This window comes from Equus przewalskii, chromosome 8, assembly GCF_037783145.1.
Source record: "Equus przewalskii isolate Varuska chromosome 8, EquPr2, whole genome shotgun sequence".
Classification (NCBI taxonomy): Eukaryota; Metazoa; Chordata; class Mammalia; order Perissodactyla; family Equidae; genus Equus; species Equus przewalskii.
In genome coordinates, this window is record NC_091838.1 from 11864695 (window position 1) to 11936783 (window position 72089).

A 72089-nucleotide genomic window follows, 5' to 3' on the forward strand; every position below is an offset into this window, starting at 1 on the left:
ACCACCTGGATAATACATCTGGAGCCACCAAGGGAATGCAACTTTCCCCCTCATGCTTCCTATGGCAATTGAGTTAAACCTGAAGAATCCAAAGATGGTGTGGGTAGCAAACGTGGCAGCATCTTACAAGTGAAACAGTTTTTAAGTGAAACAATGTATTTTTAAAAAATAATTTTAATTACTTTTTTTTTCTTATTTCTAAATACTATGGACATCTTGAAAAGAATTTTTTAAATACAAATAATTACAATATAGTTTGAGTTCTATTTTTTTCAAACTACGTCATTTTCATTTTCCCATGTCATTAAAATATCTCGGTATTTAATTTCTGTAAAATATGTCATTATACGGAGATATCATATCTTAACAACTTCTCAATTGTTGGATACGCTGATAAAAATTTTGGCAAAGATATGCATCTATATTTCAGAACATTGCTTTATAATGGATTCCTAGAAGTAGAATTACTCTATAAATGAATAAAAATGTGTGGAAATGTCTTGATACATATTACCAAACTGGTTTTTAGAAAGTTTAAAGAAATTTACAATCATATTGAAATTGTATTAGAAAGCCTGTCACCATAGTCTTGCCACTATTGAGTATGATGTTTTTAAAGTCTGTCAATCTGTAAGAAAACATATAGTACATCATTATTGTTACAACTTGCATTTCTTGAATTTGTGGTAAGTTGAAATAGGCTCTCACATATATTAGCTATTTGCTGATTTTCTCTTTTGTGAATTGCATATCCATGATTCTTATCTATTTCCTATTTCTTATTAAAGTCTGTTTTTTTATTTTTTATTTTTTTTGAGGAAAACTGGCCCTGAGCTAACATCCGTGCCCACCTTCCTCTACTTTATATGTGGGACGCCTGCCACAGCATGGCTTGCCAAGCAGTGCGATGTCCGCACCCGGGATCCGAACGAGTGAACCCCCGGCCCACAAAGCAGAACGTGTGAACTTAACTGCTGCGCCACCGGGCAGGTCCCCAAAAACCTGTATGTTTCTTTTTTAATCAATTTGTGCACGCTTTATGTAAACTTTTTTAAAAACTTCCTTTTGGGGGCTGGCCCAGTGGCGCAGCGGTTAAGTTTGCACGTTTTCCTTCTCGGCGGCCGGGGATTCACCTGTTTGGATTCCGGGTGCGGACATGGCACTGCTTGGCAAGCCATGCTGTGGTAGACATCCCGCATATAAAGCAGAGGAAGATGGGCACGGATGTTAGCTCAGGGCCAGTCTTCCTCAGCAAAAAGAGGAGGATTGGCAGTAGTTAGCTCAGGGCTAATCTTCCTAAAAAAAAAAAAAAAAACTTCCTTTTGCTTTATTTGGGTTTGTACTTTTTTCTACATTGTTGTCATTTTAAAAATTAAGCTGTTTCAAACATGAAAATCTTACTTCTTAATTGAGGTATAGGTGATGTATAACACTGCAATAGTTTCAGATATGCAACACAATGGTTCGATATTTGTTTATACTGCAAAACAATCACCACAATAAACCTGGTTAGCATCAGTCACCATGCATAGTTACAAAGTTTCTTTTCCTTGTGATAAGAAAAAAATCCAACTTTTTAATAAAAAAATGTAATGCCTGCTCAGTGAAAACTTTTGAAAACGTGGAAGCATAAAGAAAGAATTGAAAGCTTCCCTCTATTTTTCTATTTTAATAGGAAATCATTGAAGATCATATTTTTCTTTCTATATGAAGCTTTGAGATGTGGTATTTTCTTGTTATTAAGGTGCCTCTACAACTTACTTTAGTCTTTGATCCAATAACTGTTTACGGGAGTGCGTTTTATAAAATTTCTCATACATTTAAATTTATTATAATGTTTTAGCTTTGTCACTTGATGGTTAGAAAGGTGGCTGGCACCATTAATGCTTTATGGACTTCACTGTGGTTTGCTTTGTAGCCTAGTATGTAATCTACTTTTGTAAATGTCCCATGAGCAATAGAAAATATGTATTTTTTAATTTCCCGGTTTACAGGGAAAAGCTTATACCCATCAACTCATCAACTTCATTAAATATATTTCTCAAAGCTTCTACGTCATCATTCATCTAGTTCTGCAATAAACTGAAAGCAAGATTTTGGCTCCCTGATCAGTAATAGATTAAAAAGACATTTTAATCTCTTCCACCAAAATGAATTTGTCGGTTTGTCCTCATGTTTCAAACGACTTTTGATTTGTTCAAGTTTAGGATCGATTTCTAGGTACATGGATATGATCATGAGACTGATGGGTTTCATTAGGAATTTTGTACTTTAGAGATAAAAAACACTTTATTTTAACCAATATTAAAATTTTTATTAAGTATTTCTCATATCCTTGATTATTTAATTTTTTTTACCTTTAGGTTTATTTTTGCTTACCAGCTTCAAGTTTATTTAACTATTCATGTACAAAGCATAACATTAATTTATCAACACAACCTGATAAACTTTACTTTTAATAGCCTGATCCTTTCATAGGTATCATCATATTTTATATTATTTCCTGTTTCTGTCATTTTGTATTATATTCTCTTAATGTTTTCTTTCTCTTCTGTGAGTTTTTTGAGTTTCTTGTGTATGTGTGTGTGTGTGCTATTAGACATCTTAATTGTGGTAATATATTTTTTTCAAAGACATTTTGCAAATCTATATTTAACTAAATGTCAAAGCCAATAACTTATAAATAATTTTAAAATTGCTTTTGAAGAGGTATAGTTTCAATATTTTATTTTGTTCCCTCTCCTTTATCAGATTTTGTTAATTCCAGTAGAGTTGTAAATACCGCCAATTTGCTTTTTTTTTAAGCATTGATCTTAAAAGAAAAACAAAAGGTAATTTCATTACTTATCTCTATGCGCTTAATTGTGTCAATAAACAATAAAACTATTCCAAGCATGACTATCTCCTTCCTGAGTTCCTTATTTTGATTCGTCTTTCATCTTCCACCACCAGAAATACACCAACCTCTCCAGGCTGTAGGACTCAGGTTTGAGAAACAAAAAGAGGTTTACTTTTCATCCCATCTAAAGTCCACATCTCCTCTCCCACCACCTCCTGCTCTAGCTGCTGCTAGGAATATGTACTCGCTTTAGAAGACATCTCAACTGTCCCCCTGCCTCTTCCATAGGTCTGACAGAACCTCACGGCTGTGCTCAGGTGCCATTTTCTCTTCCTTAGGGCTGGAAATATAATGCAGACTTGCAGTTAGGCCTAAACTGATATGTTCCTTTGGATTAGAAAAATATCTGCTATTCATGTAAATGTTGTTTTTTGTCCCATCGTCTATACTTTCATTTGTATGTTGGGTCTTTAGGTTGAATCCTCCATACTTATTATCATTTTAACCCTATTATCCTATTTTGTTTTTTGTTGCAGAAAAAAATAATGGAATGTGCCTTCTTGTTTACCATATTATTTTCCACGATGTCTAGCCTGGTCCATTGTTTTAAATCATTTAAATCTAACTCTATTAGATCTTCTTGTTGAGAGTCCCATTATTTTGCTGCTGTTGCTTTGTCTGTTTTCTCAAACTACTTCTAACAGGACATCCACTTTCCATCTTCTAAAATAGGGAGTCAAATCCTTTGGACACAATATAAGCCGTACTGTACCAAAGCTCGAGGCTATGACTCTTAGTAAACGCTTTATCTCTAAAGGGAGATCTATTTGCAGATTATTTATTCTTTGGGTCTAAACCTGGAGTACCTACTGGAACATTTTTGGCTAGGCTCTCAGCAGTCCCTAACAGAACTCAGCACATTTCCTGTGAAACTCTAAGTGCAGGCTGAAGAATAGGATCCCTTCAAAACAGCCTCTTGCAGTACACAGTACATGTTGTGTTGGCACAATTGCCAGTAGAACACTTTCAGACATTAATACATTGCTGGGTGGTCCTAGTCCTGCAAGTCGACCCTGGCTAGATGGAGTCCATGGCATGAGTCTCCTACCTGACTCTCGCTACACTCTCACCTCTACCATCCACCACTCCAACTTAGAGGGCATCACTAGGGGATTTCTCAGGTTCAGCTCCCATTCTTTTTCAGAAGGATCAGGGTCATGTATCAGTCTACCAGGATGATTGTTTTCATCTATCCAATACTATCTGTGATGGCTAATTTTATGCATTAACATGGCTAGGATATGGTGCTCCAGTCGTTTGGTCAAACACTAGTTGAGATGTTGCTGTGGATGTATTTTTTAGATGTGATTAACATTTTCAATCAGTTGACTTTAAGTAAGGAAATTACCCTCCCTAATGTGGATCAGTCTCATTCAATCAGTTGTAGGCCTAAGGAGAAAAGACTGAGGCTTCCCAAAGAAGAAGGAATTTTGCCTCAAGTCTGCAACATAGAAATTCTGCGTAAGTTTCCAGCCTGCTGGACTGCCCTGGGTATTTCATACTCAAGACTGAATAGCATCAACTCTGAATAACATCAACTCTGTAGGGCTGCTAGCCTGCCCTACAGATTTCAGACTTGCCAGACCCCACAATTGCATGAGTCAATTCCTTAAAATAGATAAATTTCTCCCTCCCTCTCTCTCTCTCTACATGGTATATAAATATATATATATGTATATAAATATATATATACACACATATACCCTAGTGGTTCTGTTTCTCTAGAGAACAATGACTAATACACCATCAAAACAGCAGAGTTTTTCTGGTATAATGGCAATATTTTCAATTTCATACAGATAGCAGCAGCAACCCAGCCCGAGAGCTGGGGCTGATGTAGATTTTACCCTAATTCTATATGGTATTGGACGTCTCCGTGGGAATATAGGAGAGGAGAAACAATTACTGTGTCATGCTAATCTATTAGAACAAAATGTCAATTTAGCTATGTTTTTTCTTTAATTCTTTAAAAAATATTCTTCCTTAAATAACCCATTCATTTTCTTATTATACAATGTTATCTATTTGAAATAAATTCCCAAATGTATATCTCAACAGAATACTTCCAAGTGCTTAACTAAAGTTTCACCAGAACTTTTAACTTTTTCCTCAAACAATATTCAGTGTCTGCTCTCTGCAGAATACTGTTTGACCTAATGGAACGTGTGAGATGATTATGAAGTCTGTCCTCAAGAAGTAGAAAGCTTAATGAAGGAAAGATCATCACGTGCCAGAGTAAACATAACACAAACTGTAAATGTTACATGCCACAAAGGAAGATGTATACACAGTATTAAAGAATTTCACAGACAGGAAAGACTTAATCTGGCCCTCAAGCGTCAGGGAATTCTTTGTGATGTTAATATCTGAGCTGGATTTTGAAGGATGGGCAAGTTTTAGACAGATGGAGATGAGAGGAAAGAAGAATATGAAAAAGGGAGATAGTTTAGGACATGGATACGGATAATACGTAGGTAACACTGAAGAATATGCTTGGTAGGAATGTGAGCTGTTATAGCAAAATAATGGGAAATGCATTTGGAGAGGTAAATGGAAGCTAGATTTTGTAACTGTGTACTTGGCACTTCCATGTTATTATATGTAATATTATATATTCTATAATATATATATTTTTTTCATTTGTTGAACTTTCCTTCTCCAAATATTTCTTCTGACCTCTTCCTCTGTGAAAAACAATATTGAAGGCAGTGGGGCTGTAATAAATTTAAAGAGTACCAACAGTCTTGTTTTGTCGCCAGAGATGTCCGTCTCACCAAGGTGAAGCAGTGCACCTAAGGTAGTACCCTGCTAGTAGGAGTCAGTGCCGGGCTTAGAAGCCGTATCCATCTGACTCCAAAACTGGCTTTGTTGTTTGTTTGTTGTTTTCCACTATAACATACTACCTCAAATCATGCTTAGAATTGAACTTCATGACAGTTCATCTCACAGAACAGGACTAATTTTCCATTTTCCACACCCTCTCCTTATTTCAGGCTCTTATTATTTCCTCTACCTGTTGATCTGTCTCTCTGAGTGCCCGGCGTAAGCATCACTTCCTTTTGAACATTTGCTGATCCCCCCATCATCCCTAACACAGCAGCCGTCTCTGAACTGGAATCCACACAGTCACATGGCTCGATATTTCATAACTAGTTTCACGCTAATTAGCACAAATGTTTAACTCTCCTACTGGTGGTAAGTCCCTGGAATCCAAGGCTTTATAAACCAATGAAAATCCTTGGCTTATGAAACAAGAAGTGAAATGGGACCTCCCTGGTCCCGAGGGAGGCCTTATCTGATGGAAGAGCCACACGTGTGCACAGACAGTGACAAAAAAATGTGATAACTCTATAGAGCAGAAAGACAGACGCGGCCCCCCCACACCTGCAAGAATGCCTCATATATAAATAGGCAATTAGTGGCTCTTTTTGAAAAAAGAGGTTAAAATATTATGTGATTATTCTTGACAATATAATTTCTGATAAGTTCCTCTGGAGGTATTCATTTCAAAAATACGAAATGTGACCTATTTCATTTTAAAAACACAAAAAGAGACATTACCTTAAACTTTTCCTGTTGGAAAGCAGGAATGTTCTTCCTACCGTACTCGGCTGTGCTTACTCCTCCCTTCTTCAGAGGTCTAGAGGTGAGATTACCATAAAGTTGGCCTGAATTCTGTTTGCTTTTTCCATGCCACTAGAAACAGTATTTTCCTGGTATTTCTATAGAAAGTACTTTTGACTCATAGCACTTGGCTCTCTGGCCACAGGGTGCATGCATGGAGAATGGGTGGAGGTGGGAGGAGAAGGGGCAGCTCTACAGGCTGGCAACAGAATCCTAGAGGAGAATGCATTAAACAAACCACACGTGGTACTTGCCCAAGCCCCCAAGTGTCTGGATTTCATCTCAACTGAGAATAGGGAAATAAAGACACATGTCAAGTCCGCTTGCCTTTAGAAAACAGAGTGCCGTGGTGGTCTCAGTGTAGAGTTGGTTTCTATTGCTTTAGAAAGCATCATTGTAAATAAACACATTCACAGCCCTCCTTGCATGCATTTAGTGATGATGTCCATTTATTTTCCAGCAGGTCCTTTGAGTTTCACTAACTGGTTTCCAAGATATTGGTTCCTCCAAAACTTTGGCAGAGAAAGGGAAGAAGAGTACATCCAGAAAGACCTTTGTCATCAAACTTCTCTTTGTTTACACTAAACAATGCAAAGCAAAGCAGATGAAACATAGACACTTCTCCTTTCACTATTCAAACAGCTCTGCCATGGCTGGAGAAATATGCACAGACTCCTCAATCCCTTTTCTCAGCTTTTGGAACCTGTTCTGTCTCCTGGGGTGTGTTTTTCCCTTGGCCTTGATTTGTTCTGTAATTTGACAGCTACTCGAAGCCAACAAACTCAAATACTTTTAAATATTATTTGGTGACGAGTTGTTCCAATTTTGAAAACTTGAAGAAACCAAATGCCAAAGATATAAAAAAGATCACATGGCAAGTTAGTATCAGAGGTACAGTGTTCATGTGTCTCTAGTATGTTATGTTATAAAACTGTCCATAAAAATATATATACATACATATATATTCAAATAGAGCTGTGTTAGGGCAGTATAGTTTGGATAATAAGACAGATCTGGTATTGAGTCTTAGCTCCATTCCTTACTAATTGTGGAACTTAGGGAAACTAACCTTCTGAGCCTCATCTTGTTATCTGTAAAATTTGGATAATGATGTTCACCTGACTGTTATTTTAGGCTAAAATTTAATAACATGTATAAGTCATCTAGCAGGAAACGTGGTCCAAAGCAGGAGCTCAATATTATTATTGATGTTGCTTTAGTTAAATGTCCCAGATTTACCCAAGAAGGTAACTATAAAGTTTATCCCAGTTAAAACAACCCAAAAGAATACAAAAGCTTTCCTGTTAGGTTTCCACATGAGCATTTTTGTTTCTTTCCCTTCTCCTGCCGTGACTTTAATGCACTCACCACCAGTATGAATCCAAAGCAAAAGATGGTCAGCTGGATACTAGCCGAATAAGCATTATTTTGCTGGTTAAATGGTGCTTTTTCTTAATGTTGTTCCTTGTGTCTCCTTATATTATGTGTCTTTGGTTTTACAAACCATTCACACGATGAAAAAAAAGTCCATTTAGTTAATCCAGTTAATGAGCAAGTCAATTCCATTTTTAAAACCATAATTCTATTGCTTTATAGAATTAGCTTTTTTTCTCTCCCACTGGACCAATCAATTAAGTTGTAATAATATAGTTTGTGTGGCTTCATTACAGTGAATTTCTATGCCATTTGCTGTCAAAACAAAACCTGTGTTCTTTTATTTAATAAGTATGAAGAACTATTTTCTTCACTACTTTGGTTTCCTAATATCATGGGATCATGACTTAAGTGTTGACAACAGTGACTTGATTTTGAGCAGTTAATATGGTAACCTCACTCAAGCATGAGTCTTGGGGAAAGGTGATAAGCTCATCATTACCTTCTAGCAGCTGTGTAAATGGCATTTCGGAATTACCCTTTCCTACAGGAACCTGGTCTGGTCTCTTTCAGCTTTGGAACACACTGCATCATCCAGGAAGTGTGAAAGCTTTGCCAGTTTATTTCAGCAACAAGGGTTAAAGGTTTTGTTCAGCTTTTCACATTTGAGAGGAAGATGTTGGCACGGACTCGTTCTAGACGTGTGGAATGGTTTGATAAGGATTGGCCCATTAACAACGTAATGTATTTGCCAAGAAAATGGATATCTCCATATTTGTCTTGTATTATAGGCCTCTTTATGAGTTTTTCTAACACTTTATATTTCATCTACCCTTTGGAGACCTAAAACTCTCATCACTTTTGAGGTTGCTTTTGTTGTCTCTGTAATCTCTCTACTTTAAATTCAGAGGATGAGTTCAGAGCTTATATCTAGAAATCACATGCACCTCTGCAGTTTATTCTAATGGCCTATCGCCATTCAACACAACGATTAAAGCTTGAGATGTAACTTTTTTCCTCATTAGTATAATTGGATATGCTCTAATAGAGGCACTAAATTTCCTACCTTCCCAACTTTTTCTTGGAAGAATAAATTTGCTCAGCTTTGCATTAGACATAATTAAGCAATGGTGCCAGCATTGTTGCCCTTGTTATTTCAGTGAGGAAATGCTATCCGTGAGGAGGACCACTTCCAGGAATGGTCAGAAAAAAATAACTAAAATGCTCTTGGTTTTTAGTTGGCTCAACTGGGTAATGCCAGTAACTCTTTTTGTTCTTCTGTAATACACGATTATTTCCTTTCTACGGTAATTTAGTATGTCATAATGGATGGCACAATGTAGGCTGTAATTTCCAGATGCTGAGTATGTAATAAACATTGTCTCTCACAATAATGAAACCTAGGGATCTCTTGATTGAAATCTGATGCCTCCTGATCATACCTCATATCCAGAGTGAAATACATAATATCATTATTATCATAATATCATTATGTATGCATTAGCTGGGCTAGTGGTAAGGATAACAGAGGGAATATTGTAAAAATTGTAGCATCCTCCTTAGTTGATGATTTTTCCATCACTTATATCATTTACCATGTAATTCCCCACAATCACTAAAAACAACAACATATCCAAAGAACATCAAAAGTCACCTTATTTTAAAGGAGGTCTGTTTAGAGGATTTGCCCTGAGCTAACATCTGTTGCCAGCCTTCCTCTTTTTGCTTGAGGAAGATTCACCCTAAGCTGACATCTGTTGTCACTCTTCCTCTATTTTTTATGTGGGTCATGCCACAGTGCAGCTCCCGACAAGTGGTGTAGGTCCATGCCTGGGAGCTGAAGCTGGGCTGCCAAAGTGGAACATGCCAAATTTAACCACCAGGCCATGGGGCCAGCCCTATTATTAGTTTTTTGATGGCACAAGTCACTGTGGGATCTTGGAGGCCATCCTGAAGACCACCTGTAATAGCCTACAATCCACAGCTCAGTGCCCAACAAGTTGTCAGTTTCTAACTCTCTAAAGGGGACTTAGAACTCATATAACATCCTAGGAAATTTTGCTTATTTAACAAAGTACAGACAGGAGAGTTGAGCAAAAACATTTCTCTATTAACTGCCAGTTAAGTGATTTTCTAAGAGGTTGAAGTGGGAGATCTTTTTGGACTTGAGTAGTGACGGAAATTTTTATGATTGTTGTAAGATATGAGGGAACACTTCTGATCACATCCCTGTCTATTGAATAGTGAAGGGCATCACAATCTCTACAACTTGAGAGAGTACTTCACATACACTTTTTTGTAATTACAATTAAGCAAATGATCCGTCCTTCTTGATGTGACAGTTGAGTAAAGTTCATATAGTTAGAGCAGAGTGATACTGTTGTCCCCTATCCCCCAGCCCAACCCACCCTGAGAAATTTGGCAATGTCTGAAGACACTTTTGGTTGTTTCAACTGAGAGGGGTGATACTTTAGTCACTTAGTGGGTAGAGACCAGGGATGCTGCTAAACATCCTACAATGCACAAGACCTGGCCCCCAACTCCCCCACAAGGAGTTATCCAGCCCAAATGCCAATAGGGCTGATATTGAGAAACTGAGTTAGAGGTGTCATAAAGCAGGGTAAGATAGTGGAGAGGATTTCCTTCCTAAAACTATATTCCTCTCATTTGCAACTCTACAGTCTCAGTCGGATCAATGGTCTTATTATTTTTTGGGTTTCTATCATTCATTCAACAAGATGTTTTAACGAACCTACAATGTGCCAGGCACTGGTCATATAATGATGAGCAAACACACAGTGTCCATGCTCTTATGAAGCTTAAGTCTGGTGGGGGAGTCAGACCAAATTATGACACTAATGAATATACAATTGCAAATAGAAACTTTTAAAGGAATGGAATTTGATTTTATGAAAAGGCTTAACATAGGACATTGACAGAATCGATGATGCTAGAGAAGGCTCCCTTGCTGTAATGGTGCTTAAGCTGAGACCCAACGGGCTGAGTTGGTGAAGAGCAGGGAAGGAATATTCCATATGCAACATCTCATGGTTAGATCACAGAGAAAAGGGAAAGTGGCCCCAGAAAAAGTTGAAGAAAGCACAGGCCAGACAATGTCATGCCTTTGAGCCATATTAAAGATGTGATCTTTATCTGAAGAGTAAGGAGAAGCCACTGACAGTTTTTATGCTGGATAATGGCCAGATCAGGTTTATTTTAAGACGAGATTCAAAAGAGGGTGCTCAGTGATCTAGTGTCAGCCTTGAAGAAAGACTGGTGGAAGGTCACAGTGCTCTGCTGTAGTCTCTTCTTATTCCAAGTTATGATGTATCAATAACTTGGATGAAAATGAGAAGATGTGCAAACAAATTAACAGATGCCACAATCCTAGAAGGAAGCCCATCATAAACGATAAAATACCTAAAACCCAAAATTATCTCAACAAACCAGATCACTGAGCTAAAACTAAATAAAAGCTGGAGAGATAAATGTAAAACCTCAATTTGATCTTTTAAGTAATTAAGCTTAGAGGCTCCCTTATAGGACTGGCTTTGGTAGCAGTTCATGTGAAAATATCTAAACGTTTTAGCTTACTATGAATCATCGTTATGCTATGGTTGCATGAGAGAGCCAACACAAGCTCAGGTTAATTTAATGAAATAAATAGCCTCTGCATTTGCCAGCCCATGTGGAGAATATTGTAGTCATGTCCGGGACCATATCAAAAGCAGGACATTTGGAAACTGCAATGCATCTGGATAAGGACCAATCGTATGGTGAAGGAACCCAAAAAAGAAATAATTTCATGAACTGGAAATAACAATAAAATCTTTCAAACAAGAATTGCAGAGGATTAGAGCACATTATCTTGCAGTGTGAAAACTTCTCCATCATTTGGAAACTCAAGCAGAGGCTATAAGATTATTTTCCGGACATTCTAAAGGAGACCTCTTAATTGCAAAGGAGGTTGAACTAAATAGATGTTTGGCATTTTCTTCCGATTCTGTCATTGAAGTCTATGAGCATGAATCCTTGTGTTCATTTGAATTTTTGGCTGCCAGATACCTGAAGCCTCTTTCTGGACATGGTGAATTTCCTCTTTTATGTGTCTTGGTGGGAGACAGAGCCTTCCTTCCACTAGAGAAACTGAAAATGCCAAATCCTTATTTTCACAGCCACCCTTGCCTGGAGGACACGGAATTCATAATCTCACTTCAGTCCATCAGAGGTACATGGTCTGGACTTTGTATAGTGAGCTGGGAGCAGGTGGCTCCATCAGATCTGGAAGCGATGAACCATGGGCAGTGGTGACCACTCAGCCACGGCCAGTGGCAGAAGCACTGGTCTCATCTGTAGACTCCTTTATGGTCCTGGCTAGAGCCTAGCCTCCCTGCTCCTGTCTGTTTTCCAAGCCAGGTCCTGTGGCTTTCCATACAATTCCATGTTTTTCCCAATAAAATTTTAATAAATATATTTTTAGCTTAAATCATCCAGATTCGGTTTCTGTTCCTTTCAATGATAAAGCTTGACTGTATAATCCCAAATGTGCGTTTCACCTAATGTTAAGATCCACGTTTCTGTGAGGCGTGGAAGATAACAGATGCCAATTTCCAAAGGGGGGCTCCTAACCACCATGTTCAGTTCTACAGAGGGAGTGAGCCCAAGCCCTCTTTCCTGACTCAGGGAAACGTAAGCCAGACGAAGAATATAAAAATACAACAAAGAGGGGAGAGGGTGTGGTGAGAATATTGTTGAAAATATTTACAGTTGATCCTCAATATTCACAGATCCTGTATTTGCAAACTTGCCTACTCACTAGAATTTACTTTTAACCCCCAAATCAATACTTGCCTCGCTTTTGTGGTCATTCCTGGACACGCACAGAGCAGCAAAACCTTTGAGTCATCCTGTGAGCTGGTTCCCAGACGAGGTAGAAGAATGCTCTGCCTACTCATTCCAGCTCTTCTACTGTAAACAAGTGTCCTTTCAAGATTTAGTGCTACATTTTTCTCATTTTTTTGTTTCTTGTTGATGATTTCACTGTTAAAATGGTCTCAAGCGTAGAGCCGAAGTGCTGTCTGGTGTTGTAAGTGCAACAAGGCCGTGGTATGCCTTATGGAGAAAACACATGTATTAGAGAAGCTTCGTTCAGGCATGGGTTATAGTTCTATCAGCTATGAGTTCAATGTTAATGAATCAACAACATATATCACATAAGAGACCTTTAACAGAAACACAAGTAAAACAAGATTATGTATTGATAGATTGATGAAAACATGACCAGAGATGCAGGAATCTAATCCTGCATTTCCCCCAGGAGCAATGGCTCAGTATTCTTGACAACTTTACAGACCATGTATACCACGAATAACGAGAACTGACTGTATTTGGAGAGAACAGTTTCTGTACGGTGAGTCCTCACCAGGTCCGAAAGCTGAGGGGAGAGTGTGTGTCTTTTCTCATCTCAAGCCTAGGAAGGGGGCCCTCACAGGACCATCTGAGAATTTGCTATGTGTTTCCCAAATTTGCTGGCACAATGAACTGGTGTCTGACACCAGGACATCAAGATCATAGAGAATGAGGGCTGACGACTTCGCGTGGTGACATCCCAAGTGTCGCTGCTTGGGGAATGGTCTCCACCGTCAGTTTGGCAATGCACAGGATGAGTGAGTGTTTCCCTGTGGATGGGTAATGGGCCCCACAGGAGAGAGGGTGTCAGAATACAGCTGTCTTAGGTCCTGCCGGATAGGACTATCTGCAGGATTAAGGGGCCTCAGCAGGAAAGGCTAAACATGCACTGCCAGACAGACCTGGAGCTGGGGAAAGAGTTGCAAGTGGCCACCTAGAGCAAAGAGACTGCAGAAGACAGAGGCCCAGCGAGGAACTTCTAGAGGATCCACAAAGTGTCCTCTGACTGAAAAAGTCGGTTTGCCAAGTCCAAATAGTGCAAACGCCTATTTCTATTTTACCAGGAAGAATTGTCCTACCCCTTTTTACTTTCTCCTTCTCTCCCCTTAGCTTCAAACAAGGTGGGAATTTGAAAACAGCAGATACTGAGAGGAGGCCAAGAAGTTCAAGTGAGGAAACACAGAAGCCAATACAACTTCCCTTGCCAGTAAAGGTCTCCAGCCCAGGGCAGGACCTAGCTGGGGAGGTGAGGTTTAACATCAAGTCTGTGGTTTGGTTTATTACATGCGTGGAACTAGGTGTTTTAATTTCTAAATCAAGATTATGTTTGTGACTTAATGTGTCTGCAGAACTGTCATAGACCTGCCAGAGCTGTCACACAGGATCACCTCGACTGAATGGGGGTGGTAGGAAACAGGATTAAGTGGTGGTTTGATTGTGTCATGAGTTCGTGCTTGACCAACCAGTTATCTGTGCTCACACGGGTTTCGCTGCACTGTGACAGACCTGAGTGCTGGCCCCAGTACTGGGCTCCAATCCTGCCTTACCACATGATAACTGTGGCCAAGGTCCTTAACTTCACTCAACTTGAATTTATCACATATAAAGTGGAGATGACAATAGTATTTTAGGAATACAGATTTCTTAGCAGTGTCCTTGGACCAACCCAGACAAAAGGACAGTGGCATACCTAGAATTTGGCTGTTTGGTCTGTAGGACACGGCCCTCCCGAACAATATCACCAGAAGCTACATGCTCATTTGGGAGGTGAGGGCCAAGTTACATTGAGATAGGGCATTCCTTCCTGTGCGGTCACCTACTTCCACTATGTTTCTAGGTTCTTGGTAAAACAAAAGGGGAGTTCAGTCTGTTCTTACCATGGACACGGATGGAGTCTCTTCCCAAAAAGCCAGGACCCACCTGAACTATTGCAGGAAACCATTCCATAGGTTAATGTAAAGATACAACAAGGTAGAAATAATGCATATAAACCAGCTCATAGTATTTGGCATATGATAAATAATCTAAAATTACCAACATAATTTTATGATTTTGATATGTTATATTCCACTGTCTAATATATTTAACTCTTCTTTTTCCACTTGAATTGGTTATCAGAAAATGCAGCAGAAAGAGGCACTGGAGATTATTTATAACCTCCTTTCCCAAGGCCAAGTTAACCCTCTAACTACCCAAGATTTTTCACCACATTTTATAATTTGTTATTGGTACATTTACAGTGATGCCCCTTGATAATGCACTTAGATTGCACAAGAAGATATTTCTTATATCAACCTAAATTTTCTCCTGATAAAGTTTTAACGTATATTATGTTTTGAAGACCTACAGAGATGGAAAATCAGACAGTTATTGAAACATTGGTTCTCTCCTCGCCTCCCACCCCATCCTCCAGACTCATACACACTGCCACTAAGTTGCCACAACTCTTCTTCTTTTTCAGCCTCAGAAACGCAATTCTTTCATCTATTGCTTTACCTGATTTTCCATCAATTTATCCTTTTTTATTCCAGCCTTTTCATATTTAATTTTACAATGTGTTGTAAACTTGGATATAATACTTTACAGTTTCTGATCATTGTTAAGGACAATGAAAGGATTATTTCTTAGCATTTAAATAAGGTAGTACTCAATGCAATGCAGTACTTATTTTTAAAAAATATTTTCCATGTTGGGGCTGGCCCCGTGGCCGAGTGGTTAAGTTCGCGCGCTCTGCTGCAGGCGGCCCAGTGTTTCGTTGGTTCGAATCCTGGGCGCGGACATGGCACTGCTCATCAGACCACGCTGAGGCAGCGTCCCACATGCCACAACTAGAAGGACCCACAACGAAGAATATACAACTATGTACTGGGGGGCATTGGGGAGAAAAAGGAAAAAAATAAAATCTTTAAAAAAAAAAATATTTTCCATGTTATAGTAGTTATAATATTGTATTATAAAATACGGTATTATATTATAATATTTTTAAAAGATAGCATTCTTTAGCAATCATTGGTTGGCTACACAACCACATTGTTCTATTAGCTTTCCTTGAGTGTCAACAGCTACATAGCCAAGTCTGGGTTTATCAATAGAAAAAGTTCTACTGAATTGACTATGTAACTTGAATATTTAATCTCCACTTTACGGGAGTCTTCATTTAGGGTCCAAAGCAAAAAAGTACAAGCAAAGGAGAAATTTAAAACACAGTTAAATGATTGAGAAGAAATCAAAATTGTAAATGATAAACTATCCAAATCCCACTGTAAGAACATGGATCCAAGAAGGGAGAGAAGTCAAATGGGAAAGAATTCATCTTAATTTCTCTGACGTGTGGCAATTTTCCTGGAAAGAGAAGAGGTTCAAAGGAATTCAAACATCAAAATACTTAATTTACCCAGTAGTTAGGTGCAATAGAAAAATAAGCTTTGTTGAAGGAGAACCAACTTTGACCTTTTTGCTGACCCGAGGCCAACTTAATTTTTTAAATGCATTTTCAAATACTTTAATTTTACCCTAAATGATCTTTTATCTCTCAAAAAAGGGGGATCAAATGAAATGAGAGTTCTTAAGAATCTGAATCTTAGCTCTAATGAGGTCTGAGACTGAGATTTGAACTTTCCTGTGAACTCAAGGATCCTCCTGTAGTTGGCAAAATCTCATCAGCTCCTGGAAAAGCAATCCATTCTGGTTTTTTTTTTTAAGTCAAAATTTGAAGTGTCCTTAAAAGAAAAAGTCAGAATACTCAAAGTAATTGTAGAAATAAATTTCAAGACACTTTAGAAACAAATTTTTAAAACTTACAATATATTTCCAGGTTGCTAAGGAAACAAAATAGCACCACTGTGTTTTATTACTTAATTGGTCAAAGGCCTTGGAAAAAAATATTTTATATATTCAACAGTCTCACTTCAGTCCTATTTGCATTGGCATATCAAATGCACTTGACAATGACTACATCAAACACAATCAGAAATTGGGTTAAGATTCTAGAAGATACCATAAAAGAGAAAGGAAAGGAACGTTGGAACAAATTCATAACCAGATCAAAACTTAAGGAATATCAAAAATACTTCTTCCATAGTGAAAATGAGTGAGTATGTGATATATGACCAAGGGAGAAAGATCATTACAAATTTTATTATCAACTTGCAGGAGGGTACAGTATAACAGAGACTAAAAGGCTATTATTATCTGTATTTAAGAACGATATTTCTCGGGGCCTGCCCAGTGGTGTAGTGTTTAGGTTTGTGCACTCTGCTTTGGTGGCCTGGAGTTCATGGGTTTGGATCCCAGGCACAGATTTACATCACTCATCAAGCCACATTGTGGTGGAGACTCACATACAAAGTAGAGCACACATATTAGCTCAGGGCCAATCTTCCTCACCAAAAAAAGAAGAATGATATTTCCCTGTGTTATGTTATAAAGCAGAACTTCTTTATTTCACCTCATTGTAACCTGTATATAAATCCTCCATCACATAATGAAATTCTCAAAAAGAAGGGATTTGTATAATACATCTTTATATTTCTAGTTCCTTACACACTATTTGCTTCATAGAAAATGCTTGATGCATGTATATTAAACTAATTGACAATTCTGTATCATGTTGATATCTTGGTTCTAGAGGGCTTAATTCAAATTTTATCTCATATCTTCATATGGAAAAAATAGAGGGACTTGAAGCCAGAGGCCTGGGTTCTAATTCTAACTTTTCAACGAAATAATTGTGTGTCTGTTCTTTTTCTCAGTTAAATGAGAATAATAAAATATAAATACAGTAAAATTTAAATGGCTCAATAAAAACAATGAGTGAAAGGCTAAATTAAGATACGATACATCTAACACAACTAGAAAGACCTGAAACTAGAATATACAACATATGTACCAGGGGAACTTTGGGAAAAAGAAGAAGAAGAAAGGGAAAAAAAAGAAAAGATTGGTAACAGATATTAGCTCAGGTGCCAAAAAATAAAAAAGATATGATATATCTAGAATAACCATACGGAAACCTCAAGTAGAGTTACAGAACAAGGAAGCAAATATAGTAATTTGTTTAAATTGGAAATTGATCATGTATCGTGAAAGTAGTTACTCTTCCTGGACTGAAGTTTGAGGACACTTTCAGTTTTAAAATCTTGAAGGAGCCTCTTATCATGAGGACCAGCCAGGATTCCCAAAACAGTTGACAGAAACAGAACCACAGGGGAAGGAGGTCAAACATAAGATACTGACAGCATCTTCCTCAATTTTTGCTCCGGAAAGCTGCTACCAAAGAACAGTAGGTTTGTAGGTTTGTGGGTGATTTTTTTTTATGACTTTGTTTTGATTATCTATAATTTTTAATTTCTTAATACCAACTGCATTACTTATTTAAAAGGCAAAAACAAAGGCATTTAAGTAGAGATGTTGTTGAGAGGGCCCCCATCGGTAAAATAGAAGGTGCTCTATTGTGAAACTAAAAAAAGGTAGTGCTATACAGACAATCTTTTAAATATAGGATAGTAATACAAGTTAGACACAGACATGCAGAGAGGTTTGCTGGTATGGGAGACATAATGACTATTTGCCAATATCTGTGTTCTCCTCTTTTTTCAGATGTGAAGAATCACGCTTTCCCACCCTTTTGAAATTGAACATGGCTGTATGATTTCCTCTGGTGAATGAAATACGAACAGAGGTAGTGAGTGTCGCCTCTGGGGAGAAGCATTTAAGAGCAGATGTGCAGCTCTGTGCGTACTCTTCCCCCGTTCCTTGGAAGGAAGAGACTGTGTGTTGCACGTGGGGTAGCACAAGATGGCAGAGGGTTGCTCAGTCTGGGTCACTAGGTTGCTGTGTGGAAGATCTGGACCATTGCCTGGTCCTGCAGCAGGCTTCACACGAGCAGGAAATAAACCTTTGTCTGGGTAAGCCACAAAAGTCATGGTGTCATCTGTAACAACATCACCTGGACTTGTCTGATTTACATAGTTGGCATAGGTCATAGCCCAAAATACAAAAGGCTGAGTCTGGTATGAGCCCTTGGTAAACTGGCTAAAGTAGAAAATCAGAAGGCAATCTGTGGCAGGAATTGAGAGTAAAGGATTCACGGTTTACTGGATAGAGTAAACCTGAGCTTGTGGATCAGGTGGTACTCAGTCCACGTTTGAATTCAGGCTTTGCTACCGGTCAGTTGCATGGTTTTGAGTAAGGTTACCTTACATCTCTCAGTCTATTTCCCCACATGTAAAATAGCAATAACAATCTGAAAATAGACTGTGGTATGTCTATGTTGAGATCGTGTCTACAAAGGGTTTAGTACAGTTGATCCTCAACAAATTGTATTTTCTTCCCATATTTTTCATTTATTCATATGAGCACCGACTACATTCCAGGGAGAGAAGGGAGAGGTTCTAGGCTCTGAGTCTACAGCAGTGGACAAAGCAAAACATCTCTTTCCTTACATGGCAAGGGGATGCAAAAAGCCAGGCAGTCAGTCAGAGGAATTACTCATCAGTGACTTTGCTCTGGAGATATTTAATAAGCTCTTTAAAAGTGTTTTAACATCCAGTGTAGTTTGTGGACTGGACAATAAATTTACCTTTCTTTAGCGAGACGTCACACCAGACTTCAAGTTGCAGGAGGTAAGGAACAGCGTCTGCCTTATTCAAAGCTACATCCTCACGACTTGGCACAGAGTCGAACCCAAGCAGAAATTCTCTAAATATTTGTTAAATTAATGAATAAATGAATGAACGAACACATTCAGTGTATACCAACCCAGAGAACAGAATAAAATACTTTGATTACAGCCTATTTTCTTCCTGTTATTCATTTACTCATGTACTAAATATTTAAGTCAGCTACGGGTGTTGAAGGTAGAGCAGCAAAGGAAACCACGTCTCTGTCACCATGGAGTTTACATTCTGAGGGGCCTTAAAATTATTGTTACTTTTTTTTTTTTTTTTTGGTGAGGAAGATTGGTCCTGAGCTAACATCTCTTGCCAATCTTCCTCTTTTTGCTTGAGGAAGATTGTTGCTGATCTAACATCTGTGCCAATCCTCCTCCATTTTTTGTATGTGGGACACCAGCACAGCATGGCCTGATGAGTGGTGTGTGGGATCTGAACCCGTGAACCCTGGGCCACTGAAGTGGAGCAGCGAACTTAACCACTATGCCATTGGACAAGCCCCGTTAAAATTATTTTTGGTGACAGGTGGGTGGGCCTACTTCTGAAAGTCAGCTTATTCAGTGACCCCACTTTAGTGGACTTTGGTGAATTAGAGTGTTATTGGGGTTTAGTTTAAATACTTATAAAATAGTTGGCAGAATAGTACAAGATTTACTGTGTCTATCGTTTCATTTTCCAAAAACATGGATAGTGAGGTTTGCACTCAAACTGCACTGATATGTCTGTCATTTGTTCACGCATCATTAGCCCATGGGTTAAACAATTAAGAAAGCTTTGGCTGGAGGGGAAGAAATGATTAATCGGTTTGTTCTCATAACAGTGACTTAATCTGCTTTCGTGGAAACAAACAATAACAAAAGCAGAGGGTCAAACTTTACAGTAAACTACGTGGGCCCTTGAGGGTGAACAAGCCAACTGTTTCAACATAGATTGTGAGCGTGTTGGGGGAGCTGGTGAGAGGTGGTGGTAAATCTAGATACACTTTGTGTCTAAGAGATAAGCAAGTTGTTTTCTAGCCTGGATGCTAGATAAGGAACTTCCTGACCAGTGTCTTGTTTTCCCTGTAGTTTTACATCTGCTTCTTGAAAGATGAGAAAATACTCAGTATAAAAGCTGCAGGCAATGTCAAAAAGTTCTATTCATTTTCACTCCAAAGAAATTGTAAAGAGTTAATATAATATGTAGAATTTCTGCTATCTATTGTTAACATAATAGAAAAAAAATTACATCCATATTGAAATAGAAGAGATCGAAATCAGACTTTAAAAGATATTCATAATCATAAGCCTGTTAAGCACTTGTAGCTACGAGACCTTTGGCAAGATGCCAAAACTCTGCACTTGTGTAACAATATTACGTACCCCAAAATAGTGTTGGGAAGGTTAAATAAGGTGATCCATGTTTAGTGCTTGGCACAATGCATCATGCCTAGAAAATTTGCAATACATTAGCTATTTTTATGGTTATTATCATTGAGGGTTCTCAATAAGAGAAAGAATATTTTAAAAGGAGTCATATTGTCTTACTCATAATCAGAAAAATTGACTGAAGCATCTTTTGATGACTCTTCCAGCAATATAACAAAACTAATAATTTTTATTATTACTATTACAACGGCACAAACCTAGTAGTAATACTTATTTTGCCACAATTATGAAAAGCAAATTTCTAATTCCTAGTATCATCAGGGAGCATCCAATTTTTAAAATCTTTATGTTGTCACTCTTTGCACATAAAACCTCACGTCCAAATCTTCACTCTTCTTTCTAGTTTTCCGATTTAGCGATTTTTTTCTAAACATTTACAAGTGTAAACTTGGTGTGGTGCTATGTGAGGAAGGCCACCCGTCAACATCCTTCATGTCAAAGTTACATGTTAGAGTCGTACACTACGTGATGAAATGGAATGGGAGCTGGAGGCGTCTTTGCAGGCCCTGTCATCCTCAGGGCAATGCTCCAAGCCATAGAGTGTACAGAAAAGTTGTCCCACCTGCGAACCAAACTGATCCCAGGCAGGGCTCAGAATGGCACAGCCCAGAACCTTAAACACTGGGCGTGGGAATAGACTGTTGACAGCTCTACATAATTTGCTCAGCTTTGGTGAGCCAACATCTTTACTTCTAATGCCTACTATCAAGGGAAAGTAAAGAGCTGAGCCCAGCATTTACTTGATGGATACATGTTATCCCCTCCCCACCAAACTGAGAGACACCTCAATTCTGCTAAATATCTCTGGGGGTTGAAATGGTATTTGCCAATGCATCAAATACAAGAATTTTAAAAATTCTGCTGTACAAAAGACCTAATCCTTGTAAATTAGCATAAATCAGAATTTAGAAAAAGCATGTGATGTACCTGCAAATCAAAAATTTCTTTTCAAACAAACATTAGCACTCAAGAACATAGGGATTAAAGTAAATGCTTGAAGACTGGATTTCCACATAGTTAGGTCTGAAACATAATCCTTTAGTTAAGCTCATTCATTATCAAAAAGTATCAGCAACCTCAGTAAATATTTCCCTTGACTATACTAAATCTGTACAATAAAGCAATAAATAAGATATATGTTAGAAAAGAAAATTACAGTGTTATTATCTAAATCCAATGGAGACAGACTTCTATTAAAATGTTAACTTTAGCTTTGAAGATTGTTTCCAAATATCATTAGGCCTGAAAAAAAACATGATTTGGCCACAAACCATGGAGTAGTCTTGCCCACAGCTATAATGAGTATTATATGCCCCGCAGCCCCTCCACTCTGCATCTGCCATCTGGATTTTCTTTACTCATTCCCCACATCAATAAGTTAACCTAACTAGACAAGAAATTTTGCATTGCTGAAGACAGTTCTAATTTCAGATTCTTTCCCCCTTTATGTTTTTCAAAATGTCCTTAATTAACACTTTTTAAAAAATTATCTAACATCTTATCCCTTTGTTTTCCCATTCATTCTTCCTCTTCTCATCTCTCGTTATCTCAGCTCAATAAGTTGTATTTACTTTCAGTTCTGGTATCTCTTTTTTACACCTTAAAATTTCCATTTTCCACTCAATTTCATAGTCTTTCTGTGACCCACCTTCTCTGGGTTGGTCCCTGAAGTTTTCATCTAACTGCTTTATCTTACCTAGGCCATGTTTTTCATCTGATCTTAACACTCTGGTGAATATCCATGGAAACTCCACTATCTTAGTCTTTGGCATGTAGCTAAAGTCTCCTGATGTGGAGCAATGAGAATACAAGGTTCTGTTTGCAGAGCCTCACCACCAGCACTGACCAACCAAACACCAATGGACAAGCGTGGATGGGCTTATAACATTTATGTTAGGCTTTTAGCCTGATTTCCATTAGGACAGCTCTGCTTTCTTTTATGTTTTGTGCACTTGGACCAGCAACTATTTTCATGAATATACCAGCTGCAGCTTATTAAAATTTAATGCAGAACATCTAGCACCCACATTTTGGTTTCTAACGCCCTCACCAATGAAAAGAACCAGGGATTCTTAGAGTAAGGGTTGATTTTAGGACTAGGACAGAAAATATATAAAATGAGCCTCAAGCATTTACAGTGCCAGAAGGTAAGAAAAACAATCCTGTATTAATGTGGGTATGTCAAAGGGACTCAAGAGCCAACTGAAAGTGTTCCCAATGGCCAAAGATAGAATAATTTGAACAACAAAATAAAGGAAGTAGTATTGGATTATAACCCAAAGTGTAAAATGAATCTCCATGAGTCCATACTGATATAAATAAATGATCAATTAATAAATAAGTGAGGAAAAAAGACACATTTTCCGTAAGGAAGAATTCCAAATAATTTATGTAGATACTCTGCCCTCAAGAGGAGGGAGCATAACTCCCCACTACTTAGGTATGGGAGACACATAATGACTTCCTACCAGTACAGTATGGAAAGAGAGAAAAAAGAGTAATTTTACAATGGAGAAAATTGACAAACACTACCTCAGTCAGGATCGAGATCAACACCAACAGTGATGTTATCTTGATACTCTCTGCATACACTCTCGATGCGATGTGATGAAATGGCCCTTTACCGCTATTGTCTTCTCCCCAAACACATAATTCCAGTCTAACCATGAGCAAAACACCAGACAAATTTCAACAGAAGAAAATTCTAAAAAAATACCTAAGCAGTACTCCTCAAAACCATCAAGGTCATCAAAAGCAAGGAAAGTCTCAGATATTGTCACAGCCAAGAGGAGCTTAAGGAGACAGGATAACTAAATGCAATGTGGGATTCTGGATGGCACCTTGGAAGAGAAAGAGGACATTCAGTAAAAACTAAGGAAATCTGAATAAAGTATGGATTTTAGTTAATGATCATGTATCAATATTGATCATTAATTGTACCAAATGTACCATTCTATGTAAGATGTCAATAATACGGGGAACTGTGAGTAGGGTATATAAGAACTCTATACTATCTTCTCAATTTTTCTACAAATCTATAACTAATATAAATCTAAAAAACAAAGTCTATTAAAAATTCAGTGCAAAGAAAAAAAAAATGAGGACAAGCAAAAATGGTGTTTCAGGAGTTGTCTCTGGGAGAGAGTTTAGAGCATGAGTGAGGCATCTGCAACAAAGGATGGGTCCCAGAGATTTTCTCCCAGGAGTGTGAGACAGGTCTGAAGAGTGTCTGCACTTTGATGAAAAAGACGTTAATGCCTGGCCCGCTTCCACCTCAGGGATGCATCTGCATGGTCCTTCTGTCTACAGCACTCCCACCCTTGTCATGGTTCAGAGCTCAACTTTCCCTTCACATTCTCAGAGAAGTTTTTGCAGACTCTTCAGATGAGGTTAGGTCTCCTAGTATTGCTCCCCAGCACCTTCTACTTCTCCTTTACAGCTTACTTTTTTCCAAGGGAATTGTTTAATGCCCTTTCTCATGAGGCTGCAAGCTCCATGAAAGCAGGAAGTATGGAGTTCAGTAGACAGCAAGTGCTTAACACACATGTGTCCATTGACTGATGAATAACGAGAATTCCAGAAGTAAAAGGGAAGTCATGCCCTTGTGGAAGGTGAATGACCTAGAGATAATTCCAGATTAGATGTGTGAGGAGCAGAAATCAAAATACTGGAAATGCTGTACTTGGTTTGATCACCCAACCATGCATGTGTTTGGGATATGACATTGGTAATGAAAAATACTTGCAAAAAAATGTAGTAACCAGTCTTAGTTGGTCAGGAAATTATTCTAATTTCAATAACAGAACAACTTGAATCTATGAAATATTAAAATAATAATAATAATCGTTACTTGTTTAGTAGTTACTCTATACCGGGCACTGTGTTAAGCACTTTGAAAATTGTTGTGTTTAATCTTCACAGCAGCCCTGTAGTGATAAGAGCTAAGAGGCATCCAGCACTTACTCTGTTGCAAGCATGGTATACACATTAGCTCATTCAATCATTCCCCCCGTTCTATGAGATCAGCACTATTATAATTGCTATGTAACAGTGGATGATACCAAAGTATGTAAAAGTATAATAACTCACCCAAAGTAACAGAAAGCCACAGAGCTGGGATTTAAAGACATGAAGAAGAGAAGGAAAGGGAATCTCTGCTCTTAACCCATTTCCTGTACTGCCTCACCGAGAACCCATAGGCTAAGTTTTATTTTCTGAATTTTTCAGATTAAAAAAAAAGCAAAGCAAGCTTCAGGGAGGCTAAGTTATTTTCCCCAAATCACATAGTAAATAACTCCAACCCAGGCTCCAGGCTCTGCGTGACTCAGGTTCTTAACCATTGTACCACACAGCTTCTTGACATCACAGTTTCCTGGGACAACAAGATCCACATACTTGCCACATACTGGGAAAGTCATTCATTCTGCTATGCACCCTGAATTTATGTTCTTCAAGTTTAAAACAGTCTCCTATTTTAAGAGTTCCAAAAAGGGTCAGTATACCTTACTGAACCATAAGCTTCACCTTACTCACATCTTCTGGATCTTTCAAAGAACGAGCTGATGGTTCTCTTAGTCTTCTCCTTTCAGGACTTGAGTTCCGTGAGTATTTGGCACTATTGTATAAAAACAGCAATATCCCTCTGATCATTTGAGTTTTCCAGACACTGGACTACTCTGACTACCCTGGTGGTTCCAGTTTGTTCTATAAAGAGAGTGACTAGGATTATACACTATATTCAAACCACCCATGATTACGGCTTTAATGAAAGGAAGAACTTATTGTCAGCTTTATTTCCCACACCTTTTTGGTGATTCACTTTAGAATCACTGCTGGCTAAACTCTTCAGGGAACAAGTCTTCTTCTTCTATGCACTTAACCCATAGGACCTTTCACTCCTACTTACGTTAGGCAGCCTTGAGTAGCCTGCTGTCATCTTTCTACAAGCTTCTTGAGGGAAAGACTAACTCTTACTTATTTTTGTATTCTTCATAGTGTCTACTGCCATGCCTGGTATATTGTAGGTGTTCAATAAAGGTTTGCTGATTTAAAAAGAGTATAGCAGATTGTTAAGGAGAGAGTCCCTTCCCTTGTTGGTGGACAGAGCTCCGTTGTACACTCTTTATTGACCTGTGTTCCCTTCTTGAAACTTAGCACCTGGTAGCCAATGGAAGCATTGGGAAATGTTTGTTGAGTTGAATAGAGTAAACTGTTGCCTAGATCGTAACAGTTTATGTTTATTTGTGCAATCCATTGTCACACAATTTATGCTTTATTCACTTTAACAAACATTTAGTAAAATAGCATAAGATAGATAATCCTAGCTTGGTTCTCACCCTTGTCAATTACTTGGTATATAGTAAAAAAAAAATTATTACTCTCTGAGTCTCGGTCTCTTCACCCATAAAATGAGGATAAAAGATTAACCATCTTACAGGATCGCTGTAAGGATTGTATGAGATAATAAATGTGAAATACTTAGTACTGTGTCTGGCACATAAGGGCTCAATATGTTTCTTAAATCATCCTAATATTGGTTAAGTAACATACAGATATCACATTTAGAGACCATAAATAGGTAAATAAATATCAGTTATATTTATAACATACATATGGTTCTAATGACAGTGATACTGATGGTGATGGCATAGAAAAATCATAGATCTAGGGAGATAAAGGAAGAAGGCACCAGGAAAGAGCAAGGAGAGGTCTTACATAAGATCATCTGTTGGCAAAGAGACTTATGAGTGTGTCCTAAAAGGGCTCCCAAAGTCAGGACATGCCCAGAGGAGACCTCTGGATTCCTCTCCTCTCTCACTTGCTAACCTTTCTCTTGGCCTCCTCAGCCGTGGCTTCCTGGCCTGCTGCATATCATCCGGATTCTTTTTTAGAATGGTGTGGGCTTGTTTGTCCAAGCCTCATTCTTAGGAGAGCAATTCCAAATATGCTGCACTTTTCAAGCAATCTGTAGAGATTGGAATATAGACAGGATTGTGTTGTTTAGCCAAAGAATAGCTTTTTCTTTTACTTTTATCCCTCAAGAATGAATACCATCTGAGTTGAACTGAAATGCCTAAGTCACTGTTAACGCACACACTCTGAGCATTTTTCCAGGACCATGAAGGAAGCCATGACTGCCGACTTAGAAAAAGCAAGGGGAAATTAGATGCTAATAAAAGTATATAAACACTTTTATGAATCTTCTGCATTTCATGCTATAAGCATGAACATGTAAACTATTAATAGCAATATTGTTATTCTGATAAACCAATTGAATTTTGGGGGAAGAAATGTAGATATAAATTGTAAAGACTAAATTAAAGGACTAAATGTTTCTATATATTCATAGTCGTATATATATTCATATATAGTCACATATCTAGGATCTACATAAAATATTTAAGAAACTGCTGAAAAGATATATAAAAAGCCAACAAGTATATTGAGAATGAGAAGAAACAAAATTCTCATGTATTTCCACCAGGAATCTGATTAGGTAAGTCTTTTCTAGGGACAATTTACCATGTTTATAAAATGCTTTGTTTCTATGACATAAACTACAACATAGAACATAGCACATTTTTTTAAAAAAGACTGAAAGGATATAGTCAATAATGTGAAGAATGACGTTCTTTGAGTAAAAATATTGTGTGGTTTTAATTTTTACTTTGTGTTTTTCCAAGTTCTCCACAACAAATATGTACTGAATTTGAATGTTATTGCTACTTTAACTATCGCTATGCCACTTTGACATTTGTTCAAAAGACAAAATGAGAAATTGTGAAAGAAAAGACGTAAATTAATCACACCCCAGGAAAAAGAGAATTCAAAATTGAGGCTTTACTGAGGATGGCCAGTACAATAGTGCCATTTTTCTAAAAGTACATAACAGTAAATTAAAATCCTTGAAATTTGCTAATTTAGCTGAAATAAATACAGGTTAGCTCTAGATAAATGGAAAAGGATGCTCTCAAAAAAAGTTTTCAAGGAAGAAAAAAATATCTAGGGGCCAGCCTGGTGGCATAGTGGTTAAGTTCCCGTGTCTCACTTTGGTGGCCTGGGGTCTGCAAGTTCGGATCCTGGCTGTAGACCCAGCACCACTCATCAAGCCGTGCTGGGGCAGAGTCCCACATAGAAGAAATAGAAGAACTTACAACTAGGGTATACAACTACGTAGTGGGGCTTTGGGGAGAACAAAAAAGAGGAAGCTTGGCAACAGATGTTAACTCAGGGCCAATCTTCCTCACACACACACAAAATATCTGCATGTTGTAGGTTGTTTTTTCCATTGATTTTTCTATGCATAGGGAGATGTCACAGGAGGAACAATTTATTCAACAGAAATCTTCCTAGCAAGGAAACTACATTTCTAGAGAGAAATAGCTCGATAGGCACAAGGATGAAATGGAAAGAGCCTGCCCTGCACCAGTCAAAGCATTTGTTAAGCTGAAGAAGGAAGGGGAGAAGTGAAAAGGAGGCACAGAAACAGATGTGGTGGAAGTCTACTGCCCTAAGATTTGACCCTAGGATATTAATTTCCAATAATAATAATCGCTAATACCAGTTGAGCATTTACCATGTGCCAGGCACCATACTAAGTCCACCATGTGTATTAAATCATTTAATTCTTCTAACTACTCTCAATGGTTGGGTTCCCAAATCCTTGTTTTAGGGGCTTAGTATATTGGTTTTTTGTGTGAGTGTGTGTGAGGAAGATTGGCCCTGAGCTAACATCTGTTGCTAATCTTCCTCCTTTTTCTTGAGGAAGATTATCCCTGAGCTGACATCTGTGCCAATCTTCCTCTATTTTTTGTGGGACGCTGCCACAGCATGGCTTGACAAGCGGTACTAAGTCCATGCTTGGCATCCAAACCTGTGAACCCCAGGCTGCGACAGGGGAACCTGCAAACTGAATCACTACACCGCCAGGCCGGCCCCTATATCGTTTTCTCTTTTTTGTGGTATAGACACAGACACCTGGAGGTAAAAAGACATACGAGGAAGGAAGCCTGTTGACAGTGCAAAACCAGGGAAGATCCCTGAAATTTTATACAGTTTGGGATTAGGGACAGCTATCACCGAATACCAAAGAGAAAGTAGGTTCCAGCTGATGTGAGGTATACACTTATTTAAAAAATATTTTTAAATGCATTTCAGGCTGGAGAATAAGAAAAGGAGAAAGCTTGCCCCTATTCCCCCTCCCCCAAGGAGAGGCAGATAGGTCTGGCGGAAAGAATATTGGCTTTGGAATCAGGCTAACATGGATTCCAATATTGACTCTGTCCTTCACTTGAACATGTGATGTTAGACAAGTGACGTAACTTCCTTAAACATCAGTTTACCTATATGTGGGGCCAGCTTTATGGGCATTCAATCTGTGCAGCCACACAGGAGCCTGTGTTTTGAAGGGCCCTTTGCTTGGTTTGATGCTCTGCTTTGTCATCTTGAAATTCTTATTAATTTTGAACAAAGGTCCCCACATTTGCATTTTGTACGGACCATGCAAGTTACGTAGGCAGTCCGGCCTACTTATAAAATGAGGATAACTATACTTGCCTGACTGATCTGCATGAAATGACCTGTTTAGGACCCGTCAAGGAAGCTGACATACAGAATTCAGAATCACTCTAAGGTTAAGCCACAGAACAACTAAGACTGATGTACTTTTAAGCCTGGGCTATGATTCTTTGTCAGAAAAATTGATGGAAGGAGGTAGAAGAGGAGAAAAAGATAGCGGTTACTGTGATGGTGCAACCTGTAGTTGTTGCTTCTGCCTAGCTGCAGAAATGTGGATATTTCTCAAGCTATTCACCGCACGGCCAGCAACATTCCATAAATCAAACATGATGGTAATGCCCAGGGATTTGTTTCCTGAGCTGCAGACTCTGTACCAGAAGAATTTTGTAAACAATAATTCCCTAAATCGTACTCCTACTCAAGGCTGTGGAAATGCAGAGTCAAAAAGCATACTTGTTAATAGACCCTTGCGCATAGCAGAAGTATTAGGTAGGTGAACTCAATTCAAATCGCTTAACTCACCAAATATATTTTAAAAACGTAACAGTATATTGAGTCTCTGTAAATGCAGTTTTCAGGAGAAATGCACAGTGAGTGAAGATGAAAAGAAAATTATTCGTAAGTATTGTAGCATTTTTAAAACTAGCTAGGAAGCTGGAGAAAATTTTGTGCATGCCCTGATTTTACAAACACTGTCCAGAGAGCTAATAATATTTAATTAGGGTGATATCATAGTCAGGGACAGGTTAGAAACTCAAATCCACATCTCCTTGTCACCAGCCCAGTTCTCTTTGGCTAGTCCTCCCTCTACAGGTCATCCAATGTCCAATGTCGTACAAAGTGACCTTGGACCAAAGAAAGAGGCAGTCAGCATGTCTTGGGTCGTTCAACAGTATGCTTTAAAGAGCTCACGCTCAGGTTACTGTAATTTCCAAAGCCCAACCCAATTTGCTATTCTCTACAGTTAAATGATAACGAGTACTAAGCCTTCTAAAAATAAGCCATAACTCATTTTAACAAATAATGTAAATTCTATAAAAGGAACAAAAAAGTTATAGAAATAAGCAGAGCTTTATGTCTGGAATACTTTGAGTTGGCACATCCTACTTTACTGGAGATAGAGGTTAGTATAATGCCTAAAGCCATGGCTTGGGAGAGTTTGCGGGAGGGAACCTGTCCATTGGCCAAGGTCTTTCACTTCTTGGTACCTCTGTTTCTTTTCTTGTAAATTAAGGACGATAGTAAAAGAATAACTGTAAAGATAAGTTGATATTTTCTTGTATGTAAAGTGCTTAGCCTGATATCTAGTCCGTAGTAAGCTCTCGATAAATGAAAAATGTTCTTATTATCATATTACTACCACCAGTACGGGTAGTGGTAGAAGTAGTTGAAGTATCATTGTTCTGGAGAGTTCTGGTACACAACAGCAGAAGCAGATGAAAGATTTAAGAAACTGTTAAAAACGCATTTTAGATCGTTTAAAAATGTATCTCACATTTTGAAAAACTTTTGTCATAATGTCCTCTTTCAGACTTCAGCCTCCTTAGCTGCCAGATAAACCAGCGCTTTCCTTTGGAACCGGAGTAAACTGTCCAGAGGTTTAATTCCATGTGGACAGTTAAGAGAACTCAAGCTAAATAAATTAATGACCCACTATAATCCAAGGAAGAACCGAAGGACCATTAAAGCTAAATAATTCATTGTGTTTAAGTTTCTCCTAAGCAGTTTATTTCCCTCTCATGTCTGAAATTACATCTGAAACATGATTCAACCATTGCAGATTTATGGGATTTTTAAAGTGATTGATGGTATTCGGATATATGTGTTCTATCGTGTAAATATAAATGCAGCCAATGACCAGTTTGAAAAATGCAGTGTTGTCTGGAGAGTGGGGAATACTATTAATGTCTCACCAATTTTAATATCTAACTAAAAATTCAGGAATCATGAAGGTATACTGGGGCATTTACCAAATGAACTGAAATACATTCCAGGTTTCCATACTTTTTTAAAAAGTCATAATTTGCAACATCATAATAAGTTATATAGATTAGATAGCAGTATAGTATCAATGTTGAGTCCCTGATTTGGATAATTTTATTTGGCTAGGAAATATATCCTAAATTATTTAGGGGCAAAGCGGTATCATGTTTGCAACAGATTCTAAAGGAAATCAGAAAAAAATATATATACTCATGGAGAATGAGAGAGAAAGCAAATGTAGTAAAATGTTAACATTTGGGGAAACTGAGTAAAAGGAATATGAGAATTCTTTGTATTCTTCTTACAAGTTTTATTTAAGCCTGAAACTACATCAAAATAAAAAATTAAACAAAAAAAGTGCTACACTGCACCAATGGTCTGGGTAGGTTTTTACCACATAGTCAAAGGGAAGAGGCGCCAATGCAAGCACAGGCATAAATCATTGCCTTTGGGGAGCACTGGGGAACATAAGAAATTCAGGAGGTCGTGAATAGTGGGTGCAATCAGAGTGAAGGCTAGGAAGAGCGCCTAGGACAATGTTGTCCTGTGGGGAGATATTGTAGGATGTTATAAGCAGGGGAGTGAGAGGAGTAGACTGCATCTTAGAAAGATTACACTAGCAGGAGCGTGAACCATTCAAGACGGGAATCAGGAAAGCCAGTTAGTAATTGCTGTAATAATGTAAAGAATGAGTGTACAGGTCTGAATTGGGATAGCAGCTCTACGAACAAGCAAAAAAGCGAGAATATCACAAAATGCAGTAGTTATATGCACGGGCTCGAGTTTACAATCCCAGCTTTTGCACTTCTTAGCTATATCATCTCAAATACAAAATGCTTAGACAATGCTGTGGCACGTAGAAAGCACTCAATAAATTAAAAAGGATGCATGTAAAAAATCTTATGCTAGGCATTATCAAGATGTACTGACTAATTAGTTGGGTTTCTAGCCTGGGAGAATGACAGTACCATTCACCTGGCCCAGGTTTCTCAACCCTGGTATTACAGGATATTTAGCATCCTGGCCTCTAGCCACTAGCTACTTGTAGCTGACCCCAAGTTACGACAATGAAAATGTATCCAGATATTGCCAAATGGCCTCTGGCGGGGGGGTGGGGGGAATCGCTCTCCGATTGAGAACCAGTGACCTTGGTGGCAAGCAGAGGAGGAGGAGGGGCAAGTTTGGCACAAAATAGCACCAACAGGATCTTCCACTGAGATCAGCATACAGACCATTGGGCTAGAGGAGCATTACTACCCAGAACTTCGCTCCTGTCTCAGCTATCCCAGTGTGACTCTCCTGGATGCTCCAGGGTGGGGATGAATAACAATCTTCCACCAGGAAACGGTGGCTATGGACAAAAGGGGTGCTGTTGCTGAACTGCCACAGAAGTAACATGTTATAAATGATGTCTAAAAATATAGAACGTGAGGGGCCGGCCCGGTGGCGAAGCAGTTAAGTTCTGCTTCGGGGGCCCGGGGTTCGCTGCTTTGGATCCTGGGTGCAGACATGGCACCGCTTGGCAAGCCATGCTGTGGTAGACGTCCCACGTATGAAGTAGAGGAAGATGGGCACGGATGTTAGCTCAGGACCAGGCTTCCTCAGCAAAAAGAGGAGGATTGGCAGCAGTTAGCTAAGGGCTAATCTTCCTCAAAAAAACAAAAGAGAGAGAAAGTGACAAGGTAGATTACAAAATGATGTTTTTATAATATTTATACATATATGTCTATATTAATATATGCATGCATACGTAGACAAAAGAATGGAAGGATACACAATAAACTTTAATTGTGCTTCTCTCTGGGTAATTTTGATTTTCTTCTCTTTGCTATTCTGGATTCACTCAATGAAATGAGGAAAACCTATAAGAGATGTCACTTTTAAGCTGGAAAATAAATGGAATTTTAAGATATTGGAGCATTTTTCATATAGGGAAGAATTAAAGAAATTCTTCTGTTTCAAAGTATCCCATACTCAAAAGGAGTAGAGGCAGAATTACACTTCAATGAATCTCACCAAAACAAAAAAAAAAGTCGACTCCATGAGCCATGACTATTTCAACATTCTGAAAGATGAAACCACAACAAAGCTTTGCTGCATTGTTTGCCATAGATTTATTTCAATGAAAACTTTTATATGAAAGTCAGCAGGTCCTGACCATAGAGGAATCAATATTCATGACACAGTCGCTATCTTGTTATTTATTCTTTGTGGTGTCACTATACGGATGCTATATCAGATTGTCTAAACATTTGACAAATTTCTCAGAAGGTTGGGCTGACATTTTTTGGTATTTTGGAGAAAGAGGAATAACCATTTCTTTTTTTTTTTTTCCCAAAGCAACTAGAGGGCTGGAAGTTACAAGCTGATTTTCAAAGGGACAGAACCAAGAAGTAAAAACAACCCCGTGCCTAAGCAAGGATTGATTAGCTGTAAAAAAAAAAAAAAAAGAAAGAAAAACTAAAGGCTCTTAAATATTTTATCTTTCTCCAAATTTTCTAATAATATTTTTAAGGGGAATCTGACTGCTGATTAGATCTAGGGTAAAGTTTTCAGACTGCTCTTCATCAGTTATGTAACTTGACCTGCTCATGAATCCTTTTCCCTATCTGTAATAAAGGGACAAAACTCTTCCCCCATATTTAGGTTATTGTGAGGAGTAAATGAGATAATTCATGTAAAACACTCACAAACCTTTGTAATTATCATGTCCACAATTATCACATTATTATCACAGAAAAAAGCCAACTTCTTGGGCAAGAAGCTAATATCAAAAAGGCTGTCACAGAGAAGGAACGATCTAAAGATGCAGATGGCCACAAGTGTCAGTAACTCCCATGGGGAGTGGCAGTTACTCTCATGAGGCCCGAAAGTTCCATTTGAAGCAAGATAAGAGGCCATAATAAAGCCAACTATTTTGGGCACCAGTAAACAATATCCTAGGGAATCCTCTCCATGCTTTACTTTCCTGAGTCTCATGATTCTGAGGGAGGCAGAGTGGAGAGAAGGGTATTATTAACTCACTGATGGTCATACAGGTACCACATATTGGTAGTAGCATCAGAATCTCTGAATGACCTCCAGTGCTTGAACCACATGCTCTTATCCTGCCACACAGTCCTCATAACCATGCCTGCAATTCTGATTGCAGCCAGCCTGGACCCCACAGTTAGTCATCTCATCCACACATTCACTAGTAACTTAAAATGCTTCACACTTTGGAGTCTCTGCTCTTCCCACCTGGCCAGTCCCAGTCTCTTCAGTCTATTCTAGAACTGATGAATAGTGACTTATTCAGGTTCACTGGCTCGTTTGATAAATATTTAGCGAACACCTAGTAGGTGTTGGTGTATACTAGATTCTCAGGGGAAAGTGGCTATCAGTTAAGACAGGACATATTCTTCCTTTCAAACTTATGCACTACCAGGGAAGAACAGACATTCAACAAGTAATCAGAGGCATGCTTATCTGTCAATGTAGAATCATTGTCCATCATCTGGTTTTCTTTAAGGGAGCAGGAAAAGCATGGCTTTTGAAGCAAGCTAAGCTGGAATCAAATCTTGATTCTGCCATGCTCTCCTAGTGTGACCTTGATGTATAATGTTACATTTCTGATCTTCACTTTTCTCATTTTTTAAAGTAGGGATGAAAAGTACCTGCCTATCTCATGAGATTTCTGTAAACCTTAAAAGAGAGTACCGGTGAGGGGCTAGGGTATAATAAAGAATTTTTCTCGTTCTTTTATTCCAAGAAACAAAACCAGGGGAATTTCCAGAGTAATAGAGGTATCTTTGTTATCTAACGAGGTGACTCATGGCAGGCCCCTAAAAAGCTTCAGGATGGGGCTGGTCACCAGAAAGACCAACCACATGATTAGAAGTTTGGGACTTCCGGGGGAGGGAACAGAGACTGGGGACTGAGTTCAATCACCTGATCAATGATTTAATCAATCATGGCTACATAATGAATCCTCAATAAAAACTCTGAACACATGGGCGCAGTGAACTTCCTGGCTGATGAACACATTGATGTACCAGGAGGGTAACACACCCTGATTCAACAAGGAGAGAGCACAGAAGCTTTGCATTCCTTCCCAGGCCTCATCCTATGTGTCTCTTTATTTGACTGATACTTCTGATTTGTGTTCTCTGTAATGAAACTGTAATGGTAAGTACAGTATTTTTCTGAGTTCTGTGAATAATTCTAGCAGATTGTTGAATCTAAGCGGGTTGTGGGAACCTCCAAATTTGTATCAGTCATTCAAAAATGCAGGTGGCCTGGGGATTCTCAAGCTGTGGCTGGTGTCTGAAGGGGCAGTCTTGTTGGGTACTGTGCCCTTTAATTTGTGGGGTCTGTGCTAACTCCAGATGGTTAGTGCCAGAATTGAATTGCAACACAGCCAATTGGGGTTGAAATGGAATAGGGGCTTAGACCAGTACCCAGCCACATGATTGGTCATTACTAAATGCCAATTACCTTAGGACATCACTCCAATTCTGCCATGCTCACCTCTATCCCTATTTCCATTATCTTTTATCTCAAGTGACTGCCTAAAGAGTCCTCAAGCATAATGATGTCCATAAGGAACATGCTTTATGAGCACCACATTTCAGTGCTTGAACCAAGACAAGGAAACAGATGGACAGAATGCCGGGAGACAGTGCATCTGAAAGTTTAAACTCTTAAAAGTGCCAAAAAGAAGCTTAAAGTCTAGGAGCCAGCAGAACATTTTGTGACTTTTTCATTAACTGTTTGATGTTGGGAAAATCTGCAACGTCAACTGTACCCATCCTATAAATTCAACTGTCATTCTACAAATACTGCATATTGGCCCATAACCAAAGTATGACTTTCCCAAAGCCAACGTTAACTGTGATGGCTAATATGGTCAGCGACAAATAAATCTTCCCAACTGAAACAGTGTATTTGTGGTTAACAGTTTAATCTTTTTAGGAGTCTTTTGGCACTGTTTATCGTCAACCCTGCCAATATGCACATAACCCATCACTTCAAAGACTATCCACTATCCTACTGCCCTTTCAGCAGCAGATGAATTGTAAACATATAAACATCATTGTAAAGACCAAAACAAAATTGTGTGATTTTTTTAAAAAAAAGTAAGATCCACTTTGTAAAACAACTTCCATCTTTAGAAACCTGTTCACAATTATTTTCCCTTGGGAGCTATTATGATTTAGAAGATGTAGGGTTTAGAGTTGGAGTTAGGAACTGTTAGTTCTCATGCTAACTCAGCTGTGGAAGCCCTGGATGACCTCATTTAAGCTCCTTCATTTCTCTGGTTGTCTCAGAAAGTGGAATAAGTAATCACAACATGTTATGCCAGGACATTATGAGAGTGAAGAACAGCCAACTCTAAGACAGCAATGGCTAATAAAATTGACAGATAACCCAAATGTGTTACTTTAAAGATACTTTTAGATATGTAAAAATTCCCCTTCGTTCTCCCACCTGACCCTTTAACAATAGTAGATCCATTAACAACTATAAATGTAGGGTGACTCAGTAAGTTGCTAACAACAAAAATTCCAGTGTCCAAGAGGCAGGCACAATGGATATAATAAAGAAATTCAAATAATCCAGGAAGAGTTAGTTCTTCAATAATTGAAAATGCATTTAATCCAGTACCTCTCTTTCCCTTTCCATTGCCTATTAATTTCCATGGATCCCCGAAGGACACCTAGCCTACAGTTCTCTTTCACGCCTTCATCATCTATCATCTTCTGGGGCTGAAAACCATTCTAAAACAATAGCTGCACAGTTTGTAGACCTCGTCAACTCCAATTCATTCCCTCTCCACCTTAACCACCACTTCCCTCATTTCCATGGAATCTATTCTCATAATGATCGCTAACCTCTCAAAATTCTCTGCCCTAAATTCATAGCTCCAATTCTCCCTTTATATATCTCTCTACCTCAGCTGAGCTCCAAAGTGAGAAATTTCAATTAAACAGTAATCACCCTGGATCTTCTGTTGTTTCCACCAGTCCACTTGCCAGTGTGCACAATTTCACCAGGGTGAAGATTTTCTACAGGGGTAGCCAATAATATTAAATGCTACTGAGAGGCTAAGGGAGAGCAGAATAAAGAAAAAATGTACGTTGGAAGTACATTTCGGCTAGTCTTGAGAGGAAGAAGGACACAAAGAAGATTGGTTATAGTGGGAAATGTGAGGATGAGTCCATTCTATGACAGAGGAATAAATGTATTACAAAGCCACAGCAGCCTCCACAACATTAGAAGGAATAAAATTGCAACAGAGTCAGTTTAGTACAGTCTCACAACTCCTTCTAGAAACATCCCTCAGTCTGAGTGTGGAACTGGAGAATTTCTATGGCATTTAAGACTTCTAAAATATTTATAAAATTTATTTTGTAATCAAAGATTCTTGCGGTAAACCAAATAAAGATAACTGTTGTACAGTCTTTGCAATAGCAAAAGCAAAAATCCAATTTGGAATCTTAGCAACATATGCCGAAAAAAATATCTAGGAACTCACCTCCACGGCAGCTGCTTTCTACATTAAAAGGTAGAGTCTTCAGGCTTATTTAACGCAAGCATTTTGACTTTTACCTACAGTTCCACTTATCTGGATCCTATAAATCAGACACTAATTGGAATTATTTTTATTTTAGATCATTCTAATTTTAGATTAGCTAATTAAGCCAATCCAGTAAACTGATATTTCTAAATGTCTTTCAACAGCTATGTGTTAAAAAAAATACATTTCTGCTGATGACATTCACAGCTGGAAATTCACTTCCCCCATTTAACATGCTTTGTAATGCAACACGACAACTCTCAGTCTTTGGAGCTAAATATCCTCTTGAGAAAAGCTGCTGTTTAAGGCCTCATGCAGGTGAATCTGAGATGCTCTCAGGGTCAGTCTTTAAAGCCAAATAAAACTGAGCCAGTTTTAACAGAAAGTTTTTTCAGCTGCTACACATTATGAAAATTGTGTCTGTTAAACTTCAGTCCTGGTCCCTAACCAAGAGAAAAATGAGTCGAAGACTCATTGGTATATTGTTCATAATTTAAATGACAGGAAGATGCTATTGCTGTCATTCTTATTTACTAAGAATCTAGCATTTTCCTGGGCATCTGCAGTCAAGACTCAAGTCTTTAAAAATTCAACAAAGATACAATCAAATGCGTGTTGAAATGGCTCAGGCACTCTAACCACAGTACATAAATATTGAAAAGAGCTAAAAAGTCAGAAAGAAAATATCTTTTCTGCATATTTCAGATGAACTCTTCAGGAACTCTATGTAGCCTCTCAAACTTTAATGAGTTTAGAGAGTGTGTTGATCTGGTAGCTGGGTTGAACAAGAGCCACATGCATGAAATTCACCTGACATAAAATGAAAACTACTCTCAAATGTGAGCCAATAGTGAAGATTGCCAAGTTCCCTTAATTGAAAACTATGGTTTTGAAACTAACAATTGGAAATCGATCTTTTAAAATCATAGACTACTTTTTTTTTTTGAGGAAGATTAGCCCTGAGCTAACATCCACCACCAGTCCTCCCCTTTTTGCTGAGGAAGATTGGCCCTGAGCTAACATCCGTGCCCATCTTCCTCCACTTTACACATGGGACGCCTACCACAGCATGGCTTGATAAGCGGTGCACAAGTCTGCTTGGGATCCAAACTGGGGAACTTCCAGCCACCAAAGCAGAGGGCAAGGACTTAACTGCTACGTCACCAGGGAGGCCCCAATCCTGGACTGTTTTTAACAGTAGTTTTTGAAAAAGTCTGCTGACGATGTATTTGGATTGAGTGAGCCTTTAAAAGATAAGACAGAGATGTTAACAAAGATATTAACACATCACATTGACTTGAATTAAATCTCTCTCTGACTTAACCTTCATGATATCTACACAGTGCTCTGTTTATATAGCATCTCTGTGTAAATTTACAATGATCGCACGTTTCTCAATTATAGGCCAATTATATACGCATTTCACTAAATTTAATTTGTCACTGTAATAATGAATGTTTACATGCAAGCAAGTTCTTTCAGTTCATTTTATCATGATATACGTTTTTGCTTGTGTTTGTGAATAATTCATGGCCAAAAAATGTGATATCGTTGATTCTGGTTTTTCACGACACTTATGTTTCATATAGTTGCCACAAACACTTGGTTAGTAAATACTGAACCACTGAAACTAGAGGAAATAGAAGATTGGGTGTCCCTGCTCTCATCACAGCTTTTTCATCACTGATCAATACGTAATCTCGTTTTACGTGTGTTCCTGTTTAAAGACTTTATTTATTATATGTTGCTGATTCATTAACATTGAACACACGTCTAGCAATTCTATAACTCACACATGAGTGAAGCTTACCAAACACACTCATTCTCTGTGAGGCACATCACAGCCTTGCACTGAGCAACACTGGACAGCACTCCCGCACTGTGTTTGGAGGCCATTTTAAACAGCAAAATCACCAACAAAAACTGAGGAAAGATGTAGCACTAAATCGACCACAAAAAGGACATTGTTTACAGTAGACGAGTTGGAACAAGAAGGCAGAGCATTGCCTCATTCAACCTCAGCTGGGAACATACATATCAAGCAACTCAAATTTTTGACCACTCCACACATGCACATGACCACAATGAGCACAGAAGTGCCACAAATTTTGACTTGGGGGTCCCAGATAAATTTTAGCTAGTAGGCAAATTCACAAGTACAAAATGTGTGAATAGTGAGGATTTACTGTGTTTTTAAGATTGTATCTAGGAGATCTAGAATTCTTAATAGAAGTTCAATAATGTTGTGAACAGTGTATAACTTGGGAGGGAAAAATTCTCTTTTTTTCTGCTTTCTGGAGACGGAAATATAGTACTAGACAAATTTTTGCCCCTTCTTTGATACTGTAAAACCAGTATCTCATGATAGCATGCTGAAGCATAATTAACAACAAAAGTCTTGTAGGTCCTCTTAGCTCTCCTTATCTATTAAAGCTACTTAAACTACACTTTATCTGTATTCCTAAATCAATATAAAGTTATAAACATCGAGTTATAAGGAACAAGTTGTGATGGTCTTCCTTTCTTTGAAACTGTGGGAAGAAACTTTTCTCACACTAAATTTGACATTAGCTGTCCTTTCTAAGAGAAAAACTCAGACAAAATTAGTTCAAGGTTCTCAAAACACGGCCTAACTCCTCTCGTTGATGACCTCTTGTTTGTTTTTATTAAGCTCAACACTTGACATTATAAGCTGACTTTAACATCACATTCTGCAAGGCTTGTTCTTATAATATTTTAGCCAAGCAAGTCTAATATATACATTTAAGATTAGTTTATGGTTGCAAAAGCTACTATTACAACATGTCTCAGATGCTGAATTTTTCAGAGAGAGAAAAAAATTAGATTTTCACTTTGAGGAAGTGTTTCCTCTTTCAGTTTGTCCCACACAAACAAACTATTATATTCTTTAGGGAAAAGAATTTGCTAGTGAAAAATTCTAAGCATAGTCTTGATTTTCATTTAGGTACTTAATTGATTACAAAGAAGGCATATGTGACTAAACCACTTGCTTGGTATAAAATATTACTGCCAGATACCTCCTCAAAATGATTAGATGCTTATTTCTGAAAATGCTTTAAAACTTATATTATTACACTCAAAATGGAATAATCATCTTTCATTGCAATATAAGAATCATTTGATAAGCTTGTTTCAACAAAGTAATATGTCAGGCTGACCCTCCACTGGGATCTGTGACTCCAAGAGAAAAGGAGAAATATAACTGGCTTCCATTTCAACTTAGAAAGTGCACGCAGGATGGGAAGGACATAAACTGGAATGAGTTTTGAATGCACTATTCGTTCAGAAATATCTCCAAATGCATGTCAAAGCTACTCCAAATATAGCCTGCAATGCTTATTTAATGCCGTGTTCACTTAATGATGTCTAGCTTGATAATTATCTTGAGACATTTTCACCAGTTGGGCAGGCATTTATTTTGAAAATTACTTAACAGCTGGCTTTCATCAGAATTCTACTTCAACTAAAAAGGCTCTACAATTTTTTTTACTTGGATGTTAGGAAGTGGCATCATCCATTCCCCTCAAAAATCTTCCAGGGTACTGATAGGTTTCTTTTGTCCATATGCAACTTACAGAGTTTTCATTTACAAAAGAGAATCTAAATGAATTACAGAATCAACAAACATGGTTTTGCCACATGGGATTTTCATAATTAGAAAGACATGTTTGCTGATAGGATGATGACAATATGCTCCAACTTTAAATCACCTTGTACATTTATTCTGTTAATGCCTGTTAATATATTATGTAAATTTGTTAAATCTTACCTCTTCTTTCTCTTTTCCAGGTATGTTAATAATGATAGAAATTTTGTACAATCATTACAGCTGTCAAAAAAGCCAAGCCTTTGGGGCTAGCCCAGTGATATAGTGGTTAAGTTTGCGTACTCTGCTTCAGCAGCCTGGGGTTCGCAGCTTCAGATCCCAAGTGTGGACCTACACACTGCTTATCAAGGCATGCTGTGGAGGTGTCCCACATACAAAATAGAGGAAAATTGGCACAGATGTTAGCTCAGGGCCAATCTTCCTCACCCCACCAAAAAAAAAAAAAAAAAAAAAAAAGCAAAGCCATTGAAAATGACATCCAATGGGCATATAATGTCTAGAAAAAATTATTCTCCCATATTAATTAATACAGAAAGGATAAGATGGCATATCAGCTTTGTAATGTAAAACTCAACAAACCCGCTTCTCTCTCTCCATCACAATATAATGAAAACATACGTTTTAATGTGTTAAGTGCCAAGAGAGAAGACTCAAGCCGGCCTAGAGCTGCAGCGTTTCATTTACATAGTTCTCATGATTTACGAAACCACACTTAACATAAACGTGAGAGGAGAAAAAGGTTTGACAAAAATCCAGGGATTATAACATTTATCTGTGAGGCAACCTGAGAGATGCTTATATAGGTACATTATGTTTGTCCTCATCCTTCATCTCCATTAGTGGTTTTCAACAAGAAAGATTGAAAATGCCTACAGGACTAGTGAATGTTCCAGCTCTTCATTGCTTTCAACCCATTTATGGACAAAACCAGTGCTCATGGTTTTTTACCAAACCAAGAATACCGTTTTCTGAACTTCCTTCTTCACTGTGTTTGATGTAGTTGAAATCTGTTTTCCCTCAAAGGATATTGAGCAGGCCCACCAAGTCACAGGCAAAACGCCAACCTCTGACGGAGTTTCTGCCTTTGGATCTTGGCTTCAATTCCAGTCTATCAGCATGGGACCAGTGGAAGAGAGTACCTCAGAGCCCTTCAAAAAAACGCAGAATTTTTAATAGAAGCTGTTGTCTTCTGTCTACTTTGGAGATTAAGATTCAAAGAAACAGACTTTGACAATGAGAACAAAATTAAGCCATCAATCAGCGCAACTGGTCATGTGGATGATAATTTGAAATTTATGCATAGATTTTGCATCATATCAAATGGTAACTATTAAGGATGCACATTGTAAGGAAAGTTTTTAGGAGGGGATGAGTCTGTAGGACTTGACTGCTTCCCAAGGTATTATGAAGATAAATGATAGACTGAAAAGAACGTAGAACTGAACAAAACATTTGGCTCTGTTTCAATGCTTTTTTCCTCTTAATATATTGTCTTGCAAATTGGAAATAAAAATCTCTAAAAATGTAGCTGAACTCCAGCTTCTGGGTGAAGTCTGCTTAATTTAGATGTACCCTAGCTTTTAGGCAAAAATGTCAATCTGTCCTTTTTGTCTGATCCTACCGTGTAGACATTGGTCAGGTAAGTAAAGAGAAAACATGCTATATATTTTCCCAATATACATATTTCCCAAATATGTTATTCAGAAAATAACACGAGCCATTAATATACTTGCAGGTTTTTAGGTTTTCTTGGTATAGAAGGACTTGTCGCATCTTCTAAGTTAATGTCCTCTAACTGGTAAAAACTACTTTGTGAATCTCTCATTCTGTTTCTCCTTGATTAAAACCTACATGTTATTTTCCTGAACTTCTTAATTTAAACAATATAAAACAACTTCTAAAACTTTCTGTAGCCATACTATAGCACAGGCTTATAAAATGCTTACCAGGTACTGGTACTGTCCTAAGCAGTTTGATTCTCAGACCAATTTATGAAGTAGTTACTATTGTTTTCCCAGTTTTACAAATGAGGGAGCTTAGAAAATTAAACATCCCAAGTATCATAAAGCTCACTTAGTGGGTGAGCCAGGATTTGAATCTAGGCACACTGAGAAATTTTGTTTCTACCAAATATAGATCCATCATCATAAATATCTATTTTTAGTTTTTTTTTTTTTTTTGATGAAGATTAGCCCTGAGCTGACATCTGCTGCCAAATCTCCCCCATTTTGCTGAGGAAGACTGGCCCTGAGCTTAACATCCATGCCCACCTTCCTCTACTTTACATGTGGGATGCCTACCACAGGATGGCTTGACAAGTGGTGCGTAAGTCCGAATCAAGGATCTGAACTGGCGAAACCCAGGCTGCCACAGCAGAGCGTGCAAACTTAACTGCTGCGCCTCTGGGCCAGCTCCTATAAGTATCTAGATGTCAATATCTGGATTATATGTAGACAAAATCCAAAACCAGATTAAATGACTCAAAGACCTTACTAAAGATCATGCTCCTGAAATCAGTTTACTCTTTGGCGAATTTTTTTTATTTGGTTAAAAAAAGACATATAAGAGAGCCTGGCTGGTAAAGAAGAAATTTTGGAAACTATAGTAATTGTTTTCTTAATGATCTCCTTTCTCTAGTCTCTTTTTCTTCAATTTAACTTTCAAATAATACCAGAGTTGGCCACTTAAGACATATCTTGGTCATGCCATTCCGTTTTAAAAACTTCCCATTTCTCTTCACTTCAAACTTGGAGAAATTTAATGATTCATCTTGGCCAATAGTGCCTCCACAAACCTTGGTCCTAAAACAAATTCATGGCTCTCTTTTTCTCCATTCGTATTGTTCCCTCTGCCAAAAATTCCATTAACCATCTTCCCCTTCCTCTCCCCACTCCACCCTCCACCTCTCTTTCTGCTTTGCTTAAATATAGTCTCAATCTCTGTCTCTTTCTCTCTGTCTTTCCCTGTCTCTGTCTCTCTCATACACATGTACACACTTCTCCTCCAGGAATTAATCTCTTTTACAGCTTTCCATCTTCATTCCCGTGGAACTTTGTCTCCCTTTATTACAACAGATCATCTTCTCTTTGAGTTATTTATTTATGTATCTGCCCCCTCCACTGAGGATGACCTCCCTGATGTCTAGGGCGGGATCACATATATTTCTATGCCTACTGCCTGGGGCTTGGTATATAGGAAGTGCTTAATCAGCGTAGTTGAACTGAATCTAAAGAACTGAAAAATTTTTATTCCAGGTACCTGAGAGATTTGAGACTATACACAGTTCTGATCCCTGAACTGTTTCCACCAGAAACTGCTTTCAGTTGTTTAATTCCTTTGTATCTGGCACAGTACCTATCAGTTTTCAACACAAAGGTGGTATCTGATACATTTTGAGCGATTAAGCAAATCTATTTGATTTACCCAATATCTTTGGTAGAATCAAGAACAAAATCACTTTCTTAATTACAGCCTCCAAAAGAGACCATCACACAAGCTCACGTGGACTTCAGGGTCAGTCTGCTGGGGTTTGAATCCTTTCTCCCCACTTTCTACCTGTGTAACCTTGACCAAGTTAAGCAAGTACCTTACTTTCCTCTACTGTAGGATGAAAATAATAATAGTGCTAACTTAATGGAATTTTTGGGAGAACTAGATGAGTTGATACGTGTAAGGCGCTTAAAAATATGCCTGACGTAGAGTCATCTTGGAAAAGCGTTAGCTAAGGTTATTACCTGGTGTGGCTTCCATTTTCTCTATACTTACTCTGTACCCCTTTATGTCTACTGCAAGGCTCCTTTCAAGGAAATGATAATAGTTTTTCCATATGAGGAAAAGTCAGGGTAGTCATAGTCATCCACATACGGTGCTTTTCCTTCATAGGATTGAAAGAAATCTCAGGTATACGTTCATTAATGCCCAAATGTCTGTAGAACATATGTTTCATTTTCTTTGTTTCATCTAGTTTTGCAATTTACTATCACCCTTTTTCCAACGCAAAGAAACACCATGATCTGACCTCATACGCAAAAATCTTCTGTTTCTCCAAATCAAAAGCTACAAGATAGTGAACTAAACAGATACGTAAAACAACGACAAATAGTGGAAGTTTCATGAAGTCATATTTAATGGTCAATGCTAATTTACTATCTGTCATGAAAATATGTTCTATAGTAGGAGTATTTCACTTTCATCATTGTTATTGTTCCCTTGTAATGAGGTCTTAAACTACTGAAATTTTCATGAAGAGCGCTTTCCACATCTTGAAGTTCCAAAACATTTCTATTAGAAACAGATAATAACCTATAGTTCTCTTTCTCACTTCACTTTCGCTTGTTTGAACTTTTTTGAATTTTCTTTCATTTCCTGACTGGATTGCTTTTCTTTCCTGGTGCAGTAAGATTCTCATTATAGTTTTTGGATGGACACTTGTGACATAAAACCAAACTCAAAAGATTTATCCCATATCCAAACAAATCTGACTTTCTCAACTTTCATTCTCAGCTTCTGCGTAAAAGACAGCTTTGGATTTATTTTTTACTTTCAAGCACTCAATACAAATTGAGATTACAGATTAAAACAAAAATGTATGTGAGCTATTAGTATTCATATGGCTTTTCTTTTTATATTTTCTTTATTTAAAACACATGTATAATCTCAGATTGTTCTAGTATTTTAGGTTTGTGGCATTAAGGCATCCATTTGTCACATCTGCTGACTCTTCCTTATGGTGATTTTCTAGTGAGGTTTGCAGTCTATTAGAGTGGGCTTATTTTTAGCTTGGTTTTTAAAATTCTGTTGGAATCCAAAATGCCCTGGGTTACAAAATGATGGTTTGTGGCTTGCTTTCACTGGGGACCCAGGGGATTTCAGTGATTTTGGACTAGGTTTTAAGGTTAATTTCTCAGACCCTGTTACCTGCACCACCCAGGTAGTACAAATGTAGACCCTACATCACCAATGATTCAGACCTAGCATTTTAATTTCTCAGGATGCTTGTTTTTTCCAATACAAGTCCCAGATAAATGGCAAGTTTGTTTACATCTCCTCCTCCGGTTAATTGTTTGGAATTTTTTCTAGGCTATGAGGCCTGGAAGTGCTTAGAGATTTTGTGTTTTATGCAAGACTCTCAGATTAAGCTTTCCTTCTTTATCAGTGTTTGTAATGATCTCTCCAGTCTCCTGGCTATTAAAACTCCCACCTCCAGTCACTAGGGCCTATAGCCTTTCTGAAATGCGTGTGAAATGCCTTGGTACCAGCTTTCTGTGACCTCTCTCACTTTGAGTCCTTTTTTCTCTTTTCTTAAAACACCTGGAGATTTCCTTGTCCTTTGATTTATCTACTCTTTAAAACAAATCATTATATTTTATCTAATTTTTAGGTAGTTTTTAGCTTGTACAGCCATTTGTCACCTTCCCAAACATTTTTATATGAATAGATGGTAAAATATAGTTAAAGGAAGAGTGTACAAGCAAAACACACACACAGAGGTTTTCTTTTAGTGCTTATGATGTTTCAAATACTGATTTAGAAAGCATCACATATGTAAAGATAAAGATATAGTTTTATTTCGAAACACATCTCCCCAGATAACCCACATATATATTCCTTTTATGCTGTATACCCTGTCTGCAATCTATTCAAACTAAAATGTGTTTGGTATTAAGTTTTTCCAATCCGTAAAGACATTATTCTGACTATATTTACATGACCTTTGTATTCTCTATTTCCTGTGAAAGTTCTGGGGAATTCATGAATCTGCCATCTCAGTGCACTCTAATATGTTTGCTCCAAAGAAAATGTAATTTTATAACTCAAGAAATCTTCAAATTAGAAATAAAAGGTAGATACTTATCACAACTCGGAAGCTGTCAATGGAGTGCATCCAGAGTTTAAAGAGGCTTAGAGAAACCCTGGGGAGTGTTCATATGTCAGAATTCCACGTCACCGGCAAACTGAAAGACGAAGCTTATAGTTGATTTCTCAGCTTGGATAAAAACCAGTAAAAAGATAATCTGAATTGTAGAACAGATGCCAGCAATAGGATGTCAACATCATAGTAGACACAAGAACCACGCAGGAATAAGAAACATCCCACGGTGCCTTTACATCTGCTCAAAAAGCCCAGCACATCATCTCTTGCTTACTACTAACAGCAAAAGAAAAACACCCTGCTCTAATTTTTTTAAAGCCTGGCTTCAGAGAATGTCTGCCCTTTTGACATATTAATCCTCTGTCTTCAAATGAATTTTAAAAATTGTACAACTTCAATACTCTTCTATTGTATTTGTTATTATACAGGGGAAAAAGAATCCTTAAACTAGGTCATTTGGATTTTTTTATATTGTTTCCTCCAAGTTCAAACATTTTCATCTCCTAATGGCCAAGATCCTCTTAGATCAGAGTTAGGTTGAATGCGTGCAAGCCTCACCACAATTTTCTGTGTGGTTTTAGCTTTCTTCCAGAAAATTAACAGTGCCTGCCTACTGTAGGCAGCTACTCTACTTTAACCCAGTAACTCCTCTTTTGCGTGAGCCTACAGTGGACTTCTTCTTGGAATTGGTGGGTTTGGGGGACATCCACCATTTTTGTGAAAATAATCTCGGCATATAGAGAACAAGATTATTAATGTGACTATTTCTTCAACAAAGCTTATTGAGCACCAACGCTCAATCAACCAATCTATTGTATGCAATAGATAAATAACACCAATACAATAAAGGTAAGGACAGTTCATTCTATGGAAATGGTTTCTAATATGGAGCTCTACCTGTGCTGAGCGGCACTTATTAAAAGAACTAAGTAATTCAGAGAATAAGTACCACCAGGGATTGGGGAGAGAGGTCATGAGGAATTTAGACTTTCATCAATGTTTGAATTGAAAAGGAGGGATTACATTCTGCCTTGAAAGAATTTTAGGAATCAAATTTATGGAGAGGAGATGGGAGAAGTTATCGGAGGCTTTGTGAGCCAGGGGCAGTGAAGATAACACGTCCACTGGGAAGGGTGAGCAGAACTATTCTTGCTGAGGAGGAGAATTAGTGGAAAGAAGAGAAATGGGAATGTGGTAGACACAGGAAGGAAGAAGATAATTAAGGACCTTGAATGTCAAGTGCCTGCTAACTGCAAATAAATAAATAAATAAGACAAAATTTACTTAGAAATTTATTCACTATGCCCAACAAAGTATTTTCAAATATTTAGCAGGTTGACAATGTATAGGTAATACTGTTTCACTGGGGTTGGGAAAAATAGGACAGACTTGAACAAGAAAGTCAGGAGAACAAGTAGAGAAATTACGGATTGAAAAGCAACAAGAAACTTGGAGATTTTGTTGTTTAGGGTAGTTAACAAAAGAATATTGACCAGGTTTAAGAGAGTGAGTTCAAAATCTGAGCAGTTGGGGTATAGGCTCACAAACCCAGGCCAGAAGAATACAGGATCAGAGTTTGGGCAATGACTGTTAAGGATGCTGGCCAAAAAGTGTGGGTCCCAAGAGGTATGAGTAGCAGGCAGAAGGCATCAGTGTCTTTATAAGCAAGAAGCTCCTAACCTGCCTCATACGTAGCCACAGAGGGCCCTGCAGAGCCTCCACAGTGGTCAGGTCTGAGGCTCCAAGTGTAGAAAACAAAGGACTCCTGGATGGGGGAGGAATATCAGTGAGCAGAAGGTGGTTTCCAAACATCCAGAAACCTCATGGAATTCTTTGCTATCTACCCAGATATTCCGATGTCATGTGGACAAATTCCGACTTAGAACAAATGCCAGCTACAGGACCCTTGGGTAATTGTCTTCTTAACAATAATGTTTTCCAGTCCTGCTCTTGAGTACTCAAGTGCAAACTCCATGACACCTCCCCAGCCCTTCCCTGAGAAATACACACACACTTTCTGGGAGCTGAAGTTTCCCCACGTGATGAACCTGCATAGACTTCTTGTTTTCTTAGCAAATTGCTGCAAAGCTTTGCAAGATTTTCTTTTCTCCCCTACTCCAAATCCCCCCGCCCCTGCCAAAAAACGTGTTTAATAAGATATAGATGAACTCTTTATGGCTCTTTCAAAATGATTAGATAGACTATCATATCACAATAATATTTTTTAAAAATATGTACCCCCCTCCTTTTAGAGACCCATAGATATATTCAGAAAGAAAATATTTCTTCAGTGAGGAGAGAAGTCTGTACTATTGGATCTGTTTTAAATGAATGTAAGAGTGCAATGGAAAAAGAAAGAGACTAAAAGAGTATTTTTGGAGTCAAGGGACTCGGGGACTGTGTTTCTAAAACTGGGAACAGATCAAGAGACTTTAATCAGCCAGTGGGTTTGTGAATCTAGGTAGAAACTTGGTGTTCCCTACCTCCACCCCACTCCTTGTTAGTTACTCATACCACCTCAGGATATAAAATCAGAGGATACTCTCGATTATTTAAAATTATAGCAGAGATGCCCTTAAATTTTTATGCTAGAATTTGCTCGTTACGCATTACTTGTTTTAAACAGGAAGTGAATACTGGTGTCTAAAGGGCAAGCCTATTGTCACATTTCCATATTGTACTCAGAGCAGTGCTGTAAACTCTGTCTTAAATGCAAGGGATGTGTTAAACTACCAATATCCTCTTTTATTTCACAAGCAAAATTTGGAAACAACATCAGTCATTTGAGTCTTGGCCAAATATTTTTAAGTTCCCAGAAATTGAAAGGATCACCCGGAACTTTTAGTTTCAATAAGTCAACCAAGATAAGTTTAAGGTCAGCACAATAAAGAGGCCACACTTTGTCATGAACTTCATGAAGCAATGAAAACATTTTCTGTCTGTGAAACGTCACCATTCTGTTTCAGGCAGTCTCCCACTGGTTTTGAACAACCACAGCTAGCAGTAGGCTGAGTGTGGGACCAATGGAGAGTGTGTGATGCATGGGGACAGGGGAACATGTTTCCTGCTAATTTCTGTGGGACTTTGACCAAGTCACCTGCATTTGCTGGACTGCCGTTTCCTCATTTGGAAATGAGGTTGAGGCTGGATACTTTCTAAGATCCCTTCTAGATTTAAGACCCTGTAAGATAATATATCCTGCAAGTAAGAGACCAACATTCTAGAGGGGCAGGGCGGTGTCTTGTCCACGTCCACACCCAACAATGGGAATGGTCCATGACAGTTGCCTAAAAGGACCATGGGAGAGAAGGAAAAACAAAAACATTTATCATGAGTCTTCTGTGTCTGTGGCTGAAAACTGGGCTGTGCATTTATTTTAAACATTACATTGTGTTCCATCTTCACCATCACCTTTATTTGTAGTATTTTTATTACGTTCTTATATCTACTTCGTATTGGGGTAAACTGCGGCAGAGAGCAGCCAATTAAATGATCCAAGTTAACACAATAATGCAAGGAACAGTAATATTATTTGAACAAAGATACAGATGACTCCATCATCATCTTTGCTGTCCAGGCCGTTGACAAATATATTTGATACAATATTTTTTTGCTCCAAGATGCGGTTTTCAACTGTGCTCTAAACTTTTGCTCTCTCTTGGATCTCCTCTAAAACCACAGTAAATCAATCATCTGGCATCCTTGAAGATCCTGCTTGGCTCAGCAGAGGCTCCTGTACAGCTGTGGGTTTCTGGAACCCGACAGTGGGGGCTGCTGTGCAGTGACCTCAGAACTGCTCCTGTAGCTGTGGGTGTCACTGTGCTAGCATGGGTTTCCTTTATCGCTCTTGCAACTTGAGATGTCCCAAAATCACATTGTGCTTCGTAAGCTTTCTTGACCTACAGTTGGGAGGAAAGAGGAGGAGGTAGAAATAATGACCTACAAGGCTTTGTTTTGATATCCTCCTTAGAGTGAGTCCTGGGTCAAATCCGATCTTGGATTTCAGAAAGATCTAAATCTGATCTTGAGTATCTTAGAAATTGCTATTCTCAAGCAGATATCACTGCCTCCTAACAATGTTTCTTATACTTTTTTGATGGAGTTATAGACCTATTTGAAAATTACGGAAATATCAGAAAATACTGATACGTGTATACTCTCAACATTTTGTACTTGATAGATAGCAGACCTGAGGTATCACCAAGATGATCCTAGAGGTTACTTATTTTCTAGTGTTTCCAAGGGTCACATTTAATCCTAGAGGGGACATTTCCCTAAGATAAACCTTAGCACTGAGGTACAAGCCACTGACCATTATCTCTGAGCCTGGACTCAGCAAGAATCTCCTAATTGGGCCTCTTCTGTGGTCTGTGCTTCACAACAGCAACCAGAGTAGTTTCTGTAAAATGTAAATCAGATCAGATGCTTCTCCTATGCAATATCTTCTAGGGGCTTCCCAACACATTTAGGGTAAACCAGACACTGGACTGGAGCCTACAGGTCAGCCCCTGTTTATCTCTCCAACCCCATCTTCTGTTACTTCTCCGACACGTCTCTAACCTCAGTTGTTTCTCGCTATTCTTTGATTGGAACAAATTCATTCCCTCCAGTAGATCTTTGTAATTGCTGTTCCCTCTGCCTGTTTCTTCCTCTCCCAATAGTAACCTGACACATCCCTTCAATTTACTCAGGTCTCTACAAACTTCACCCAATCAAAGAGAGTTTCTTGGTAGCCTGTCCAAAATGGCATCACTCCTCCAATCTACCTTTTCCTATCTACTCTCTTTCTCCAGCTTTACTTTTATTCATTACACTTCCTTCTATCTGGCACTATATGATTTATTTGCATACAAGTTTATAATCTGTATCCCTACAATAAAAATTAAGTTCTATGAGGACAGCAATGTGTCTGTCTTGTAAATCAGTTTATCCCCAGCTCATTGACTGGATTTTTACCTCAGTCATTAAATGAATGAATGGATGCAAATGGTATTTTTTAAAATATGTTCAGCATAACATCTACCACTGCCAACACTAAATAAATATTAACCTCCTTGACATTCCTTTCCCTCTTTAAGCCTTGTGATTCAACTATTTTTTAAAACTATAACTACTTATTTTCGGCTAAGTGAACTCAGAATCAGTTACACTGAAAACATGACATCCCAAGTAATACATGAGTGATTGCAAAAAACTGACATCAGGTTCTGGTTCTACAATTATTATTATTCTATAATGGTCCATATGCTTCTGGAAGGCAGTTGTTAATGTATCCACTATTCTACAGATGTCAGTCTTTGAAAAGTTAGGACAATATATGACCCTGAGTAGAGTATGCCCTGAGTTGAAGTAACAGAAAGGACAAGAACCCTTAAATAGGTCATTGATGATGATTGTAAGTGAATCAGTCTTTCTCAACCCCTGGGTTTCTAGGCTTCCTTTGGAGACAGAGCATCATTTAGGGGTTTCTGACTTGACGAATACACTATGTCTTGAAGGATGGCACTCCATCATTTCAGAGCATTTTCTCTAAGCTGGCATTTCAGCTGCACCTCTAGAAAGCCATTCAAGAATTCTATAAAACTGGCTGCCTATGGACAGTGCAATACCTAATGGATGATTGGGACCTGTGGTCATGGGTCCACCACACACCTTCCCTACAGACAGGGCCCTCATCAGATGTGTGGAATCCTTGTCTGTGTATCAAAAATTCCATAAGTTTCCAGACAGTAATGCTGGCTGAGATTCTATAAGGCAAGAAAAGAAATCCTGACCCAGAATAAGTATCTATGACTGTTAGGGTGAACTGCTGGCCTTTCCACAAGGGACCAGGCCTAAGGTATTCGACTTGCGTTGAGCGTCTGGTTGTTCTCTTAGAGAAATGATGCCATATCTGGGGCTCAGTGTTGGGCATGTTGCTGACATTCAGAGGCAGCTAGATTGGATTCAGTAAGTGGGAGTTCATATTATTTTGTTCCCATATGGCTTCTGTCTCTACCACCACGGTCGCTCCATTCATGTGTCTAATATTCCAATTCTTTGGTAGCCAATGGCAAGGGCTGGGTAATGTCAATTGGCCAACTCATCTTATCTGCTTGATTCGTCAGTGTCTTATCCATGATGGACACTTTCCAGTCGGAACTAAGAGGTGATATAAATATCTTCACACATTGTGCCCACTCCCATTTGCCCATTCACATGCCTGTATCCCAGACCTCCTTATCTCTAATCTTCCACGCTTTCCTTCTCAAGCCCCTAAGAAGATAGTCAGGCCATTGGCCACTGTCCATGAATCTATATACATTCTCACCTTCTCTTTCCACACAAGGCAGATAACCAGATGCACTGCTTTCAGTTTTGCCCATAAGACAGCTCCACTGTCTTTCAGATCCATTCCTAAGTGTGGTAAAGATGCAGCTGCTGTCCATTTCCAGCTTGCACTGTCACTCTAATACAAGGGCTGTGATGATGCTTTGGGTCACTGGATATCAATGTCAACTGAAATGCTGTGTCTAGTAGTCTTGGAAACATCTTGTTATTCTCCTTTTCCCAGTGTATGATTACTTGAGTAAATGGGCTGTGGGACCCTTTGGAGAAGGACTGAGGGAACAGTGTTGCAAGGTTCTTCCCCTTTCAGTTAACGGATAACAGATCTGAACATTGGCTCAGATCTCAAAACCTAGCAAAGGATCTTGACTTTTATTGGAGTGATAACTCTCAGCCTCCTGCTCCTCCATTTTTGCTTTTTGTCTTTTTTTTTCTTTTAATCATAAATGTTAAGCGGCGCCCTTTGTCCTTCAAGATTCCATGCTCTGTTTCTCATCTCCACAGCTCCCTGTGGGTTAAGCCACTTTGGCTGTCCCTTTGACCTTGCTAGTCATTAGAGAAATTGCAGCCTCCTGGATTCTGGTATTTAAGAACTGCCACCTTGCTTCTTACTTAGAGACTGCATTGTCTCCATGGATGTTAACAATCCCAGCTATATGGCTGCCTCCCCTACTGTCATCCCGGGCCTGCAGAAGAGGCCATCACCAATATTTTTAGTAATGCTGGTGTCCCTTTTCAGCACTAAAATTAACATGCAATTGTGACTTTGAGTGAAGGAGAGAGCAAGACAAGTTTGGGTGGAAGTGCCCTAGACTGCCATGCAGCCTAAGAAATGTTCATCAAGACCATTAGGGAATGTTTGAGCTAAAGGTGAACATCAGAGGAGTTCCTTGTCCCCCAGGAATAGGCCTGCTTCCATAGCTCCACTAGACTTAGTTATTGTCTTGAAGTAGCCCAAAGAAGCATAGCCTTGGTACCAATGTGCAATGAATTTCAGAGCACTGCAACTGGGGCCCTGGGTCCGCTTTGCTCTCTGTAGTCAGAGGTCTGTGAGGTACATCCTCATGGCCACCATGTAAATGAAATGTTTATCAGCAACAACATGTATAAATAAACTGTGATATATTGATTCAGTGGAATACTACACGGCAGTGAAGAATCAAATTTCTACTACACACAACACCATGGATGAATCTCACAAACAGAATGTTGAGTAAAACAACCTCAGTGCAAAAAGAGTATGTACTACATGATTCCATTTATATGTTCAGAACAGAAAAAAGAGAGCTATAATGTTAGAAACCAGGGTAGTGACTACTTCTGAAGAGAACGGTAGAGTAGTGACAGGGATTGTGTACATGGGGGTCTTTTGAGTTCTTGATACTTTTCTGTTTCTTGATCTAGGAAATAATTAAACAGATATGCTCATTTTGTGATATTTCTCAAGCTGTACACTTCTGATCTGTGCTCTTTTTAATGTTACACTTGAATAAAAATTGTATTTAAATAAGCAAATATATACATCACAAATACCTAGTTTTTAGCTTTTCTAAAATTGCTTCAACGATTATCTTCATACATACATCCATGTGAACCTGCGTGAGTGTATCTGCAGGTAGATTCCTAAAAGCAGAGTTGCTGATCAATGTGAAGGTTTAAATTCCAATATTAAATATTAAGTTGTCCTCCAAAAAAGCTTATACCAGTAGCTTCTCCTACCCACAATCTGACTAATATATGCTTTTAAATTGTAGGTCCTTTCTATTCAACTTATTTCTCACATCCGTGGTTAAAAATCTAATTGACTAATATTGAATATTATCAGTCATTTTAACTTTTTGCTAGCTATACAGGCAAAAATGGAGTCTTGTTGCTTATAGGTATACAGTATACTTTGGTGATCACTGGTAATAATAAACATCTTTTCATACGTCTAGAAGAAATTTGTATTTCTTCCTATGTGAACTGCCTGCTCATTCTCTGTGCATTTTTGGTGCTGGCTTGTCTTTTTCTTGAGAACAGTAGAAGCGCTTTCCATATTAGGAATATTTACCTTTTGTCTCATTTGCCTCGTAAGAGCCCTCTCATTTATAATCCTGAAATTTTTATGTTTTAACAAAGAGGAAATTTATCTTCGCGCTGCAATGGCAGCGGGGCGTGCGTCTGGATCCTCCAAAAATAGTATCAGATTATGAAGGAAAAGTGAAAGATGAGCAATTCTTGCTCATTAAAATGAGATTTAACAGAAGCTTTAGAAGTCAGGGATGTGTAGCAGGCTTGTACGATTGCTCCTTAACTCATCTTTATCTACCGCTCTACAGGCCAGTAATAGAAAAAGAAAAGCTTATTCGCACTTCCCATTTTTGGATATTCCTACATTATTTTCCCAAAATTTCTCACTAATTCTTTCTTTCCCTTCAGTCACTCTTCCTTAACTGTTAGTTTTAGGTTCATACATTTATGACTGCAGAGTCTTCCACGAGTGCTGAAGCCCAAGGAGAATTTCATTTGATGAGACTGTCCGGTCCTACCTGGTGGAACTAGGAGGAAGCTGACAGCATCTCTATCATGTCTCGCTGTCCATATTGTTCTTCACCGATTCAGAGCAGAGCAAATCTCCTTTCAGTACGGCCCTTTTATGCACTCAAGAGACTGGAATGTACATTTCAAGATCTAATTTTCTGTTTTCTATCGTGTTCCTTCCAACAGTTCAGATCTGAAGCACAAAGCATCCAAATGTCTGACTTAATTTTCTATTTGTCTTCTTGATGTTTTTTTCTAATCGTACAGAAAAAATAGCCATTGAACTCACCATAGAAATATTTATCGTTATGAACCATAAGTTGCCAATTCTAGGATACACATTATTTCACATTTTAATATCTCTGAAATTGGAGGATATCTTACAACTGATAGCATGTCATAGTTGAAATGGTAGTGTTTTTATTTATTTCTTTTTTAATCTTACATAAAATAATGGTGCACATTTTAACTGATGTGTCTTAAATGTGATGAAATTCAATCATAGCATATTTTATAAAATCATTGAACTTTTGTTCAACCTTCCTGTCTAACTTTTGCTTTAGTGATTTGATTTTTGGCGTTAAAACAAAAACTTTGAGTCTCTCTAGCAACCAAATCAAGGGAACTCAGCTGTTAAACTTTCTTTGTGGGGCTGTTACATGCCTGACTGAAATGTGTGAACGATTACAGAGATGTGATTGTTGGAGCCCGTTATTGGTTTGTAACTTGGGAAAGGATTATTAAAGTAATAATAATATTTTTCTCTTTAATACTTAGAGGTCTTTAATCCAAATAATCCCTCGAACGTTTTACAGACTCTACAGATTAGAACTACATCTGCTCCTAATAAAATCCATTTACGTTCAGGGAAAAGCCTGGTGACTATTTGTGACAACTAAAGGTGACACTATATAGTAAGAATAAATACACTATAAGGGTTAATTCCAATCAAAGCTATAAGGAAAACTGAGAAGGAAGTACATAATATTTGCTATCGGAATTTAGCCAGGACAGCACAGCAAATTTTAATTTTTAACTATCATCGTTAAGTTTTTACAAAACTAAACTCTCTGCTTTGAATATTCCATTTTTTATGCTTATCTCTTTCACTCGTTAGTTTACTACTATTTGTCTCAATTTAGCTCTCATTCTTCTAGGTAGCCTCCCCTAATCTCCCCAAATAGGTCAAGTGCCCCAAATAAACACCCTCTGGCGTCCTGAACTTACTCATTAGCAAACTATATTGACATTGTATGTCTATTGGTCTACAATCTCCATTAGACTAGATGCTTTTGAAGAGAGGGAAGATCAGCACCATCATATGTAGTATGTAAATCAAACACTGTATTTCAAGGTTCTATGAGTTTGATTCTTTTTTTCTTTTTTTTTTTTTTTACGATTCCACACATAAATGATGCCATGATGCAATATGTGTCTTTCTCTCTGGCTTATTTCACTTAATACGAAGCCCTCAGTTGTCTAGCACAGACCTGGCCCACAGAGATGTTAAATAAACAGTTATTGAATGAGCGATTAAATGTATGACTAGCTATCTGGTCTGGAATTCCTCTCAAAAAAACAAAGAAGAAACAAATCTTCAACTAACTCTTTTTGACAATATAGGATTCCTGAAGCTATACCCACGTAAATCAAAGCAAGGAAAGCAGATCAAGTCAGTTCATCTCAACCTGGACTCGGTAACCTTAGAGAGTCTTGTAAAGGTAGAAACTACCTCAGGGACAAAAGGTAGCTGACCACACCAATTCACATCAATGGCCTTCAAACCTTGAGCAAATATTTGGCTTGTTATGACACAAATAAATAACTACTTTGGGTAAGTGTCATATGTACTGTTTTCCTCCTATTAATTCTGTTACAAAGTTTGTTCCAAGGAAAGGCCCACAAAAACAAGTTTCTATGCACTAAACCCCTGCCCAATACAATAATCAAGAGTATGTGGGTATTCCAATTATAGGAGGACCCAAGCCATTTGGTTGGCCCTTTACAGACACATGACTTGTGAGAAAGTTCCTCCCACAATCACAATGAACTCCTGGTACGGCTGAGGCAAAATGCCATCAACTGGACATCATATAAATATAGACTACGGTCCTTGATAAAACCATGGAGAGAAGCCAGCAAGCATTGCCACACCCAAGAAGCATGACATTAAAATAATCCAGACACACCCCAGAGCTCTTTAATTTATTGTTTTGTTTTTTCTCAGTTTAAAGAATTCTTTTTTAAATTTTTCAGCTTTATTGAGGTATAGTTTACAAATAAAAATTGTAAGATAAAGTATATGTCGTGGTGACTTCATAAATCTGCATCTTGTGGAAAGATTTCCACCACCTAGTTAACACGTTCATCACCTCACATATTTAGCTTTTTTTTTTTTTTTTTGGTGAGAACATTTAAGTTCTACTCTGTTAGAAAATTTCAACTACACAATACAGTGTTATCAACAATAGTCGCTAGGTTTTACGTTAGGTCCTCAGACCTTATTCATCTTAAAGCTGAAAGTTTGTATACTTTTATCAGCCTCTCCCTGTTTCACTCTAATTCCCCCACCCCACATCCCCAGGCCCTGACAAACAGATTTTTACTCTCTGTTTCTATGAGTTTGATTCTTTTTTTTTTTTTTTTTAGATTTCACACATAAATGATACCACGATGCAGTATTTGCTTTTCTCTCTCTGGCTTATTTCACTTAGCATAATGCCCTCAAAGTCCATCTATGTTGTTGCAAATAGCAGGATTTCCCTCTTTCTCACGGCTGAATAATATTATATATGTATATACCACATCTTCTTTATCCATTCATCTGTTAATGGACACTTAGGTTGTTTCCATATCTTGGCTGTTGTGAATAAAGTTTAAAGGGTTCTTGATTTCAGTAATCAACCAAGTCAGTAGATACATACTAACTGCTAAACTAGAAAAAAAATGCAAGTAAATATTTTTTATATTAAAAAATCCAACACACTAACTTGTCTTTTATTGTTATAGTTGCTCCCAAATGAACATTGCAAAATTACCCACATCCTGGCAAAACAAATTAATGGGAATCATGTCACAGGACATCTGAACCTGGTGTCTTTGGTTACCTTAAGCTACCAAGAATGTGACTTTGTACAGTGTTTTTGGTCTCTGGGCCTGTTAAGCCGCAATTTCTTCATGTTTTACTGAAACAAATATGCAACACAATTAGTTAATGAGCAATCCTGGAAACAACTGTGATAAAAGATCCATGCAAATCTACTTTTTAGACACTGCTTCAGTGCTTTCCTCATGAAACTTTCTCAATCAGTAAAATCATGACTAATTGACTGATTGTCACAGAATAATTAAATTCTTTCTAAACATTCAGTACAAGAACATGCTTACATAAATCTTGATTCTTGTGTATACTCAGTAGACTTGAGCAGAAAATTCAAAAAACGTATGTGTGGTGTCTGTGTGTGTATGTGTCCAGGATTGGGGTGGGAACAACGTTTTCCAGACAAAATGTGTAAAACTTGATACCACACTTTTTAACAGACATCATCTGTCTCTTCCCTTGGCATCCTAGTTGAATTTGTCCATACAGGCTGGATTTTTTCCCAAGGACCAAGAAACAAGCTGATGTAATGTTCATTTTCAACTCAAACTTGGCATTGGAAAGATAACAAAGTGAAAGCCAGTTTCTTCCAAAAACTAATAAAAACATGAGTTGTGCCTAATACCCCTAAAATACACTGGGCAGCCCATGAGCACTGTCACTTAGTGGTATAAACATCGGGTAGATTTTGGCCCCTGCGCCTCAACGAGACTCAGTATTTACATGAAATGTATTCTACATGAAACCGAGGAGGTCCCCCCACAGACAGTATAGCCCACCCAAGCCATACCATCAAGGGTCCACTTTTCCTGGTCCATAAATGAGACAGGAGACACTGGAGTTCAGAGTGTAAACCATTAGGGTATAGAAATGCTTTTAAAAATCAATCTAGTTTTGTGTTGTTTCTTCCATCACCCTACTGGTTATGACCTGGGATGTTTTCATTTCGTTTACTTTGTATGACCCCAGCCCAAAATATCTTTAAATAAAAACTGTTAGATGGAAGTCTTGAAATTACACGTTTTGAGGGAGACCTGCCTTGGAAATGACAGATTTTTAAGAATCTGGGGAAAGCAGAATTTTGGGGGTCCACTAACCAATTGCCTGGTACTCACATAACCAGATAGTTAGAAATAATGTTTTAGATCTCAAAGTTGTGAAAGTAAAATAATTGGCAATCACAGCAGGCAATCTATTTTAGTTTAAACAATATTGAGCAAACTTTAGAGGCTCAGAAGGAAAGAGTGTATGTACTCTATCCGAAAGAGTGTTAACTAACATTGCAAACATGGTTTTAGATAAGTCTAGTTTTTGAAGCGAATTATGGTCACAATTTTGGCTAATGATTATAATTATCAGGATTGAACCTATACATAGAATTAGTGAGTAGCTGCTGCTTTTTTTTCCCCTCCCTTTGTAATAGCCCAAGAGTCTCCCATGCTAAGAGGGAGTGCTACTGACTCCATCCTGGCTTGAACTAGCATTCCTGACAAATTAGACTACAAAGGCAGGCACATGATCTAGAGAAAAGCAACTAAAATGCACTTTGGCCAATGTAGGCTAACAGAGACAACAGCAAAAAGACCTTTTATGACCTTCCGACCTTTAGCATAATTTAAAAAGTGCTTACCAGATTAATAAACTCAAATGTGGGAGTCTGGGTGGATCTAGTAAATTTAAGAGACTTAAGGGAGTTAAGAGGAGCAGGAGAGAATCCAGCATCCATTAGGCCAAGAAAACATGAGGACATCAGAATTTCAATGTTTGCTGTGTGGTCAAAGCACCTAAATCGAGGGGGTTACAGAAAAATGGCCAGCTCTGTGAAGTCTATTCCTGTTCGCCATTATTCATTCCAAATCATGATGAAGAAAGTGTGTGAGGTCAAGCTCTTATTTTATCATTGGTGAACCCAAGACTAAAAGGTTATATGACAATCATCCGAAGTTGCAGGTTACAGAAAGGAAGGTCAGGAAATAGGCTGTGGGACTCCTAGACACCAAGTCCATGATTTTGTTCTCCATCCTACAGCATGCTTCTACCGTGAGCCAGCTGTGAACAGGGTCAAAGTAATGTGGGTGTGTAATAAATATGAGAGGAAGATGAGGTTTCACGTCTTCACCACAGGTAGGAAAACCACTGTTGGCACGTGTGTAGACTGCTGTATTTGTTCTTTGTTTGTTTTACTTTTTTTTATATAATTTTTCCCCTCAGTCTGTGAAGCTTGAGGAAACTTTTTTGTTTCATGCTCTTCTGTTCTTTTTCTGTTCTTACACCAGTGGATTTAATACAACTTGTCATAAAAGTCATCTACACAGGAAGGAGCTTTGAAAATGATCTGTCACAGGGAGATACACCTATCTCAATGAGGGATGTGTTTCCTAATGTGGAGACATGGTGTTTAGTGCTTTCCAGCAGAGATACAAAAGCCAGGAGGAGTGGCTAGGACAATATAAATGCCAAATAAATTTGGAGGAGAAAAAAATCCACAATACCTATTGTAAAATGAGGAAGCAGATATGATAATAGAATTCTGAATCCATTTTTTTGTTTTTAAGCCAAGGTCTTGACAGCTCACTTAGTCAAAATAAAGAATTAATGAAAGGGGAACTAACTTTAAAGGCAAGAACTAACAAAACCAGGCATTGAGAAATTGTCTCATTAGAACCAGAAATAACAAAATTGGGGGAATTTGAAATTTACATCTCCTTACAAATTAAATTCCACGATATACTTGAAGAATTTACCAAAATAACAAACACAATATGTTCAGAAGAGCTAATCTGTATCACTAGTATATCAAACAGAATGTATGTCATAATCTTTTAATGGTGCTATTATTCTCTCTGAAAAGCAAATGTAATGAGTGCTTAAATTCTCCCATTTAATTCAGATTTCTGTAAATGGAATTTCCCTGAATAGCAGGATGGGTAAACACCATAACACGAGCCACTTAGAGGGTCACAGATATCTCTTTAAATTTCTCTAAGTTCCTTCTGGCTGGTCTTTCCTATTATCTCCAGAAAAATGTTGCAAGTGAAAGGAAAATATTAAGCAACTGTCACATTCTGCACCCATTAAAAAAAATTATGTTTCTTTCTTTAATGTAATATCATTTCTAAATCACATCTTTTCCACAAATATGGAAAATGGCAAATGTTGCCTTACTTAATGGTTTATTAGACAGTATTTGAGGTTGACAGATACCATTAAAAATGAAAAAAGAAGAAACCCATAATTTTTTATTAAAAATGAACACATTAGAACACAATAAGGCATAATTAAAACAATGAATGAGAACAGACTGTAAAGAACATTAACTCATCAAAATTTAATTGCTGGACAAGAAAATATCCCTAAAAATTTAAGTGGTACAGAGTCTTAGAATCAGTTAGAGGCTGAATGCAAAAATGCTAGTATATCAGCCTTCCAACAAAGATGAGAAGACCACTCCAGTCTCTTAATTATTGTTTAGAAATAAGATTCCTAGTGTTAAAATTAAAAAAAGAGAGACAAGAGGTCCAAAATGGAGTCGCTTGTGCTAAGCCCCACATCAGCAAAACAAGACTTAATCACAGTTTCAGCCTCTCCCTGAAATGTGCCCTTTAACCAGTCAGCCTGGAATTTCCTGGGCTACACCAGTGAGGTGATCCACCCGATAGGCCCCTGCCTTCCTCCAAGGGAAGATGACCCTGCCTGAAATAACCCTTTCTTTCACTTATGATTTTTTGTCCCCTCCTTTTCTACCTTTAAAAACCTTCCATTTTGTACAGCTCCTCAGAACTCCCTTCTACTTGTTAGATGGGTTGCTGCCCGATTCATGAATCATTGAATAAAGCCAATTAGATCTTAAGTTTTGTTTTTTAACTAGTGAGCCAAATTCAGGGTGATAGTGTTCCCAAACATTATGCAGAAATTAGACTGACCTGACCCCAGAGCTTTGACTTACATGAAGGACTTAGTATTTTTTACCTTCACAACAAACTCTTCTAGTAACATTATCCTGAAGTGGCAGGACACATTCGTGACTTCTCCATATATGTCTTTTACCTAGAGAAATGTGCAAGGTGGCTAAGTAAAATTCTAATAATAAAACAGCACTCTTTTCCCAGTGTATGAACACTGTGCCAGACACACATCTTACATACTCTACTTATTTAATCTTCACAATACCTTCTAAGATGGGTGCTGCTTGTCCGTAGAGCCAAGAAGTAGTGGAAATAGTGAAACATTGACTTTATTCTAAGTCTGTCTGATTCCATAGTGGGTTTCTTTCCATTCTGTCTCATTACCATTAGGCAGCCTGCAAAATGAGGAAGGTGCTTATGTGCTATAATCTTCACTAGCCAGCCCATTCTTGATGGATTTCATCAATTTGGAGCACAATACTTTACCAAAGCACCACTGACAAATGCTATGTATTTAAAGAAGAGTGATTTATAAGAGTTAACCACTATCACATGAGACTCTGCTGATAGAATTGGAATGGAGATGACGAAAGAGTGTGAGATCACAGAGTGATAGATGTCATCAAATATTCGAAGATCCGTGATATAAAATACAGGCAAGACGTTTTCTTTATAACCCTAAATAGCTTGGCTAAAACTAATTTGTGATGGTAGGGAGATGGAGTTGTTTTTACTAAGTTTTTTTTTTTTTTTCACCTTTCATGAAAATCAAGAAATATAATTCATTACCCTGTGGAAGTAGAGAATTCCCCATCACAGAAGCTGTTAATACACAGGTTGGACAACCTCTCAGCAAATGGGTTAGACTTTAGAAAAAGTTCAGGTGCACAGAGTTAAGAACATTGGCTCTGTGGTCAGTCAGGCCAAGTTCAATTCTCATCTTTACTACTTACCAGCTGTGTAATCTTGGGCAAGTTGCTTAACCTTCCAGTGTCTCTATTTCTTGAGCTATAATATGAAGATAACAATAATAATTAACCCACACGAATTTTGGTGAGAATTAAATGAGATAACCATAGACTAACAGGAATTCTTAATAAATGTCAATGATAATTGTTATTATAGTTAATGTAGCTAATAAATGTTAACTCCATCTCAATCGCAAGTCCACAAATCTATGAACGTTGAGGGTAAACCCAACTATAAACTTGGATATCAAAGAGATTCTATCAATATCAAAATAATTCAATTTAAAGATATTTATATAACAGAGAAAGTGGGGTTATATTGCAAGAAACATTTCAATATGGAAAATACAGAAATAGATTAACGTTAATAGTCAGTGATATCTTTTGCAAGAATTGATTCCTACAAAAACGTGTAGCCATAAATATCTTTCAGGCAAGCTGGAAAACAAAATTATATTAAGTTTCATCAATTCACAACTCTGTGCTTACTAAAAAGTGAATTTAAAATATAGAAACTATTATAATAATTTATGATTTATGAAGATGCAGGAATGTTCTAGGGATAATGACTTAAACTTAATGAAAGAATCTTCTGGCAGAGGCTGCTGGGTGTCTCTCAATATCTATTCTTCCTCTTTCTCTCATGATCATAAAGCTCTGATTTTTATCTGGCACATAGCCACCCAGAATATGCAACATAGTCTGGAAAAAGCATCTCCAACAATTCCTCGCCTTGATGTATTTACACGTCACTCTTCCCATTGAGAGGTAAAATCTATTTCCCCTCCTGTTGAACCTAGGCCAGACTTGTGACTTACCCTGATCAAAATATATGGCAGAAGGGACTCTATGACACTATGCCAATTCTAGGCCTAGCCCTTAACAGTTCTGGCAGCTTCTCCTTGCACCCTCCTGAAATCCAGCTTCCAGGCTGTTAGAAGGCTACTCTTCAGGAGAGAGAAGCTTCATAGGAGAGGCCCCGAAAGATGAATGCCATATGGAAAGAGAGGCTTCATGAGGAGAACTAAGGCACTGATTAATGGCACCAAGGCCCAGACATGCAAGAGAGCTTATGGACCTTCTAGCCCAGACCAATGGGCTGCTAGAAGCCACTGCGCCATTGACCAAGTCAGTACCATGTGCAGCCAAAAAAAAAAATGCCCAGTTGACTCATAAAAGTGTGAGCAAATAAATTATTCTCATTTTAGCACATTAGGTTTTGGAGTCATTTGTTACTCAGAAATAGATAAGTGACACACAGAATAAAGACTACTTTTCCTAGCTTTCCTCACAGTGAGGTGCAGGCTTATGACAAAGTCTAGCTAAAGGGATGCAAGTAAAAATGAAGAACTTATCGTCTAGGTTACTCTTTTCTTCCTCCGACTGGAATGCAGATGGTGGGGTCAGTTATCTTGGACCATGCTGACAAGAGCAACTCCCTTAGGGAAAGCAGAGGCAAATGGCACAGCAACCATATGATCCCTGGACTATTCAATAGAATTTTCTCTTAATTAAGCTACCATTATTTTTGGTCTCTGCTATAATGGCCAAACCTACGTCATAATAATATGAATATGAATTTTATTCTAAAAGTGAGATACTTCTACAGAGGTGGGTACCCAAGCATTGGATTAGGCGTCAAGGAGAGTACAGCAGTGACACAAATAATGCAAGCTGGGACGCAACTGTCCATGGCAAAACATTGGGCAATTTTTTCACCTGTAATACCACGATATATTTACCATATATTAAATAATCTTATAGTTTTAAGAAAAACAATTGGAAAAATTTCAAATCTTGTTGTATATTGGCTGCATTTTGCCACTTTCAACAATGTCTTTCGAGAAAAGTAAACTTGGGCGAGATCTAGCTTATCTGTAGGCGCTTAGTGCAGAGAACAGATCTGTTAAGAGAGACTTATTCTGCTCTGGCCTAAATCAGCAACCCAAGTTGACCAAGAGTTCAGTAATTTGAAACCTCACAGGCTTAAAAAAAATCGAACTGTTTCTACACACAAATGTAAGGAGATACAAGAAGGGACACTGAAAAAGCAGCCTTCGAAAGAGTTACGACTGGACTGTGAAGTTTTTCTCAAGCACCTCCTGCTAAGGGTTCTCCATCACATGATGAGAACCAGCCCAGAGACCAAAATGAGATTAAGAATGTTGCCTTCACACCCAAGCCGATTTTTTTCTGATGACCTGACAGTAGCCCATATTCAGTGGAAAAAGAGGGCAAGGGTGAGCACAGAGGCAAGTAAATAAAAGATCAGTGATTTCAGGCTTAAGACTGATGTCTAGAAACCATAACTGGCTGTGCTTGCCTATATATGATACGGACCAGAAACAAGTCTGAAAGTCAGTTTGGTTTTGATAGGAATTTCAGTGCCAAAAGCCACACCCAGGCCTCTAACCTGCCCTAGAAAGATGTGAGCTATGAGAGTTGGGCAGGCCTAAAGCCAGCCTCTTCCCTGTGCCCAGTTCAGACATGATCAGGGAGCAAGGATAAGCAACAGAGAACTGCCCAAGGGATAAAGTCAGGGACCAGGAAGGACAATTGACAGAGTCCATTACAGACAGCAGAACCAGGAGCTGCCAGCTAGGCAGAGCAAGGCGTGAAGGCTACACGGCTGGCGAAGGACACTTCTCGCTTGCTGCCCAGCAGGGTTAGACACCTCCTGTAGACCAATGCTGGTTAAGCATTTCTCATTTTTTCACTTTTCTTGCAGTTATTCACTTCATCTTTACCGTGTGATATTGAGTATTTGGTGTTTGTTGGAAAGGATGTAGATAATCTGTCTTTTAATTTATAAGTTAGTGTCCCCTAGAGTCGGTCTGAACATGATGGAGAGCATTTAGCAGCCCTCAGAAATCCAGGATTTTGAACTGAATACTACAAATGTTTGAGTTTCCTCTCTCTTGAAGAATAGGTGAGTATAATCTACATGTACAAGAAAAAACATGTACAGGGATATTTGCCTGACACAAGAGGAAGATCCTGGCAGAAAATGCCAGCTATCAATTTTCTCATAGTAATAAATCCCTAATTTTTAGACAAGCGCTTGTCACTCAGAAAAAAAGGACTGCATTTCCCAGCTTCCTTTGCACGTAGGTGTGATCACGTGACTAAGTTCTGCACATTGCTTTGTGAGTAGAAGGGATATGTATAACTTCTGGTTTATTCTTTTAAAAGGAAGAAGTATACTCTCCCCTTTTCTTTCCTCCTACCTCTGGCTGAACGACAAACAAGAAGGTGAGCCATCTTGAACCTTAAGTATGAGGGTAAATAGGAACAAGAAGATAGAGTCTGACTCCTGACACACACAGTTGCCCCGTGAGCCTTGGGCTGCTTACCTGCAGACTGTAATATGAAAGAGAAGGTAACCGCCATTTGATCTAAGCTGTTATTTTGAGCCACTCTTGTCAAAATTAAATCTGCCTCCTTATCAATATGGTTCCTCAGATTCATGCCATCATATGTTTTTTTAGCTTCCTACTGACACATAAAAATTATCATATTAAAAGATACATTTAACTAATATAAAGGCTACATGTATATTTTAACACAATAGATTGAGATTTACTAATTCTTGATCAATTACTTAGGGAGCTAAATGTTTCCATTGCCCCAACAACAATAAATACAAAAACCTCTTGCAGTAATATGAAAAATAATTCAAAATAGAGTGGTCAACATAACATTGTATCAAGAACATATATCACTACTCTTAATAAAAATATTTACTTTAAATATGTTTATAATATAAAATCATAAGAAGAAACTTTAAACATTTTAGAATGATGTATTTATAAGATGGATACCTTTTTATATTATAGAGGTACATAAATAATCATGAATGTCATGGGCATACAGTGCATTTTTATTATTGTAATTTAAGAATAACCACCTCAAATAAAAGTAAAATATTTTAGCATTGCTTGATCTCTCAATTACGATAACCCAAAGTAAGTCATTACAAGACAAGGTGTGTATGTGCGTTTACATATACATATACAGAGACATAATTATTCACCCATCATAAAATAATGATCTAAATTAACATAAAATATGGGTTAATTTTTACACTTGTATAATATTCTAGAGGGCCCAGCTGTAGACACAGCTCAGGGCTGGATTTAAAGCTTGCTTTCAAGCTGACATCTGTTTCATGATGATAAGCAATTGTAGCAGACATTGGAGCTACCCTTCCTACATCCCCCACTTCCTACCATTCTGGTGCACTCAGAACTATCTACCACAAGCACCTCTTTCTCTCTGTCTGAGAAAGTTGTCTGGTGTGCACAGCCAACATTGCAGAGCAGGCCAAAAGTGTGGGAGCATTGACACCTTCAGACCTAGCCTCAGCCCATGACAGGTGGGAGAGGAGGCTACACCAGCCTCCTCACTGTTCAGGTGGCACACATCTGAGGTGTGCTGTACACCGTCTCCCAGAGGTCCCCAGTGGAAATGAGCCCCAGCTGCCCATAGCAGTAATCTTCTCATTAACCCACCCTGTATGGTCTCACTTCCCCATTCTCCTACCAGAGCTTTCTGGGATCTCCTTGACAAAGTATTTGCATTAAATTCCTTTCCCAGGGTCTGTTTCTGGAGGGATCCTACCTAAGACACCAGTATGTAAAAACACGTCATGGTTCACAAGCCAGTTGTGCATACATTTTCTAATTTGAACCCTGCAGAGCATTAGTGAATGAAGCAGAAAGCATCATTTCACAGATGAGGTCCAGAAAATTCAAGCGACTCACTTATAACCCTTCCTATTAGTTTCACTGGCAAGTGCAAACATTGTCTCCTAAGACCAACAAGTTACTTTTTTTGTAAATTACTTTTATGGAGTTCTATTTGTTTCTGGCAAGAGATATCCTTGCTTGGGTCCAGTTACACCCTCCATTTGTAAAATAATAGATTGAGCAAAGACAAGCATGGGTCTTCATTTTTCTGAATTTTTTTAAAAATCTATTTGTCTGCAGAGGAGAGAAACCAAATGGCCAAGATGTCCAAAATGTAGACAGCTCACAAGTCACAAACAGAACAGGACCTTTCAGGACAAACATTTTTGAGTTCAGATAAGGTCACAGTGGCAAGATGAAGAAGAGGTTTTTCTCTTTCTTATGTGAGCCTAATTTTGAATATCCCATTATAATTAGGCAAAAGATGCTTTTGGCTCCTCTTCCCATGTATGAACACAACGAAATTTCTTAAGATTCTGTTGCCAAACTAATCTACATCTTCCTTTAGTTACTTCTTGGCCTCTAAAAGTCAAAAGTACTTGTAATTTGTGCTCAGACCCTTTTTTAAATAGCTACAGACTTTTATTTGCCATGCATTAGATTTTTCATGTGCACAAGGTTTATCCATGCTTCATGGTGAAGATCATATTAATTTTATTGTAAATAATAGTCAAAATATTGTAAGAATACGTTTTTCTTTGAATATACTCTCAAAAATGTTTGTCCCGTTTTTTCATTCCTATCTTTTTTTTCATCTCTGGGACAGATGTGTTTGGTAGCAATAAAAATAATAGAAAAGGAAAAAGTAGGCCTCCAAAAAGGGGCTTTTATTGCTGAGAGATTCTTCTAGAAGAACCATCCTATTCCTTATATCCTGAAATCCTAGCACATGCAATTGCAGAAAATTTAAGAGAGAAAAACAAAAACAGTAGAAAACTACGCTAGCATTAAACCCCAGCAGCCCTCTAGCAGCACCTCTGTCTTTCTTAATCACTCAGCACAGAGCTGGAGTCATTGAAAAGATGTGTATAACTTTTATTTGCCTTATGAACTTATGCTACTTGGTTTTATAATTTCCTTTCTTCTCTTTTGTAAGCAGATAAAACCCATGAAAAGATACTTATCACACACATATGTTATTGTTAATTGTACAACAAATTAACATTTGGCAAATATAATTTCTGATTCATGGGAATGTGTTAAGGACCACCCAAGTTCATAACAATACCGTAACCGCCCTTTCTGATTGGAAAGCAGGAAAGAAAATTTTCAGTTCCCCCACCCTGGTGGTGTTCCCTGCCAAGGAAACTTTCCAGTCATAGACTCATCCTAGCAGACCCTCAATAAATCTTTATTGGAATTAATTAACTCAAAAGCGTGACTCAATTTCAATCCTTGGAACCAAACTTAAGGACACAGTAGAAGCCCCAGTTATTGAATGAAGAAGGTAAAGGAGTTTCCACTATATCTCTTAGGAATTCATGAACTTTTGCTAACATTTGGCAAATATAATTTCTGATTATTAACTGTGTTGCTTCTATCTTTTCTCCCAACACATAAAATTTAGGAGGTCTTAAACCTGCTGACCTTCTGAACTCAGTCTAAGGCTGATCTCTTTAATATTGCTTTTATTTAGAACGAGGCATTTCTCAAAATATGTTCTAAGAGTGTATTCACATAAGGATCACCTTGAAAAAAATTTGGGGTTAATAAGGTTAGATTAGAGAATAGTGCAAGGTTTACAATTTAGCATATATAAGGCTATACAAAGTAAAAAACAAACAAAATAGGCTATCTTTGTTTAACTCTATATATTTTCCCAAACTATGTAACTATGGAACCATATTTCTTTTTTAAGAATCACTTATTAGCATCCCACAGTATCCATGTTCTCTGCACTGTGTAGTGACTTCTGAAAAGGTAGAAAAAGGAGATGAAGAGAAGAGAAGAAAGGAAGGCAGGCAGGCAGGAAGAATGAAGGAGGGAAGAAAGAGAAAGAGAAAGAGAGGAAGGGAGGAAGAGAGGAAGGAAGGAAGGAAGCAAGCAAGGAAGGAAGGAAGAAAAGAATAGAGAAAAAAAGAAAGAACAGAAGAAAAGAAGAAAGGAATAAAGGAAAAAAAGAAGAAAATGAAGAAAAAACAAATGAAGATAAAGGAAGTGGGACAGAGCCATATCATGTAAGGTTTTATAGGCCGTGAAGAAAATTTGGGCCTTTCAAATAAAATGAGAAATCATTGAGAGTTTTAAGTGGAAGAGTTACATCCATTTTATTATTGAAGAAGTGAATTTTGGCTGCTGTGTGGGAAATGGCCTGGACTGTGGTAAGAGTGGAGGAAGCAGGAGCAAATTGGGACGCTACGTAAGTTGTTCAGAAGAGAGATGATAGTGGCACGGAAGATGGAAAGAGTGAACAAATTCAAGATACACTTTTAAATGTTTGTATTCAAAGTTATACTACATTTGAATAGTGCTATATTTCTTTGTTATTTATAAACACTTGCAAAGTACTTGGAACAGTGCTTGCCGTATAATAAATGTCAATTCCTATGAGCTCTTTAGTAGTATTAATATTGACTAACTGCTAAACTCAGTGTGAACTCAGCTCAGATGTCTTTCCTTAACCACGGGCCCCTCCCTTCTCCAAGCTGAGTTATTCACCCCATACTATACTCTGTTAGCATATCTGCTTCCCTATAGTATTAACATATAGTATATTTTAATTCATTTTCTGTCTGCATTCCCCACTGGAATATGAGTTATTTGAGGTCAAGAACTAGGTATTCTTCATCTCTATATGCCCAGTGCTTAACACTTAGCAACTATTTATTAAAAATGGATAGAAAAATCAATGGGATGCAGGACATGCGATCAACCGATAGTGTTCTCTATCCAGTAGATACTCTTGAATACATTTGAATGACCAGAATGAATAGATTTGTAAACGAATAAAGGCAGAAAAATGTTAAGAGTTTAACTCTAAGGCCAGCCTCAGAGCAGTTGCCAAGTAGTGAGTATAAAAGTCCTGAAGTAGATTTCAGGGGAACTAAATTCTAATC